This window comes from Vipera ursinii (assembly GCF_947247035.1).
Source record: "Vipera ursinii genome assembly, chromosome: 2".
In the NCBI taxonomy this organism is placed as follows: domain Eukaryota; kingdom Metazoa; phylum Chordata; class Lepidosauria; order Squamata; family Viperidae; genus Vipera; species Vipera ursinii.
The window spans coordinates 128,508,648-128,579,941 of record NC_139513.1 but is presented as its reverse complement, the minus strand read 5'-3'; the positions used below and the strand labels follow the sequence as shown (position 1 = coordinate 128,579,941).

The 71,294-nt window shown below is 43.1% G+C and overlaps 3 protein-coding genes across 4 annotated transcripts in view; all 3 read left to right on the top strand.

Annotated features, from left to right (window-relative positions):
- NPLOC4 (NPL4 homolog, ubiquitin recognition factor) overlaps positions 1–22,172 on the top strand; it is a 53,797-nt gene extending 31,625 nt beyond the window's left edge. Inside the window, exons 11-15 of the mRNA XM_083351391.1 lie at positions 10,870–10,941; positions 13,245–13,340; positions 16,013–16,129; positions 19,679–19,781; positions 20,213–22,172. Coding sequence (XP_083207517.1) covers positions 10,870–10,941; positions 13,245–13,340; positions 16,013–16,129; positions 19,679–19,781; positions 20,213–20,370 — 546 coding nt within the window. The 3' untranslated portion in view covers positions 20,371–22,172. The remainder of the gene's footprint in view (positions 1–10,869; positions 10,942–13,244; positions 13,341–16,012; positions 16,130–19,678; positions 19,782–20,212) is intronic.
- Positions 22,173–24,749: 2,577 nt separating this feature from the next.
- Positions 24,750–33,254, top strand: LOC310633593 (uncharacterized protein). 2 transcript variants are annotated; one of them, XM_083351378.1, is made up of 4 exons: positions 24,750–24,795; positions 26,107–26,211; positions 27,746–27,875; positions 29,762–33,254. In XM_083351378.1, exons 2-4 carry the CDS (start codon positions 26,112–26,114, stop codon positions 30,030–30,032), a joined length of 501 nt encoding a protein of 166 aa, XP_083207504.1. In that variant the 5' UTR covers positions 24,750–24,795; positions 26,107–26,111; the 3' UTR covers positions 30,033–33,254. The 2 variants fall into 2 exon arrangements, with proteins under 2 accessions (XP_083207504.1, XP_083207503.1); XM_083351377.1 differs by lacking the exon at positions 24,750–24,795 and having other exon boundaries at positions 25,881–26,211.
- A 2,645-nt stretch (positions 33,255–35,899) lies between these two features.
- FAAP100 (FA core complex associated protein 100) lies at positions 35,900–63,299 on the top strand. The gene is made up of 9 exons (XM_083351376.1): positions 35,900–36,350; positions 41,007–41,125; positions 43,713–44,641; positions 50,794–50,947; positions 51,554–52,332; positions 54,025–54,161; positions 57,044–57,160; positions 58,829–58,915; positions 62,372–63,299. Exons 1-9 carry the CDS (start codon positions 36,186–36,188, stop codon positions 62,495–62,497), a joined length of 2,613 nt encoding a protein of 870 aa, XP_083207502.1. The 5' UTR covers positions 35,900–36,185; the 3' UTR covers positions 62,498–63,299.
- The last annotated feature ends 7,995 nt before the right edge of the window (positions 63,300–71,294 follow it).

Genomic DNA, 71,294 nt, shown 5'->3' with positions numbered 1-71,294 from the left:
GAGTAATGCTTTCTTAATATTTTTCAAAGTTTATCCAAAGTTGTCAATATTTGATGAGATATAATTAATATGTTTTAATACACAAATATTTTTGATAATGCAGTAGTAGTAATAGTATCATTCCAGAAAGAGAATTAATTGCCAATTGCATTTATACTTTTGCCAGGAAGTGGAAAAAGCATCAAAGATGTAATGTTAGTCTGTAACATGGATTCTTTGGAATTCTGATTCTTTCAATTTATATGATGAATCTTTAATATTATGTGCAGACTGAGCTGATTGTGAGATTGTAGACATCTGATGGGATCACCAAGATACTCTTGTTTTTAAAGCATTTCTGATAGATTTAATCTTCTTAAAATATGGTAAAACAAGGGTTCTTTCAATGAGTGTTATCTTGCTTAATTGATCTGACTTAGTGATTTACACTTTTAATTCCTACTCTCCAGGGGAGTATTTTTATAGCTGTATATCACTAAGGATGGGCAGAACGTGTACATTGCTGAACATAGGACTTAGACATAGGAGAACTGCACCAATTTGGAGAAAAGGCAAAAATGAAAATTTTAAAGAGAAACTAATGCTTGTTTTAAGCCACTGACTTGATCACAAGTCTTTTACTTCAATATAAATCTAAAAAGTAAAATAATAATAATAATCAGGAGATATTTTCGACCCTCATATCAGGGATACATGATGCTGAGCCATTTATTGTTGTAGATTAAGGAACATATTTTGATTCCAGGTTGGAGATTTAGATAAGAGAGATGGGACAAAGCTAATTGAAGTACTTAGATTAAATTATTCACCGGGATGAAGGTCTTCTGGGAGATTCAGATTTTTGTCTCTTGGGAGATTTCTCCGAGACACACCACAAGTGGTCCTCTATAAAATAATGAAAGATTTGTGCCTGAGAGCTTTGAAGAGCAGTATATATGGGTAGCAGTCCCATAAAAGAGCTTTTAGAAATTTATTGGATATGCCCCAAGAAGCCAATGTTTGTGTAATGTGGAGTACATTTATCTCTCAATGTTAACAGCAGTTTAAATACAGCAGAAGCTATTGAACCCCCTATGTTGTCTAACTGGGTAGAAGAACAGATGGTTTGAAAGCTCCTGTGGTCAGAAAAAGGGTGATATATGTAAAACTAGATAGATTTGAAGCAGTGCCTGTACAAACTCTGTGCCTTGCATGAAGTATGTGGTCTGAATCTGTTATTTCTTTACATTTGAAATGGAGTTGCTGAGTTAGTATTGTTGCTTACAAAGAAGCATATACTGGGGCTCAAGTTACATGGCTGAGAAAAATTGCTGAAAATATTATAAGCTATAGGGCCTCAGTGAGTGAAGAGGAGTGTTAAAGTAAAAATATTAAACCTCCTCTTTTTCAAGTCACCCTTGTATGGTGTGCTTGTGGAACTTGGCTGAGGACTGATGTTCCATTGAAAACTTTTTGCTGATCCTGCCAGTTTTTCTGAGAACATATGAATAATCTGTGTCTTAAATACGATAAACATAGGAAAAGCGGGAGTCCCAGGTTTGCTCTGATTCTGTACAATGGGACATTTTCCCTTAGCAACACCTTTAGAATTTTTGGCTTTTTAAAGACCAGGAAGGATTGGCAGCAAGGTTGTTGACTGAATTTTGACTCAAACTCAGCATAGAGAGAGAAAAGCTTACCCTGGTTTGACAATTGGGAAATAAGATAAAGGGGATATTCTAAATAGCTATTTTCTCTGTACCGGTTGCCACCGGTAGTCCTCACTTAGCAACCACATTTGAGACTGGTCACACAAGTCACTAAACAGAAAAATCAAGTGACCATGTTTTTTTAAGATTTGACTTCCATCTTCCATATTAAATCTGCTTGTCACAAGCCAGCTGTGAAATTGGCAAATGGCAATCCCATGATAGGGATGTTATGTGGACAGTCACAGATGTAACGGCAGTTGTGAATCATGCAAATGACAATCAGATAAATGTAGGATGCTGTAACTGGTGTAAATGTGAGGAATGGTAATTTTAAACAGTCACTGCACGAGGCACTCACTAAGGGAGTACTAACTGTAACACCTAAGCTTAAATGACCGCTGAGCTTTCTCTCCTTTTTCAGTTGTGTGATGTGCAAGCAGAGTCTTCATAAATATGTCCAATATCAGGAATCATACTAGATTAATAGTTTAAATAAACAGTCTGCTTTCAGTAGTAATATGAAAAAGATGTTTCCTTTCTATCGAGTTATCACTGGAGATTTCCTTGAGTTGTGGGAGAAGGACCCTATGCAAAATCATCTATATTTAGCATAACAAAACATGTAAGTATTTGGTGTTCCTTTTTAACATGTGTTGCCACTGGTTATAACATAGTGGAATGAAGTTATTGGAAGCCCTGAATGGTGAACTCATTTAAAACTTTGTGTATATTTCAGTTTGAAATTTATGATGAACCATCTTTGATTTATATGTTTCTACGTAATTTGAATTACCTTCTTCCTGAAGTGGAGTTTAGTTAATTTATGAAGTTTAACTTTCCACTGTCTAATTGACATTTTATTGGGCTCCCTTGTGAGAGTTCAGCTGTATTGTACTCTTTAAGTTGGTTCCTGCACCCAGACATGTTTCAGGGATGGCTCAACATTCCATCAAATGTATCATGGCCTTCCAACACCCAAAGGGCACCTGAATTTTATGGATCCTTTGAAGCCTTCAAAGTAGCTAAAGTTTACTGCTTTTGCAGGACTCCGTTTCCTTACCGACTTCAAAAGCATAACGGTGATCTTGGCATTAGCAGAAAGATATCACTCATCTTTGCAGTGAGCAAAGGTTTTTGTTGGTTTTCTGATGTTCTTAGGGTTAGTAAAGAAAGACAGTTGATGACATTGTTACAGCAAGGAGACCTTTGCCCATCCTATAGTTTTCTCTTTTCAGAAGCAAACTCGGTAAGATTTTTGCAATTTTGCTATTGATTCAGCCTGCATTCCTTCAGGCCATTGTATGCTCCCCTGAAGAAATGCCAGTTACTGGCCTTTAGTTTCCATGTGAAGTCATGTACCTAAGGTTTCATTCCATCATATAATTTCAATGGCAGTGGGATGTTTTTGGTTAAATAGCTTTCTTTATTCTCGTTTTAAATAATACTCTTGGTCTTACTGAATGATGAATGCTTTGAACGTAGAATGGATTACTACATTTGAAGATAAAGCCTAGGTGAGATGTCAGATACAGAACTTAGTTGCAAGAATTCTTAAAGATGCTAAAGATTCTTCTGGTTCAGCAAATTCTGTAGTACATGTCCATCTCCTTTTCTCCTTCCTATCCCAGATTGCTACTATAAAGCAATGTGGGGAGTGGGGGTGGTTAGGTTGGTGGACTAGAAGTCATAGTCTTTGTGTGACAACCTTTAAGATACTTGAAAACTGATCTGAAACATTTCCAACTCATTCAGTCTCTCTTTATAGGCATTATATCCTGTCCTGTCCTGTCCTAGTTTTCCTCACTGCCCTTCCCTGGATATGTTTCAGTTTCTCTGAAACCTTCTTAAAATGTATCCAGAACTGAATGTAATTCTAGAGGTGGAGTCAGACCAAAGTAGAATAAAGAAAATTTGGAATGCGTACATTTTTTGATGCAACATAAATTGCATTTTTGCCTTTTATTGCAGCCACAGCACACTTAGCGGCTCATATTCAGTTTGTTCCAAGTGCTGTAATTGAAATAATAGTTTTCCTACAGTGCTTTTGTACTTAGATGAATCGGTTCACTGCTTATTTGGAGTTGAGAAAGGTTCTGTTTTCAAGGCAAATAAGTATTTTTAAAAAGAACCTAATCGGGAACCAGATCTTTTCTTCTTTCTGTATACTGTAAATATATATTTACAGTGAGGGAAAAAAGTATTTGATCCCCTGCTGGTTTTGTACGTTTGCCCACTGGCAAAGAAATGATCAGTCTATAATTTTAATGGTAGGCTTATTTTAACAGTGAGAGACAGAATAACAAGAAAAAATCCAGAAAAACGGATTTCAAAGAAGCTATAAATCTTGTTACCTGTATGAAAGACACCTGTCCACAGAAGCAATCAATCAGTCAGATTCCAAACTCCACCATGGCCAAGACCAAAAAGCAGTCCAAGGATGTCAGGGCCACGGCTGGAATGGGCTACAAGACTTATCGCCAAGCAGCTAGGTGAGAAGGTGACAACAGTTGGTGCGATTATTCGCAAATGGCAGAAACGCAAAATAACTGTCAATCTCCCTCGGTCTGGGGCTCCATGCAAGATCTCACCTCCTGGAGTTTCAATGATCATGAGAATGGTGAGGAATCAGCCCAGAATTACACAGGAGGATCTTGTCAGTGATCACAAGGCAACTGGGACCATAGTCACCAAGAAAACAACTGATAACACAGTACGCCGTGAAGGACTGAAATCCTGCAGCGCCCACAAGGTCAAGACCTGCTGAAGAAAGCACATGTCCAGGCCCGTCTGAAGTTTGCCAGTGAATATCTGAATGATTCAGAGGAAAACTGGGTGAAATTGTTGTGGTAAGATGAGACCAAAATCGAGCTCTTTGGCATCAACTCAACTTGTTATGCTTGGAGAAGGAGGAATGATGTCTGTGACCCCAAGAACACCATCCTCACTGTCAAACATTGAGGTGGAGACATTATGCTTTGGGGGTGTTTTTCTGCTAAGGGGACAGAACAACTTCACCACATCAAAGGGATGATGGACAGGGCCATGCACCTCCTTCCCTCAGCCAGGACATTGAAAATGGGGGTCATGGATGGGTATTCCAGGATGGCAATGACCCAAAACACATGGCCAAGGCAACAAAGGAATGGCTCAAGAAGAAGCACATTAAGGTCCTGGAATAGCCTAGCCAGTCTCCAGACCTTAATCCCATGGAAAATCTGTGAAGGTTCGAGCTGTCAAACATCACCCTCGAAACCTTAATGACTTAGAGAGGATCAGCAAAGAAGAGTGGGGCAAAATCCCTCCTGAGATATGTGCAAACCTGGTGGCCAACTATGAAGAAATGTCTGACCTCTGTGATTGCCAATAAGGATTTTGCCACCAAGTACTAAGTCATATTTTGCGAAGGGGTCAAATACTTATTTCACTCATTAAAATGCAAATCAATTTATAACTTGTTGGAAATACATTTTTCTGCATTTTTGTTTGTTTGTTGTTGTTATTCTGTGTCTCACTGTTAAAATAAACCTACCATTAAAATTATAGACTGATCATTTCTTTGTCAGTGGGCAAAAGTACAAAATCAGCAGGGGATCTAATATATTTTTCCCCTCACTATATATAGAATTCTATAAGATAGATGCTGTTAAATCAGCAATGAATAAACAGCCATCAAATGGGATTACATACAAAGCGAGCAGAACTCCCCTCCTCCTTTCACATGCAAGAACACATTTCAGAAAATAACTGCCTTTTCCTACAAATTGCAGATTGCTTCATTTGTAAATATTATGGAGTAGACTTGGGGTTAAACTATAGCTTAATTGGTGAGTATAAATGTAAACAAGTGTCTCAAGGAAGACTTTCTCAGGCTTCTGAACTGTGTAGTTGAGGGGCTATCATTTATTATTCTTTAAACTTCCAGCCATCCAGCAAGGCAATAGCCTGCTTGTTGATCTCTACAAAATCTTGGTAATAGCTATGAGAGGCATATAATTGATATTAGGGCTCCTTTCTGGATCTCAGATGCAAGATTTAAACAGCAGATGAGCCAAAGCTTTAGATCACTGTCCAGAAAATAAATATTGGAGTTTTGCATATAAATGCATCTAAGACCCAGAAAGCATAAGCAGTTGATGTCACACCTATACAGACATACCCCTGATTTAAGAATTGATATTTTTTTCCAGACCAAAATCTTCCATTTGGGGAGTGGGGAGGAGACCTTTTTTAAGAGGTAATTGATGGAGCTATCAATTTCATTCAGCATGCAATTATAATTAAATATAGTTAATATTAAAATGCAAATCAATTTATAACTTGTTGGAAATGCATTTTTCTGGATTTTTTGGTTGTTATTCTGTCTCTCACTATTAAAATAAACCAACCATTAAAATTATAGACTGATCATTTCTTTGTCAGTGGGCAAACGTACAAAATCATCAGTGGATCAAATACGGTACAACAAAAACAATAATGATAAAGTTGTAAGATACCTTAGAGGTCATCTAGTCCAACCCCCTGCTCAGGCAGGAAACCCTATACCATTTCAGACAAATAGCTGTCCAGTTTCTTCTTAAAAACCTCCAGGGTTTGTTGTCACTGTGAGTTTGGGGGGAGCACGAAGGGAGACTCAGCCAATCTCAATGTATACATGGTTGTACTTTGACAATAAAGGTTCATTCATTCATTCATTCATTCATAGCTTCTGGAGGCAGGTTGTTCCACTGATTAATTGTTCTACCTGTCAGGAAATTTCTCCTTAGTTCTAGATTGCTTCTCTCTTTGGTTAGTTTCCATCCATTGCTTCTTGTCCTGCCTTCAGGCACTTTGGAGAATAGCTTGACTCCCTCTTCTTTGTGGCAGCCCCTGAGATATTGGAAGACTGCTATCATGTCCCCCCTCATCCTTCTCTTCATTAAAGTAGACATACCCAATTCCAGCAACCGTTCCTTATATGTATTAGCCTCCAGCCCCCTAATCGTCTTTGTTGCTCTTCTCTGTACTCTTTCTAGAGTCTCAACATCTTTTTTACATCGTGGTGACCAAAACTAGATGCAGTATTCCAAGTGTGGCCTTACCAAGGCATTGTAAAGTGGTATTAACACTTCACGTGATCTTGATTCTATCCTTCTGTTAAAGCAGCCTAGCACTGTGTTGGCTTTTTTGGCAGCTGCAGCACAGTGCTGGCTCATATTTAAGTGATTGTCCACTAGGACTCCGAGATCCCTCTCACAGTTACTACTGTTGATCAAGGTACCCCCTATACTGTACCTGTGCATTTGGTTTTTCTTGCCTAAATGTAGAACCTTACTTTTTTCACTATTGAATTTCATTTTGTTAGATAGCGCCCAATGTACTTTTTTTCCTCGCTGTAACTAACTTGAAGATGCAACTTCATGCCATCCTTTACGTGGTGGTTCCATATTGCTCACAAAGGGAAGCATCATAATTACTGCCAAATTAGCAAAGAAAATAGTATTTTCCTTGTGGTTGCTGAACTTGATGTTTACTACGCTAAAAAGCTTTCAAAAATATAATTAAAATAATTAGCAAGGGATTATAGGTTCTTTCTTCATCTTGTGAGTCTGGGTTTATTTACTAGGTTTTCTCTTATTGTTTTATAGCAGAGAAAACAAAGATTTTGCTTGAAAGTTATTCAGTCATTTTTTTCAGTTGGATTTCAGAAATTTGCTCTTTTTAAAAAAAAGAAAAGAAAAGAAAAAAAAATACTTAATGTGAAATTCCCCAAAGAAAAACATGAAGGTGAACAGGTGCTGGAAACATTTTTCTGCATATTAGAACTTCGTTGGATTTAAAGATGTATTCCAGATTGGCAAATTATATGGGTGGCATGGCAAAATCTCCCATGCATAAGCAAAATTGGTTTCACTGAATTTGATTTTTGTCTTTATGTGGAAAAAGCACTCCTCTTGGATAATTGCTCATGACTGCTGGCTTGGTATTGTATCACTTCTCAGAAATGCAGGGAGCGTTTCTAAAAGAAAGACAACTTTTGCCTAAAATATTATGCTTAATAACATTGCTATGTATGGGACAAAATCTTGTGCAACACTATAAAGATTAATTGCACTATGGAAGTAGACCAGATTTCACAATAAATGCTGTTGAGACATGGCCGTGAAAAGCAACTGTGTATATATATGTATGTACCTCTGCTATGTAAACTTTCTTCTCCAAATCTTCCTGCTGAAGTTTAAAATGTCTAAAAGCACTAGCCTTTGCAGTAATTATTGGAAATGTCATTGTACCACACAAACTAACCTTGTTTGAGCAATAAAACATCTGTGAGAGGTGGTTTTTGTTTTTTTTAATTGTGCCTGGAAAGCCAACTGAGTTACATTCTTCACTAGATGCCTAACTGATCGTGCCGTGAGGTAAAAAGAAGAGGTCAGTGAATACTCTGTGTTTCCAGCTAGGCCGGGTTAACAGCTGCTTCTTTGTGTAAAGACAAGGGTGACAAACAGCCTTCTTAACCAGATAGAATGTTAAAACTTGGCGTGTTGGCATATTTATAGCTGTTTGGCAAGTAATAATTAGAAAAGAGTTGAATTGCTTTTGTGAAACTGAAACCTTTTCCCTGAGGGGGGAGAGGCAGGGACCAAGAGATAAATAAAATTTGAACCTGCAGTTTTGAGAATTACAAGTTTGACTGACTGACTTAGTTACACCTTAATGTTCTGGTTAGCTTGTGCGTTGTTTATCAGCAGTGCCCGTCTTAGGATTTTACATTTCCCTCCAGCTCTCCGTTTCTCTCTGTTTAGAGGTGCTGTGTGTACACACGTGGTACTTGCATGTGAAGTTTATCTTCTTACTCCTAGGGTTTTCTGGTAGTACATCAAGTAAATGACATGAATAATCTTGTCCAGGTACCCTAGGAACCTGCCTCATCGGCTACATTTTCAAAGCAAAGCAATGAAAAAAAAATATGGTTGGGGATTATAAATACATAATTGATTTATATTTGAGTAGTTTATTGATACCACTTAAAATGTGATTTATTTATTTATTTATTTATTTATTTATTGATTGATTGATTTATTGATTTGATTTGATTTGATTTGATTTGTATACTGCCCTTCTCCCTAAGGACTCAGGGCGGTGAACAGTGACATAAATAACAGAATGCACAAATACAGATATTGAAAACAAATTAAACCCTAATTTTGCCCAAATGCAGAAGATAGTTATCTTAAAACAATAATTAAAACAGAACCCTTCAGACCAGACCGGATTGCTCAAACAGATATGTTTTTAGGTCGCGTCGGAAGGAGCGAAGGTTGGGAGCCATCCGGAGCTCAACCGGTAAACGGTTCCATAGGTCAGGCGCGCTCACAGAGAACGCCCTCCCTCTGGGAGCCACCAGACGGCATTCTCCGAAGGGCGGAACCCTTAGGAGGCCCTCTCTGTGGGAGCGCACTGGACGGAGGGACGTTGACGCTGATTTAGAAAATTTAACAAAAAATGTCTGTTAGTGCATTTTTTTCTGAAGTAAGGTGTGTTTGACACAAGTTATTAGGTCTTTTGTCACTTTGTAATTAGTAAATAAATGCTAGCCATCTCCCTTCCCTTACTGAACTTCTAAAACAAGCCCAAGCTTTTTTGGACCACAACAATAATTTAAGGAAATAAAGGAGATCCATAGTTGTCAGCAGAAAATTTTCAAGGGAAGAAAGGGAACAGATTCAAACTATGTGGGACAGTCATTCAAGTTCATAGTGTACATGAAGCCTATAAAGAATGTCAGGAAAACCTAGGCGTTTAAAATAATAAGAACAATATTATGTCAAACTTGACACAAAAATTACATTTCTAGTGAGCTACATAAGTATAGTTAAAAGCAAAGGGAAGTAATCTTAAGAAGACAGTGATCCCTGTAATGATAAATGTTAAAGGTTTCCTCTGATCTCTTTTTAAAGTCTTAGTTAGTGCACATGAAAACCAATAATAATAGTTTTAGGAGGTCTTCCTTCCCCAAAAGGTCTACAGATAGTTCTTGGTTTATAATCATAATTGGGACTAGAATTTCAGTTGGAAGTTAGCTATCACATTATTACCATTTTTATGATGTCATTAAACCACTTGTTTGGTCATTAAGTGAACCATATGGTCGCAAGTGCAATCCCATTTTGTCAGATAGGTGCAAAACAGCAAATCAGTCACAAAACACAATATGGAACATGCAGTGGTTGTGAATGCAAGGCAGTTACCAAGCACCCAATATGTGATCATGTGAATGCAGAGTTGGTCTGGCAGCAATTGTAACTTCAAGGATGGGTGTTCTTTTTTCAAATCCATCACAATTTCAAATGGTTGTTATGAGACCAGTCATGTCAAGGACTACCTATGGTGGTGAAGCAAAAGTTGGGAATACTGTATATAATCTGGGTTCTAGATTAGTTCTAGGACCTTTGGCCTCCCCGTAGCATTTCTGAATGCAACACATCAAGAAAATAGATAAAAGTCACTTCGACTACCTTGCTAGGTTACTGCAGTGCTATTCTAACCTCATTTACCCTGTACATCAGCGAGGTATCAAGAAAGTTTAAGGAAAAAATAATATAGAGAGAGAAGGATGGTATCTAGACAATTTAAATAAAGCATGCAGTTAATGGTATAATCAGCTTTATACACTGCTTTTCAGAGGAAAAAAATGGGATAAATATTTTAAAATACTACAAGACTGGTTGTATGTCAGGGGTGTCAAACTAGCGGCCTGCGGGCCGGATGCATCATACACTGGACATGCCCACCCCAGCTCCGCAAAGGCAAAAAACATGATAAGTCACGTGACACAATCGAATTTGACACCCATGTTTGACATGGTCTGTTTTTATAACTAGAACCCCTAAATGATTTTATTTTATAAATTTAAATATGTAAATTTATATTTTAGTTACTTAGGTACAATGAGATGAAATTGTATGAAAATACTTGAATGTTAGCATGTACTTAAGAGTATTAATATTTGACCTACCTCAGGTGGATCAAAGATAGGAGGAATCCTATCAGTTTGCTGGTGATTAGATGACATACTGGGAACTAACCAATGGGCCCATGGTTGTCTGTTTAATTTTTTCTTCCCTCCATTAAACTATTGTTCTCTTGTAATTCTTGGTAAATTGTTCTGCCTAACAATTTGGGATGGCTTTTGTTTCAGGATATAGACAAGTTTGGCAATGAGATCACTCAGCTAGCTCGTCCTCTTCCTGTTGAGTACCTAATCATAGATGTAAGTATGAATTGTGCTTACTTTTTACTTTGGCTAATGTAAACAGAAACGTTGAATAGGAATATGCAGAATTCTCTCCATAAGTTAAATAGGGGGATTCTTGTCATATTAGTTTCTTACTGTAAAGGTAAATGCTACCAAATAGTGCATAGCTTTCTGATTGCAATTTTCTTTTGATTATGTAAAATCTGAGAAGAGTGTTTAGTTTCCATGTTAACACACTGCTCAAAGGATCTCACTGCTCCTATAGAATTATGTTTGTATGTTAAATGAGTGGGAAGTGTCATGGTCACACAGATGTTATTGATTACATCTTATAAGAGAACAAGTCTGTGCTGTATCTTTCAGAGAAATGATTAAGCAATATATGATGTGTGATATGGTTTTATTTATTTAAGTCTAGATCCTACCTTTATTTTTACAACTCAAGGTGTATTCATAATATTCCTTACTTTCTTTTTGCTCCTCCATTTTTCATTTTTCTAACACAAGTCATGACTTTGCTTTAGAATTTCTGTTGTACAGGACTTTGAATTTGGGAGGCAAATATAAGCATTCCTATATTGTGCTTTAACTGAATTGTTTTGTTCTACTTTTGTATAACTAATTGTCTTGTTTTATCCTATGTTCCATGTTTATTATTTTATTTATGTTATTATTTTTTAAATGCTTGATTTGGATAGAAAGATGAATAAAAAAAATCATTGATATTGCCTCTATAGCTAATAACTTTGATTAATAATCTATGGCGCCTATATATTCCTTAGATTTGACATTAAAATGATGGGAAGGTATTTTACTTAATAAAAGAATGCATTTCAAAGGTGATTAATCAGTAGATGATACAATTGTAATATGTAGAAAGATAAAATAGAGCTTAATATGTAATTCAGAGAGCCAATTTGGTCTTGTGGTTAAGGCACTGGGCTAGAAAGCTGGAGACCATGAATTCAAGTCCCGCATTAGCCATGAAAGGCAGCTGGGTGTCTATGGGCCAGTCACTCTCCCTCTCAGCCCAACCCACCTCACAGGGTTATTATGGGAAAAATAGGAGGAGGAAGATGTATTGGATATGTTTGCCACCTTCAGTTATTTGTAAAAATAATAAAGGCGGGATACAAAGAAATAATTGTGGCACCAATTTAAGCCAGAGATTCTGAAAGGCTATGAATTCATAGAGATCCACTTGTTCAGCCTCCTTGTCTATCTGTTTGCCTTTCTCTCTCACCACCCCCCGTCCCACCCACCCCCATGTGGGTATGTATATGTTTAGAGAGAGAGAAAGAAACAGTATAAGTGTATGTATTTGTCTAAGGTAAAGGTAAAGGTTCCCCCGCACATGCATGCTAGTCGTTTCCGACTCTAGGGGCCGGTGCTCATCTCCGTTTCAAAGCCGAAGAGCCAGCGCTTGTCCGAGGATGTCTCCGTGGTCATGTGGCCGGCATGACTAGACGCCAAAGGCGCACGGAACGCTGTTACCTTCCCACCGCAGTGGTCCCTATTTTTCTACCTGCATTTTTACGTGCTTTCGAACTGCTAGGTTGGCAGAAGCTGGGACGAGTAACAGGCGCTCACTCTACTACACGGCACTCGGGATTCGACCCGCCAAACTGCCGACCTTCTGATCGACAAGCTCAGCGTCCTAACCCACTGAGCCACCGCGTCCCTTATGTATTTGTCTATTTCTACTCAAAACTGAAATTGGTGGATCCATTCACTGAGATTTGATTTCAAATTGTGTTGTTCCTTGACTAAAAAGCCTTTTGTTGGCTAACATCTATACTATGCAATATCAGGTGGTATATGACACTTTTTCATTTTTAAAATGCAATCGTCTGTAATATTAGCATGCCTGAGGCAATAAAATCAATATATGTAGAATCCTTTCCGTTGGAGAAATAGGGCTGCAAAAGTTATAGCTTTTATTAACAAAGACAACTTTTTGTTTTGCCTATATATTTTTTTAAAAAATAAGCTGTCTTACCTCCCTCTAGTCTAGAAAGCAGTAGGAATTTAAGCTTTTGAAAGTCTCAGAAGTCTTGGGCAATACGGTCCTTTTGTCAGAAGTGAACTGATTCTTAATTACTGAATTATATTTGCTAAAATATATGGAGAAACATATGAGAGATTTTAAAAGAGACTGGAAGACCCATCCCTCCTTTCAATTTTTCTACCTTGTCTTTGTTTTAAAGGCATTACCTGTGTCTCTGTCCTAGATAGGCGTTTTGCCCTGTATCTTGCATTGCCTGTTAACATCATTAGTCATTTGAATTTTAACAGTTGTTATTTTTACTGTTTTGAAGATTACTACCACGTTTCCAAAAGATCCAGTTTACACGTTTTCTATTTCTCAAAATCCATTCCCTATTGAGAATCGTGATGTACTGGGAGAAACTCAGGTAAGGGTAAACAGCAGTTTGGATGAAGGGTAGTATCTACACAATGGCATTTATTTAGTTTTTAATATTTAAAAGCAGATTACATCATGCATAAAAATTGGCTTAGTTACAAATGCTAAATAGGTTTAATTCACCCCTTTTTAGTTTTGTGGAAAATTTAAGCAAATTCTAGGCGAACAGATTGCACATAATCATGTAAAATAAAGTTTTTGCTATGTCTGGAAATCAGAAACAGCTTGTGTCTGTGTTACCATGAGTAAAATGTCTACCATGGTTACAAATTGTGTCTCAGTATTCAGCACACCTGTTCGTAAATGCATGATCCTTCAGCTGTAGCCTTGACTTTTGTTACCAAACAAAAGATCTTTGCAATGTTTAATTGAAAGGAAAGAAAACACTAAGCAGATATCGTCCTTTGAGAGGAAGAAAATGAATTCTGCTATCTTTTCTATTCTTGCTGCCCCCTTTTGAGCCATGTTCATAGAGATAGAGAAGAATTACTAGATCTAAAAACAATTTAGCTGACTTCAGCTTTTCACTGTCAACTCTTACCAGCTGGGAAAGCTCACATAATCTGTCCACTGCTGAGAATGGCATTACACCAAGGGTCTTTGAAATTGGCCCTTTTATGACTTGTGGACTTCAACTCCCAGAATTCCTCAGCCAGGCACATTGGCTGAGGAATTCTGGGAGTTGAAGTCCACAAGTCATAAAAGGGCCCACTTTGAAGACTCCTGCATTACACCATTGGTCAGACATTGGATGCGAATTATAGGCAGTCTTAAGTTTCTGCAACTGTCTTCATGAGTTCTGCTAAACTATTGTTACCAGCCACTCACTTGAAAAGAAACACAGTAAAATTTCCCTCAAGAGAGTAAACTTTATCTAACTTCTCCTTGATGTGGAGGTAATATAGTTTGGACTACTGTAATAATAGTTTGGACTACTGTAACGCTCTCTACATGGGGCTGCCCTTGAAGACCGTGCGGAGGCTTCAACTGGTGCAGAATGCGGCCGCGCGAGTTGTAATGGGGGCTTCTCGATACTCCCATGTAACACCTCTACTCCGCGAGCTGCATTGGCTTCCGGTTGCCCTCTGGGTGAAATTCAAGGTGCTGGTTATCACCTATAAAGCCCTACATGGCCTGGGTCCGGGATATTTGAGGGAACACCTGCTGCCGGCATCAAACGCCCTTCGCCCAGTGCACTCCCACAGGGAGGGTCTGCTCAGGGTCCCGCCGGTGAGAGATTGCCGGCGGGTGACACCCAGGGATAGGGCCTTCTCAGTGGGGGCGCCTGCCCTCTGGAACCAGCTGCCGGTGGAGCTGAGGACTGCCCCCGACCTCCGATCATTCCACCGGGGCCTGAAGACCTGGCTCTTTGAGCTCTCGGGCCCAGGCTGAGGAGAAATTTTAATTGGGTTTTTTAAGAGTACAGGGTCAATTTAATATTTTTTAATGTGGTTTTTAACTTTTGTATGTCGGATTTTTTAATTCCCTGTAAACCGCCCTGAGTCCTCAGGGAAAGGGCGGTATATAAATGTAACTAAATAAAATAAAATAAATAAAAATATCAGGTTGCTCTTTGGCAAAAAAAAAAAACAACCCTCAAGAGTGCCACTCATTTGCTCTCTTTACATCACAAATACCGGCAGTCTTCATAGAACAAAATGTGTGAAATTGCTCTCTGAACTGGGAATGTGTTACCGGAGAGCCCAAGTGCAAAACCTGCAGGCCAAATATGGCACGGTGGGATATCTAATAGAGCCTGCCTTTACTCACCAGCCTTTACTTTACTGTTGCTTCTGCAGTGCTGTATTTCCTGCCTTCTGCATCACAACCACCTGCTGTTTCTTTTGCTGCCTCCGCATCCCCCCAATTTTTTTCCTACTGTCTCTCTGCCTCCCTTCTGCTTTGTTTGTCTCTATATTTTCCAGCTTCTTTGACTTCTTGCATACCTCTTGAATTTGAGGTGTTTGCTTCCTGGCTGCCGTTTCTGTCCATTCATTCTTGCTGGAAGTTTCATCAGCAGAGGGTGCTATGATGCTGAGAAACGACTCTTAGTATCATAAGACTTTTACTGAAAACAAAAACAAAGGACTGCAGGTGTTTCAGTCTGAGGATATTGCTCCAAAAAAAGAGAAAGAATTAAATGCTTAAACAATTATTATTAAACAAACTTTATTATTAAACAAACTTTAAATAATAAAGTTAGCATTAACATAAGAGCCTTGGTGGAGCAGTGGGCTAGTGCCTCCTTAAGTAACACCAGCTGCCTGCAATTGGTGCAGGTTCGCATCCCACCAGGCTCAAGGTTGACTCAGCCTTTCATCCTTCCGAGGTAGGTAAAATGAGGACCCAGATTGTTGGGGGCAATAAGCTGACTTTGTAATAATGCCGCTTGGGAGGGTTGTGAAAGCCCTAATAAGCAGGCATATACATAGAATGAAGGCTACTGCTAAGCTTGTAAGCCGCCCTGAGTCTTCGGAGAAGGGCGGGATATAAATGGAATTTTAAAAAAAAACATCATTAAAGAGTCATCAGACTGCTTGGGTCCTGTCCACTTTTAAGTGCGGCTGCTGAGAGAACAGTGTTTGCAGCCCTGTGACAGAGGGGTGTCTGAAGCATATGGGTCAGCAGTTGGCTAAATTATTCTTTTGTCAATCTTGGCAGGACTTTCACATTCTAGCTACATATTTGTCCCAGAATACCTCTTCTGTGTTCCTTGACATCATCTCTGATTTCCATCTTCTCCTCTTCTTGGTCACCAATGAAGTGATGCCTTTAAGGGTATGTAATGACTTTATTTTTTTAGAGAAAGGCATAAAGCTTACATTAAGAAGGTTGCTAAACACACCTGACTTTAAAGCAAGATACCTTGACTTGTTAGAAGTGGCTTCTAGATTGGTAGTGTGGCAGTCAACTTTGAACCTTTTGGAGAAATAAGTTGGTAGCAATTGCCTCTCAGACTGGGTAGAGCCAGCTTGACGCTTAGGCATGTTGTATCAGAAATTATTATTGTAAAAGATCAATTCTGCAATATCATTAAGGATTTGTCTTATTTTTAATCCACGGTTATGGCTACCCTATTAGCTAACTTTTGCTAGGCCACTGATAAACATAATTCCCTGCCTTCAAAATCTGAAACATTTTCCCTCCATTTAAAAAAAAGGCAGGAAAAGTAATAATGTCCTGTATTTTCTGGAGAGTCTAAAGAACTATAATCGTGTATGGAATAGTTGGGCTGCCAGTGAGTAATTAATCAGGTTTACTGCATGTCATTATGATAATGAAGTACAATTGCAATTGTCTTAACTATAAAATATGGGATGCACAAAGTCTATCCTCTTTACATTTTAGGAACTTTCCATCAAGTTTGCATAATTCTGGAGGTGGCCTTTCCCGTCTGCCTTTGATTTAGAGAAATTGAGTTCTGTAGGTTATAATACAGAAAGCACAAGGAGTTTTGTTTTTCAGCAGAATGGGGTTAAATTTTCAGGCAAGCCAGAACTTCCTGAAGATATGCCTTTCAAAATTTTATAGAAATCAGAGCAGGCATTTTTGAAGTAAGCTTCATTAATCCTTTTTAAAGAACAGTTCCTGTAACTTTGCTGTTAGGTCAGTGTAATGAAACGTGTATTTTTCAAGAGGGCAACTGGACTTTGTTTTTCTTTGAAAACGTTTCGCTTCTCATCCAAGAAGCTTCTTCAGTTCTGACTGGATGATGGGGAATGAAAGGATTTATATTTTTTGTAGACTGTTGGTCATTTACATTCTTTTAGAGAGGAAACAAAACAACCACTTCATAAATGCATGGCACAACATAGGACAGTGGTGGCGAACCCATGGCACGCGTGCCAGAGGCAGCACTCAGAGCCCTCTTTGTGGGCACACATACCATGCCCCGGAGATGGCAACCGTCCCTCTTCAACCAGCCGCCCGAGGTCCCGCATGGCCGGATGCATCCCGGCACGGCTGGTTTCCCTCCCCCCCCCGGTCCCTCTTGGCCTCGCATGCTCTACTTTTCCTGGGCACAACCCACTGCATCACCTCCTCAGCTGTCAGCCAGCTCTCCAGCTCAAAGGCAACTTCTCTGAACTGCTGGCGGTGGGCTGTGGAGCTCCAGGGTGCACCAGTCAAGGAGCTGGCAGGCTCTGGCTGCTGACGGACACCGTCAGCCCCCATCCGCTCACTGGCCTCTGTGTGCGGGGGTCGATGGTGTCAGGCAGCAGCTGGCCTGGTCCCTGCCTCACCTTGACCCGTGGCAATGGCACCCCCCACCTTCCTTCGCCTCACCCCGCAGGACGAGCCTCCTGCCCACCACCCCAGCTGCCAGAGACCCCATGGATCTCCAACCCTGTCCGGCCCCCACAGATGTTCCTCCCCAGGAGCAACATCAAGGTGACCATGCCCACTTTGGCCACACCCACCCAGTCTGCCATGACCACCACAGCCACGCCCACCCAGTGGGCCACGTCCTACCTGGCACCCGGTGATAAATAAGTGGGTTTTGGTTTGCAGTTTGGGCACTCGGGTCTCTAAAAGGTTCGCCATCACTGACATAGGAGAACAGAGCCATCAGGAAAAGATTCAGCAGTCCATCTACAGTTAAAAGACAAAGGCCACTCTTTTGAAGACAGCAAAGTCCACATTTTGGGTAGAGAGGACTGCTAGTTTGAAAGAGGGGTCAAAGAGGCCACCTATGTCAAAACTGAACAGCCGTCTCTCAGAAGAGGGGGAGGGATACGATATCTCCTGTCTACAACACAGTCCTTTCAGGAATTCCAAGATGGCTCCACACCCATTGGCACTACTCAGACGATCTTGAGGACACAGATAAACCTCCAGGTGGCCTCAGTGACTCTCTAAAACAGACATGTCAAACCCAAGGCCCGGGGCCCGGATCCGGCCCGCGAAGTGGTTTCATGTGGCCCGCGAAGCCATCCTGGAAACAGTGAGGGAAAGGCCCCCACTGCCTTGGCTCTGGCCCAGAGACCCTCCTCCTGCCAGAGACCCTCAGATCTGTCCCACTCCTGCCCAGGCCCCCATAGGCACCCTTGATGCGAACGATGTAGAGCTGGCCACGCCCACCCAGTAGGCCATATGCACTCTAGCGACACCCACCCAGTAGGCCACGCCCACCCAGGCCATACCCACCCGGCCCCCTGAGGGCAACTGCAATGCTGATGTGGCCCTCAATGAAATTGAGTTTGACACCCCTGCTCTAAAACAATGCAAATGACCAGCTGTCTGCAAGGAAAGAAATCCTTCCATTCCCCACCATTCAGTCAGAGCTGAAGAAGCTTCTTGGATGAAAAGCGAAACGCCTTCCAAAAAAACCAAGAAAGTCCAGTTGTCTCGTGAAAAAGCTTCTTTGGGACAACCATGACCTGGATGACGGAGAATCTCCACAGACACTTACAGCTGTTGTAACTTATTCTCTGGCGAGTTTCCTCCTAGCTTTCAAAACAGTTTTCTTTCCTGATTATTCATCGTGTACATCAGGATCTGATGTCTAACAAATCCAGTGTGCAACCCTAGTACAAATTCTGACATTTTTGCAGTAGCTGTGATTTTATGAAGCCAGTGGAAACATTTTTATTTCCCGAGCCCACTGCTCAAGAACAAAGATGAAATGACAGTGCATATTATTCCAGTTCACCTCAGAACTTGTCAGTAGTACCATCTGCTGTTTAAATCTCTCAAAAACTCCCCCCCCCAGCAGTGCCATTTTAATGTAATCCTGCATATTGTTGCTTGTGAATGTCAGGCAACACTTGATGCTAACTGAGATGTGGGGCATGATATTTCATTCATGAATTCTTGGTCATGCCAATATTCTAAATGTGTTGCTGTTTTTATGCTGGCAGTTCCTTTCTTGAATGGGTCTGAACTAGGCTGACTTGTTCATTTTGTGCCACCCAATCATGGCGCACAATGTGAGCGGAGGTAACAGCACACTTGCAATACAGTGCCACTGTTTAGATTCAGAGCTGCCAAACAAGGCGATTTAAAGTTTCATTTCTTCTTTCTAGAATAATTGGCCTTTAAAACTGGAATGGAAATAGAAAACCTGAAATGGCATTACGGCATATTCAGGTGTCAGGAAACAAAATGTATTTTTACTGTTGCTCCATGCTTTTAGATGTCCTGAAAGTGGGAGAAGAGATAGAGTGCAACCTATTTTGGAAATGGTAAATCGGTTGACAAAAAAAATTGTCTTTTGTAGTTAAATAGCTTAATTGTATTACTAACATTTATAGCTAGTTGGAATATGGTGCATTAATCCTTTATTTTAAATGTAGATAGGGTTGTGATGTGGCTTGTTTCCTCTTTTAGGACAGTATCAGCTTGTTGCTGGAGGCAGTAAGAACCCGGAATGAAGATCTCGCTCAGACCTGGAAAAAATCTGAACAGTGGGCTACCATTGAGCAGCTTTGCAGTATGTTTAACGTCTTTTCTCTTTTTGAGTCACCTCATTCCAGAGATGCTGGACAGCTTTTGTTTACCTACATCAAATTGCCTAGTGTTAGAATTTGGATTTGAAACCACCTTTGGGGATCAGTTTAGTACTACACAAGTAAACAAAATTTTACACATTTTAGCCAAGTAGTGGGTGTGGGTGGGTGTTGGGTGTGTAGGTGATTTAATTCATACATGAAAGAAAAGGAGGGTTTTTAGAGGATATAGTTGTAGAAATCTGTTGAAGGAATTAGACAGTGTTGTGCCAAGGAATGGGAATATTCCTCAGGGAAGATTCCATCTACTCTAGAAATTATCTAGTGATTTGTAAAGTTTCCAGACCCCCCCAAAAAATATGTCTGCTTGTTGAAGCTTTTTCTGTCTCCCAATTACTTTATTTCACTTTTTCAGGCACGGTGGGCGTTCAGTTGCCAGGACTCCAAGAATATGGTGCCATGGGCAGTTCAACACATGCAACAACGTCTTCAGTGTGGGCTTGTCAGCACTGCACCTTCATGAACCAACCAGGCACAGATCATTGTGAGATGTGTAGCCTCCCACGGAGCTAGGCCCTGTTTGGCTTGGTGATCGGGGCGGCCATTACAGACCAACTGGCAGAAATACAGAGGCAAACCTTTAACCAGGCAGGACTGTTCTTCCTCCTGGGCTAACGTACCGTGGGGCGGGGCAGGACAGGAAAGGGGGGGGGGAAGGACCCATATCACAGGTATTCAATTGCCATTTACAAAGTGGCAGCTCGCAATTGGAACGGGATGTCCCGGTGGGGAAAAATTAAGATGGCCCCCGCTATGCTGCCTTGTCTTTTCTTTGCTCTCAGTATTGTAGAAAGCCAGAGGTCTTGCTTCCCTTGAGCTGAAGTCGCGCAGGTGGCTCGTTGGCTCTGTGGGCTCATGGCAGTGTGGCCGTGTTGCCCTGTTAGCTTGCATGCCACAAGCTTTCCCCGCCTTAAGCTTGTCAGTGAGGCTAGGCAGTAGTGAGGAAGGGATGACTTGGTCCCCCAGGGCTAGCTTGTGTAATGTTGTTCTCTTGACATGCTTTGCATTTAGCCCCAGCGTTTCTGGGTCACTGGTGCCTGAGCCACATTGGTCCACTCTCTCATTTATGCCATAGCTTCAAACTGAGTGATGTGTGATCGCAGGACGTACTGTGGCTTTAAAGCCCCAGGCTAAACCTCAGCACTGGAAAGTGGGGGGGGGGGACATTTTTCTCAACCAGGCAGGTATGATTCTGGTTGCCTCTTCATCCATATCTTGCCCTATGTCCCTAATGGCAGAGATTAAAACAATTCCCTGAGTTCTTCATCCATGGTAGGCAAGAGAGAAGATGATTCTCATCCCGGTTTGGCAACAGGAAGCATATCCTGTCACTTCCAGGCTTGGAACCTTATAGCAGCTTCATTCCAGCTGAGTCAGGACTGGGAATGCAACAGTTCACAAGCAGTTATTTGCACCATGTCTCCATACACTATTTCCCCTTTATGTTTAAAGCAATTTTCTGGGATCCAAAGCTATGTATGAGCAGGCAAAATATCTAGGCATTTTATTCGTGTCTATTAATGACTACACAGGATCAGCACAATAAGTGGAGCATATATTGGAATTGGAGTTTGTCTTACCTCACTAAAATGCCTGTGTAAAAATGACCTTGCCTCTAGAATATAGTGACTGCAATAGGAATGGCCTCGCCTCTAGAACACAACCCTGCCTACTTTTCACATAATCATATATTAGCTGTGCCTCTTGTTCCTTATTTCTTCCGATACCTGGGCTTCTCCATTCAAAGGTGTCCAGATATTTTTTATTATTATTATTATTATTATCCAAAATTCCCAATATCTCTGCTAGGACTGTTTTATGTTAAGGCACATTTGATTCCCCTCGCAAAAGTATTCTGCACAGCAAACCCAGACAAACCTTGCAGCATTAGAGAGAAAGAGGCCCTTCACATCAGCTCTCTGGTTATGTGGACGTACTACGGCCTTTGTTTCTGCCCTTCCGTAGTTTATATTCCTAGGTCTTCGTCACCACCACAAAATGTGCCTCCGTCCCAGCTCCCATTTTCATTGTGGGCAGGTAGGACTGGCCTCCAAACACTTGCTGTGAAGAATGCGATCTTTGCCTTTCAAGGCAGTTGTAGCTGGGGGCTCATAAACACATTCTCTGGCCCTTATTGCCGGCAGGACATGTGACTTTCATTTCCTGGGTTTGCATTTTGACTAGATTTCTCAAGCTCAACGGGCTGTAGCCGCTCTCGCTGTTCTTCTTGGTTCTTCGGGTTGCAGAGGTGTATGTTTGGTTTGGACTGGACTTAACTGAATAACAGCCCTGCAAATAAAAAGCTATTAAAAGCATCCAAAATGATGGCTCCGGGTCCTTTTCTTGCTTTCTCCACTTTGCTCCCTACTCGTTTTGAATTTATGCAGCCCTTGGGCCCAAACGTTTCTCCTGACCACCATTCATTTATTGTTCCAATGCAGATATATATATATGTCATGGTGATAACCTTCAAGTGCGAACAACATCTAATTTCTAAAATGCTTGCTGTGCATGTGGGCAGTCAGCTATTGTTTCAAACCTCATCCAAAAAAATGGGATCCATATTTTTAGCAAATTGTTTTTAGCCATCTGGCAAGTAAAGAATAACAGGTTTCATGTGAATATGGTATGGGATGTACATGTTAACGGATGCAGATATTGATAACAAATGGCTAAACCTGAGCCATTTGTGTAAGATGGCTGGTAGAAAGATTAACACACTTCTGAGCTTCTTCTGGATCATGATTTAGAAATATGAAAGAGTTGGGAGGAAAAAAGACCCAAAGCAGATGTAATATCAGTGTTCAGGTATATAAAGAGATTGCCATAGAGAAAGTGGTCAGGAACTATTTTCCACTGCCACAGAAATTAGGACCAGAAATAATGGGTACAAGAGAGCTTACGGGTTCTCCATCTTTGGAGACTGTTAAGAAGAGGCTGAACTGCTACCACTTGAGGATGAAGCTAATTGGTTTTCCTACACCTTGCAGAGGATTGGGCTAGTTGACCTTTGTGGCCCCTTCAAATTCCATAATTCTACGATTCTAGGGCAATGACTTGGATTGATGGGGGAGATAACTCTGTTGAGATATTAATATCTTACAAGATAGAAATAACATTCAAATGATTTTGATGGGTTATAGAAACAGCTGAACATAACAATTTAAGAGACAAATGCAAAAATTCTCGACTTAAGGGGGGAAAAAATCCTGAAACATTTATCTTAACAGTGAGGACTTATGTCCAGCTTGCAATGTGTTTGCAAGAAAATGAATGCAATTTTAGCCAGCATCAATTAAATATTTTCCAAATCCTGGGAAGTAATTGTCTCCACTTCATTCTGTGTTAGTCAGAGTCCACCTCAAATATTGTGTCAAGATCTGAAAAACAGTTTTGGAAAAAATTCAGACAAACAAGTATTTCCAGAGAAGAGCAAGAACTACAAACATTAAATCCCACAAAGAGAGTTTGAAGGTGCTGGGAATGTTTATCTTAGCCAGGGGTATGATAGCATGCCGGAAAGACGTCAAAGGATGATATGTAGAAAACTAAGGTGGTGAAGACTTCCGTGCATGGAGCGTCCTTGGGCACCAATTACAGTAGTTGGTATCTGTATGCTGAATCAATGTGTGCATGTCTTGTGCATGGATCTGTACCACACAGGTCCTCTCAGATATGATCCAGGGTAGGAGAAATTGAAGGCCCAGGATGATGTGGCTTCAGAGAACTAGGACTGGTGTGGCAAGTAGATGCAGAATATAGGAGAAAAAAGAAAAAGGTATGTTGTTGTGTAGAGGAAGAGGGGATCCAAAGATTTCCCTAATTTGCTATCTGGTTTTGCTCTGGTCAGATCATGCCCTCCCTTCCTGGAAAGGCCCAGCCAAACTTCCAAGGCATAATGTGTTTTCTCTCATGTGTGGAAATTTCATGCACATCCCTTCCAAGAAGGTCAAGATCCGTTATTCTAACTACCAAAGAATGGCTTGAAGTTGGAGGAAAAAGAAAATTTGATTGAATTCAGCGCTATTAGCCTATGCAGCTCATTGAGCAGAGAAATGATGGGCTTCTCTTCACAGATTGCAGTTAAGAGCCAGACAGCCATCTGGGTTGCGAATGTTTTCATTTGGATGCTAACACAGCTGAGCTGTGGCTCAATGGATGAGGTGGCCTTTTCCAACTCTACCAGTAGGCTCTGTAGATCAGGAGATAGATTTTGGGTTCCCATCCATTTTCCTTCTGCTTATCTCTATTGCGCCATCTGGACTCGTAAACATTGACAAGGGACTGACGCATGTCCCCATCTGGCTACCTGATGTGAACCATGCTGAATGTGCTCTTCTCACTTTAAAAGGAAAAAAAAATTCATTGTCTGGATATCATTAAGAGCAAGGGAAGGAGGGAGAGCGGCAAAGCTAATGCCAACAAGACAGGACGCTTCTGTTAACTTTCCAAAGAAGTAGGTCAAAGCCTCTACCTTTTGTAATTCCCAGTTGTCCATATTTCCCAAGAAAACACATGCTGGGGAATTGTTTTGTCCCTTTTGGTAAACAGAGTTTCTGTGTAAATTGCGCGCAGCAGAGTTGGACTGCGCAGGTTTTTTTTCCTGAGCTGCTCCTTTTATCAATCAAAGAAAATATGAGTAAGCAGAGAATTTTCCCCTTTTAAGTGCTAGTGACCTAAAAGGTACTTTGGAGTATTTTGGGGGATTGTCCCACAAACCTCTGACTTCCCTCCTCCATCCCCTCAGAGATATACCATAAACTGCAGATTGGGAGTGTTTCCTGTAATAGGCCCAAAAGGATCTGTTTGTAATTTGAAGAATGGCAAAATTTCAGAACAATATGTTATAAAGCAAAGAAGAGCGGCAGATCTTGGTTTGAAACAAGCTAGACTTGAAAAAAAATCACCACCACATCTTGCATCTGAGGATTTCAGTAGGTAAATGAAGTTTTTGTTTCTTTTTTTAAAAAAATCAATTGTGCTTTTAAAAAAAAATTTAAAATAATATTTTTGAAGGTCTTGATCACAGGCTGGCTGGCAAGTGGGAATTGGAATCTAATTCATCTGGAAAGTGCAAATTGCATTGCAGCATTAAGTTTTAGGGCTCAATGCATTTTCAGTTCCTTCCTATTAAAATGTCTTGAATGGATAAACAAATACAGGAAGCACAATAGGACATTAGGCTAGATACATAAGATAGGTTCAGATGGCAAAGTAGGACTACTGTATGTCAGACTAGATCACATTACTTCTCTTGCCCACCCTCCAATTTAATCTGCTCATTTCTATTTTTCTGCAGTCAGACGTTAGTTTTAACCATCAGCCCAAATCAGCCTTTATATGCAAAGGACAGCTAAAAGGACCAGTTCTGAGCAAAGGAGAGGAAAGCCGGGGTTGGGTGAAGAATACAAACAGGAACCCCAGACCCCAAGTGATAAGGGCCTTCAAGCAGCTGCAGCAGCCACTCTGTGATTCTGGCTGTAGCTGGCCCAGTCTGTTAGCCTGAAATCATGGGGAAGAATGGAAGTGTGGGGAAAAAATCAGAAATGAATGTTTCCAGTCCTGAGAGATTTTAGCCAGCTGTATCTCTTCTTCTTCCTCTTCCCCTTCCCTTCATGCTTGGTGTCTTAGAATATGATAGCACCCTTAATAGCAACTGTATTATGTATTGTACTTATCTGCTGCTGAATTAACAAATGGACTAAAGATGATCGCATGGTGATTGACACAGGTCCAATCCAATGAAGATGTCGCCTAAGCTACCCTTCATCCTAACAATAAGGAACTAGCAAGATTGAGCAATTTGCTCACTCAGATGCACAGCTTCTACTCTCTCCTGTCCACCCACTTCCTCTTCTTTCCAACTGGCAACATCTTAACATTTTTAAACTATTTAGACACATGGAGGAAATAGGGATCTTCTATGGAGAGGACAGTCATAAGTCAGATGATATCCGAGTTCCAACAGGACGTTCTCAAATCCCTGGACGGTATTTCCATCCAGCTGGGCTTGGACTGGTGAATGGATGCAGTGAGTGTTGTGTTTCTATGGCTGCAGAAGTAGAGACGCCCCTTTCCCTCTTCCCACTGATATGACAAACTGGTGACCAGCCCAGCTAGATGAGCAGCCATATGGGAGCCATCTAGGGAAAGGGGTGGGGTTGGACACAGAACAGGAACGAGGCTTTGAGGTCTGTGCGGAGACTGTAAAGAGGATGTTTTGGTCTTCTTTCTCTTGGCGCTGTCAAGGCAACATGAAGCAGATTCTCGGGCTGCTGTTGGTGGTGGCCGTCAGCTGTGCAGCCATCTCGAAGCGGCGGGAAGCCAGACCCGAATGGGACTACCGAAAAGAAGGTAACAGGTCCCAAAGATCATGGCCTTCCCCCCCCTCCAGAAAGCAGGTTGTTACATGGGACAACAGAAACTTGTTTTCTTCATTGTGAATTGGGGTGGAGGGGCACTTGGTTAGGCTGGCCCCCTCTGTGCTAAAGGCCTTGGAAGCCCAGTTGTTCAAGGGAGAATGATTTTGATGGCATACTTGCTTTTGACCGTGGATGCCCCAAAGCCCATTTTTTCCCCATAAAGGCTGCTAACCTGAGATTCCAATCCTCTTCTGTCTTCCAGTTTCCACATTTCTTATAAAATTCTGAATTTCTTTTCTGCGTACATGATTCTTCACAGATTTAAGTATCTGTGAGCACCAGAATTTGAGCTATAAATCATATTTCTCCTTGTGTAGCTCCCAGGACATATTTTCAGGGAACTAGAGCACATTTCACTTTAGAAATGGTACTGTAGGTCCTAAAATGAACTCTTAAGGAAAGGCGGGTGTTTTTTTCCATCCCTGAAGATGCACGCTGACCTTCCCAAAATTAGGATCCCTTTATTTTGTCATTGGGTTTGATGTTACGCTGAAGTAACTTTATTCCTCCTAAACTTGCTCTTCACCCTGAATTCATGGGAGAAGGGTGAGCTGCCAATTGGTTTTACAGAGGTTTTTGAGCACTTTCTTTTTACCCCTGAAGAAGGAATGAATGTATGATAAAAGTGTGGCTGCTGTTCTCCATAGTCCCGCTAGATTCTCATTTCATGTTAATGGTGTGGAAATGCCCCCTTCTCAGGTGCATACAGCATTTAGGAACTAAAGGGCAGTACAGGAGGAAGAAGGAAAAGGAAGAGTAAAAAATGCTGCTGTTGTTATTACCACACAATCTACCAGATAGTTTTGCCTGGATGTTGCACAGTATTTTGACTATTAAAATTCTTTTCAAGGATCCAGCTCAGTGATACTACTGTAATATAGGCCACTTTATCAAATAATGTGACATTTTGTAATTGATGTGTTGAGATTCTGCCCATTCATATGGTGCCCAAATGCTTTTCTAGATCTGCTGGTATGTCCTCAATCACTCATACTTTCTTTTTACGCATTCACCCAATCTGTACTGTATTTTATTTATTTATTTTATTTTATTTTATTTTAATTCCATTTATATCCCGCCCTTCTCCGAAGACTCAGGGCGGCTTACAAGCTTAGCAGTAGCCTTCATTCCATGTATATGCCTGCTTATTAGGGCTTTCACACACCCCCAAGCGGCATTATTACAAAGTCAGCTTATAGCCCCCAGCAATCTGGGTCCTCATTTTACCTACCTCGGAAGGATGGAAGGCTGAGTCAACCTTGAGCCTGGTGGTATGCGAACCTGCACTAATTGCAGGCAGCTGGTGTTACTTAAGGAGGCATTAGCCCACTGCTCCACCAAGGCTCAATTTGAAGATGTTTATGTCACTTTATTTTTTCCAAGATGATGATGATGATTTTACTAAGCTACCACTTCTTTGTTACATCACATTCCAGTTTGCTCTTCTTTTCTCTTTCCTCTCCCAGCTGACAAAGTCAATACCAAGGGATGTTCTAATCTTACGGTGGTTCTGGACAACTGGAAATTTGCTATTATGACTCAGATCAGGAACCTTCTCCTCCATGATCACCAAACAGTGTTGCCTGACTATGGAAGGTGAGGGCTGGGGTCCAGGCAGAAATCTGGATAGGTTTCGAATTGACTTGGTGTAGAACCTCAAGAAGGTCGGCAGTTTGGCGGGTCGAATCCCGAGTGCCGCGTAACAGAGTGAGCGCCTGTTACTCGTCCCAGCTTCTGCCAACCTAGCAGTTCAAAAACACGTAAAAATGCAAGTAGAAAAATAGGGACCACTACGGTGGGAAGGTAACAGCGTTCCGTGCGCCTTTGGCATCTAGTCATGCCGGCCACATGACCACAGAGACGTCCTCGGACAAGCGCTGGCTCTTCGGCTTTGAAACGGAGATGAGCACCGGCCCCTAGAGTTGGAAACGACTAGCACACATGTGCGGGGGAACCTTTACCTTTTACTAGAACCTCAAAACGTGCTAGTCTAGCGGGGAATTGATAAATTTGTGTCAGCAGTCAATCCAGAAGAACCAGGCTAGTGGAATGTAGTTGTTCATTGGATTAGGATTAAATAGAACATGCTCTGCCCCAGGATGTTTGCACAGCACACCAAGTCAGTGGCTAGATTTTCACAACACCGTCCATCATTTTTCAGTCTTTTTTTTTTTTGGCCTTGTCCAGTGTGTGTGTGTCCAGACCTTGAGATATATTTTGATTTTTTTTAAAAAAACAACAAAATGAAAACTGATTCAATCTTAAAAGATCCTGGGCAGTGCACAAAAAGCAACAATGACGAATGTTGGGCTGTTAACAAACCCTAATGAAGGAACAAACAAGCAACTTACAATTTGCAGATTCATAAGACTGAGTGGATGAAATGGGACTCCTGCCTTGGGCAGGGGGTTGGACTAGAAGACCTACAAGGTTCCTTCCAGCCCAATGATTCTAGGTGCTCTCTGTTGTGGACTGTACAGCTAAATAAGATAAATCTTTCTGTGTCAATGTTACTGCATCTGTATTTTGGAAGTATCCCCAAGAAATGGACCTTTGCTTGAGCAAGGTTTTGTACAGATGACTTCCATCTATGTAAATAAATTACTGCCTACGATACCATAAACGAATTTGGCAGCATAGATCCAGCTCTGTTGTTGAACTTTGCCAAAATAAAATGAAAACCTGGTTCTGTAAAATTAGCATAGAGCAATGGTGGCGACCCTATGGTACACGTGCCAGAGGCGGCACTCAGAGCCCTCTTTGTGGGCACACATGCCATGCCCCGGAGATGGCAACCGTCCCTCTTCAACCAGCCGCCCGAGGTCCCACATGGCCGGATGCATTCCGGCATGGCTGGTTTCCCTCCCCCCCCAGTCCCGTCCCTCTTGGCCTCGCATGCTCTCCTTTTCCTGGGCACAACCCACTGCATCGCCTCCTCAGCTGTCAGCCAGCTGTCCAGCTCAAAGGCAGCTTCTCTGAACTGCTGGCGGTGGGCTGTGGAGCTCCAAGGTGCACCAGTCAAGGAGCTGGCAGGCTCTGGGTGCTGACGGAGGCCGTCAGCCCCCATCGGCTCACTGGCCTCTGTGTGCGGGGGCCAATGGTGTCAGACAGCAGCTGGCCTGGTCCCTGCCTCACCTTGCCCCATGGCAATGGCACCCCCCACCTTCCTTCACCTCACCCTGCAGGACCACCCCACCTGCCAGAGACCCCATGGATCTCCCTCAACCCTGTCCGGCCCCCACAGACGCCCCTCCCCAGGAGCAACATCGAGGTGACCATGCCCACTTTGGCCACACCCACCCAGTCTGCCATGACCACCACAGCCACGCCCACCCAGTGGGCCACGTCCTACCTGGCACCTGGTGATAAATAAGTGGGCTTTGGTTTGCAGTTTGGGCACTCGGTCTCCAAAAGTTTCGCCATCACTGGCCTAGGGTGTTTGTTTTTTAATCCGTATCCCTTCTTGCTTGTTGTCTTTTTAGAATCAAACCTCTTTCTGATGCCCTGGATGACCTATACAAGGAATTTAATGCCCTCAAGGAGCATCTTGGAGAACTGACTAAACGCTTTGAGGGGGTAGAATCTTTTGTAGATGAGATGAACAAAAGACAGAACCTGTCTCCTGCTAAGCCTTTCATCAGGGCTGCCCAACTAGGAGAGAAAAAGGCTGCCCTCTTGCCAGCCAAACGCCGCAGAGTCCTGATCCGGAATGGGAGGCGGATCACGGAGCCCTTGATTGAGGGAAGGCAATAAGTGCTCCAGCTGGTGTTGGACCTTCACTACAGTTTTGGAAACCAAATACATCCCTCTGTCTGCCTGTCTTTTCCCCCCAAAAAAATTCCTGTGAAGGCTTAAGTGTGAAAGACTCAGATAAAGGTATTAAATAGAATCCTTTCTCGGTGGACACACAATTCCCAACATATTATTGGAATAAACACCAAGGAATAGTTCCTTGGTAGAATGGTTTTCCTAAAATACATGTTGCCTTAAGAGTAGACTAACATCCTGTAGTTGTTTTTAAATTATGCACAATTTAACTTAATTACAGATGGAATCACACTGATCGGTTGTAAAAGCGGATTTGGCACACGGTTTGTATCACATTCTCCCGTTTTTAAAGATCTTAGGAACGGTTCTGGCTGCTTTACATAGTTCTACATGCTATTTGCACACTGTGTAATACTACATGATAAGTATGATAGCCCACCACAGTGCTAGGGAGTATTTGTAACTTTCCATGATTGTAGACTATATTACAATCTACCATCCATTTTTGGAAGTAGAAATGCATTGGTTTTTAAGATGCAGAATGTCACACCCCATGCAAATATATGCATCCTTCTGTTTGCACTGCGATTTGTTATGCTCACTGAAGCATTCCATGTATGACTCCAGAAATACTTTAGGAACAAGCAGAGTTATTTTACGTTTGTTACAGGTGGCAGTCAATAAAGATTTGCTTATGGATATAGCATTAAGGAAAGTACTAATTTTCTACAAAGGTTCCAATTTATCTGTGTGGATGAGTGTGTGCGTGGGCTAGTTATGAGACAAGTCTCTTCCTACTTCTTCTCTTTTCTCTTTTCTTTTCTTTTCAGAAAATACGGTACCCACCGCTTGTCTACATACTTAACTAAAAAGGTTTCCTTGTCAGTTCTGTCCAACTCTAGGGCGCAGTGCTCTTCTCCGTTTCTTGGCTGAAGGAGCCAGCGTTGTGCGAAAACAATTTCCACAGTCAGTCGGTCAGCAGGGCTATACACCAAAGGCACACAGAATGGTGTTACCCTCCCACCAAAGTGCACCTATTAATCGACTTACACTTGCATGCTTCCGAACTGCTAGGTGGGCATAATTAACTAGGAGAAAATATATTGCTCATAGGTCTAGGATTGCAAGATGAGAAATCAATCATAATTGAATTACAGGCTCCTGTACCCCAAACTGCTTTATAAAATGGGTATCCTGTGCTCTAGTGACAGCCACATGGTCTAAAACTCTCGGTTCGTGTAAACATCTTTATAAGAAGTTTCATTTCCTGAAGGTGAATCCCTGCAAATTGAGTAAGTCAATTGGCTCCTTTGGCTATAATTTACTAATGAGCTTCTGTATTTCTGGAATGATCCTTTTTTTAAAAAAACCCACTATTGTAATCAAATCAGATGCCACAAAGGATCCAAATTCTTCTCCATTAATTGCTTTACATGCCAAAGGAGGTTTTGGGCAATGAGAAAAGTCAGGCCTAATTTCCACATGCCTAAATATAAACAGATTAGGAGCAATTGCATATTATGTAATCTTTCTGGTTCTCCCTAGCTTGATGTTATGTATGTATGTTATGTATGTATGTTACGTATCTGGCTTGATGTTATGTATGGCTGGTAAGCATATGCCTTGAGGGCTGTATCTTGGCTACTAGGCCTTTGCACAAGCTCTAATGTTTTAGCAATGGAAAAACACTCAGAACTATGCTGATTTTTTAAATCAGCCTAATGGTTTGATTGTTTCCAGACTTCTCTTTTCAAGCACTAGGGACACAGATTTAGCACATCCATCAACATTCACATCATGCTCAATGAAGCTGAATTTTTAGCGTGTTTAAGATGGTAAGATTCCCAGTTTCCTAAAGGGACTGAAACCAAGATTGTAGCTAGGTTAAGCATGTGTGGCATAAAGCCTAAAAACAATCAGGTCGCCTCTTTACAAATAAGCTATTGGAAAAAATGTCAGAGTCAAGTTTTGCTATGTGACAAACGTGGAAAAAGCTGCATGAGTCTTATCTTACTTGCTTTGAACTATGCTTGTCAATGAAAACTCTGCAAAGTAATTCATTCTCCCTCCTCTTGCAACTTATTGAGTTATTATGAGGTAAGATGGACAGCCAAGTAATTAATTAGTTAAATAAATAAATCTTATACACCTAGTTTAATGTTCAGCAGGATTTAATAAATTATATTTAATGTAGTAAAAAGGACATACAACATATTTGACAAAAAACATGAAAGTCTACATATTGTAAGCTATACGTTTTGGAAGGCTAAATTGCACTGACTCATTCACATACACCCACAGACATAAAGCATTTAATGGCTGTACCAGAAATATTTTGATGTAAAGAAGCTAAGCATCTGAGTGACATTCTTGATTCTGCATTTTTCAATGTGTATTTTTTCAAAGCATAATATTTCAATGTACAAATAAACCTGTAAATTAATCTAGTAGTTATTTTGCTATGGATCCTAATAACCAAAATGAAGTCCCTTCTTCTTTATACAAATATATTCATACTACTAAAATTTTATTTATTAAAATTATAGGCCATGCATATAGCCAGTTATACAACTCTGGGTGGCTAATAACATGATAAAGCAATATTTAAAAAAATTAAAACCATAAATGTAACATTAACAGAAAATAAGCTAAGATGGGGGGAGGGATATAAAATGGGATGAAGGTGGGATCTTTGATTTAATTTGCTAATCCTACCTCCAGAATGGCACATCTGGACCCCGGGACAATCAGGAGAGCCAGGTTTTAAGGAGCTTTTGGAAGGCCAAGAGGGTGGCAGCATATCTCACCTCAAGGGGTACGATGTTCCAGATGACAGGAGCCACAGCAGAAAAGGCTCTTCTGCACCCCACTAGCTAGAATTCCTTGGCCTTCTGCCAGCCTGAGAGCAGCCAGCCAATCCCATTGGGGTGAGATGTTTCCTCTGGTTACATTGACAAAATGCATTAAAATAAACTATTGAGGCTTCTCCTAAAATATTTCCAAGCCTTACTTCAATCTAACACTTTCTGGGACTATTAAGTCCCATATTATGGCTACTCATTAAATTTAATGCACTGCAAAAGCACAGAACTATCCTTCAAATTTGTGTGTATTAGAGTGCCATTCATGAGTTTTTGAAAAGTTTCTAGCAGCTATAAACTATTCTGTGTCATTGTATGCATTTTTACTTCGATATGTACACATTTAAATAAAACCACTTGTAGGTTCTCTCTTTGAACTTTGTTATTATATCTTTGATTTTCACTGTTGCATAAGCCCCTATCAAAATCTACAAACTCCCAAAGTCAAGATTTGTTACACATATAATCACACTTTGCAGTTTTCTAGAGAATAGATTTAAATCAATTTTAGTTTGTGAATCAGCAATCAAGCTTGATGAAATAAAAAAAAACCACTAAGGCATAATAAAGGCAAATGGGGGTTAAACAGATAAGAGGAAATAAACAATGTTAACTTCAGTTGCTAGAATTTGTCTGAAGGATGAAACAAATAATTTAATTAAGTGATAATTCCTTTACCAGTCTCATTATGGTATTTTGGAAGGATAGCTATCATTGCAAGCAACACTGCCATCTACTGCCTCAGCTGCACTATGATTTTTTTTTACACTCGCACGTACACACTGTTGTTTGTAAATGCAAATACCAGATGATTACCACTTTCTCATTCTAACTGAAATCTGGGGTTGGATCTGAACAATTATTACAGCTTTAATAGAACAAAAAGCTGTGGAATTGACAGCAAGCAACATCTTGTTAAATATAGTAGTCACCACATAATGCCCAGCCTACATGAACCTTTGGTTGTCTGAGCACAGAACCAATGATTATTTTTTGTACTGCTCTTCTAATTTTTAGTGTGGGAGAAAAATATAGTTGACTTGGTGGGAGGGCTGGTTTTTTTTCTGACGATACTTATTTCCATTAATTTATTTAAAGTCACAACAATCCTATAAGGTAGACTTAAGGAACTAGTTCAAAGACAACTTATGAACTCATGACTCAAGTCCAGTACAGTATTTGAGAAGATAAATCAATAGCAATGACAACAGAACTTAGAATTATATACTATTTCATAGTGCTTTACAGCACTCTTTGGACAGTTTAATTTCAGCCTATGGCCCCCAACAATCTAGGTCCTCATTTTACCGACCTTGGAAGGATGGAAGGCTGAGTCACCCTTGAGCCCCATCAGGATTTAACTCCAGGTTGTGGGCAGAGTTAGTCTGCAATACAGGGAGTTCTCGACTTACAACCACAATTGAGCTCAAAATTTCTGTTGCTAGGCAAGACAGTCGTTAAGTGAGTTTTGCCTCATTTCATGACCTTGCCACAGTTAAGTGAATCACTGCTGTTGTTAAGTTAGTAACACAGTTGTTCAGTGATTCTGGTTTCTCCATTGACTTTGCTTGTCAGAAGGCTGCAAAAGGTGATCACATGACCCCAGGACACTGCAACTGTCATAAATATGAGTCAGTTGCCAAGGATCTGAATTTTAATCACATGACCACAAGGATGCTGCAACAGTTGTGTGAAAAACGGTGATAATTCATTTTTTTCAGTGCCCTTGTAACTTTGAACAGTCACTAAATGAGCTACTGTAAGTTGAGGACTACCTGTATGGCATTCTAACCACTGCACCACCACAACTCGTTACTCAATTCCAAACATGGATGACTGGGATTCCTCTTGGAGTCCAGAGGTGCTTGCTTTTTCTCTACACATCTGATGTCTCTTAACACAGGGTAGTGTTAACAGTCCCACAAAAACCAGGCATTCTCAGTCTGTTCAATCAGAGTTCCCATATTAAAGTCCCAGTTTGTTTTTTACTATTGTTTTTTCACTATTGTTCATTCTGTATACCTACCTTATTCTGTACACCGCCCCGAGTCCCTCGGGAGAAGGGCGGTTTATAAAAATAAATAAATAAATAAATAAATAAATAAATAAATAAATAAATAAAGAAAGAAAGACACCTTTGAATCAAGCTACGGTATTCCATTTGTCCCTATGGATGCATCCATGCAGCCTCTTTGCCATCCATGCACATATATTTTTTCACTTCTCAGTCTAGCCCTCTGATTTCCTGGTGGTCTCCCATCCAAGCGGAGATCAGACCCGACGCTGCTTGGCTTCCCAGCAAAGGGAAGATCAACCAGGAGCTTCCCGGCATACCCGGAGGACCTCAGTCCAGCCAAGAATGTTTGAGCCACTCTTTTTGCAATGTTCCCTTCTCCTCCCACCAGTGGGAACCACACACACACACGCTTTCTAAGCTTTCCTCCTTCAATACAAATGCAAATCCGCCATGCATTGGCTCCGCGCGTCCCTCTTTGAAGCCCGGCTCCACCGCCGAGCATCCTCTCCTTTGGGTTCCCTGACATTCCTTTATTCCCCAGCAAGCCGCTCCCGTACCGGGACTCGCTCTTCTCATCCCCATGGCAACAGCGAGCCGCACCAGCAGCGGGAAAAGGCGCGCAGAGCTCTCCCTCCTCCCCTTTACGGCGCGTCGTAAACCTCCTCTGCAGCCGCTCGCTTCCGCCAGCTCCAGTCGACAGCCGAGCCCGGAAAGCGAGAGAGAGAGAGAGAGAGAGACAAACAGACAGACAGAGAAAGCCGTAAAGCAGCGTCTCTCCTCGCGCTTGGTAACTGGTGGCGTTCCGACGGCTGCCTTGGAGAGGAGGAGGAGGAGGCGGGGTCAGAATGGCAGCTCCGCCCCTTTGGCTTTCTGGCGGGGGGGGGACGACGATGCCGGGTTGGGAGTGTGGGGGGGGGGCGAGACCAGTTGCTTGCTTAGCTCTGCTGAATGCGATTTATGACGATTCTCTTTGCCGTCTCGAGAGTGTCTTGGCTTGCCTTGAACTAGTGTGAAAGGAGGGTGTGTGTTTGTGTGTGTGTGTGTGTGTGTGTGTGTCTTCGGCTTGTATTGTTCTCTTCGTTCCCGCCGGGGGCGCCGGGGCTGGGGGAGTATGGCCCGAGTGGGGCGGCCCCTTGCGTGCAAGCTGACTTGCTCCGTTCCCACGTGCTTTCGCAGACAAGGCGCGGGTGACACCTGAAGGGCTCTCCGGTTCTGCCCCCACATCTCTCTGACCCCCTTTCCAGGCTGGCAGCGGCAGTCATGGCCCAGGTGGGGCACAGGGTGGATTACCTGGCGGGGTTTTGCTGCCCGGTTGGGGGATTGGCAGCTGGGAAGCCCCGCGTGCTGTGCCACGAGAACCAGATCTACCTCTCCAATGGCACCGAGTACGTCTACGTCTACGACCAAGAAGGGCGGCTGATGAAGGTATGTCTGGGACTGGCGCTTGGTCCTGCTAGCCGAGCCCAAGCTCTCTTCTTTCAGGGGCAGAAACCATGGGGAGATACTAGAGACGCTGGAAATCAGGTCAGATGCTGGGAGGCTATGTTAGGGCAATTTGACGCTGATGGGGCGGCCCAGGGAGGCAGAGCCTCTACAAGACCACGACAGCAGCATCTCCTTAAAAAGTTTGAAAACGCTAGTATCTTAATAATTACCGAATCATAGTTGATCTCTCTTAACCTGGTTTAATATCTCCCATCAGTGTACAGAACAATGCATTGTCTAAGCACTAAAGAGTAGTACAGGTGCAGTTCATACTGCATCCTTTAGTGCTAGCTTAAAGCTACTTTCCCCGGTCTTAACAGCTTCCAGATATAACGAAGTACACTTTCACTGCTCTTTACTTAGTGTATGATGGGGATTGTGGTCCAAAGCATCAGAGAATGCCAGAATGGATTAAATCCCACTGATGTATGTCTGCAGCAGGTTGCTGTATCAAGCTGACCTTGATTGATCTCAGAAGCAAAGCAGGGTCACCCCTGCTTAGCATTGGGATGGGAAACCTCTAGGAATTTCAGGTCTGTAGACTAGACAGGGAACTTAAAAATGTGTTCTGCAAAAATGCATTGGCAAACCATTCCATACTGGCAAGAAGGCTACATGGGTGTACCCAAACATCTCTGTAGATTGAGTTCAACCTGGTGGGTAAAATCTGATGTGAAGAGATGCATTCATTTTCATGGTAGCTTTTTCCCAGTTTGTAATTTTATCGTGAGTTTTTTTCAACACCATAAATGCTAAAAATAAACATGTTCATACAGCACGTGAGCACAAAGCGAATTCTTTGCATATATACCTTATGTCACTAATCCTAATTCTAAATACAGCATTTGGATTAAAAAGAGAAAAAGTAGAGCATCACTGCAACACATAAAAAATAATGATATCCCTAACAGAATGTTGACTTTCTCTGCTCCTTCCCTTGAGGAGACTCGAAGATAGAAGTAGTAAAGTGCCTTTTGTGGCTTTGTTAGGAGAATTAGTGCAAACAGCAAATTTTTGCACCCGAGGAAACTGGCTAAAGAAAAGCAATAATTACATGCAATGTACTTTCTGAACAATGGGGGATAACTTGGGCTACAAAATCTGTAATTTGTCATATTTCTGGGAACTAAAGAGTCCAGAACTTCTGCAGGGCACCAGTTTACCTATCCCAGTCATAAAATATATCTGACAGTATGGGATCCATTCAGCGATCAGATTGTGACCAGGTTTTTTTTTATTATTACAAATGAAGGTGAATATACGTGTCACGGGTATTTTTTTTTATTATTCATCATTTTAGGATGCTTTCAAAGCCCATCAGTTTACATCGGCTTGGCTGCTATCCGGGACCAGAAATGCTTTGCAAATAAGTGCTGGAAGTTGTCTTCCTGCACATGAATTTTTAGGAGAAAATTAGACAGCAGAGAAAATGAATTCTGCCCTTCATAGTTCTGGATCGCAGCAAAGGAGATCTACTGCATTATCTTTGTCCATACAGTTAGTTCTTATGCTACTTCTGACTAAACTAAAACTTGATCAGAAATGTAGTTGAAACTAGGACGCTGTGTTTTTCCTTCATCAGTCCTTGAGCTTCTAATCTGTTATTTTTTAAAAAAACTAGTCTCTTTACAAGAGTCTGTCCTATGAGCAGAGAACAGATGAGTAGAATGCACTGCAAACACATAGCTGTGTATGTGTGTGTGTGTGTGTGTGTGTGTGTCAGGTTTAATAACAAGAATGGCATAGTAGTAGAGAAAGAATCAAAGTGAAATGGATCGTATATGATTAACCCAGACTGATTTGATGCTTTGTTTTCTACCCTCCACATCGCATTATTCTAACTGGATTCCAAGATCATCCCATACTCCCGCTCTCCCTCCTTCCCCATTTATCTGGTATTTTACATAAATAATCTGGAAACCACAGCTTCATGTTTGAAAGACTCCTTGGATCGTTATTATTTTTTCTATAAAACAGGCAGAGAGAATATGTGAGTTGCAGAGACGTTCTTAACTGTCTACATCCTTAATTTAGATTTTTCTGTTGATTTTTTAATGATATCTTTTTCACCATAGCAACCTTTGGTAGCAAATTGGTTGTTCTTCATAAGTCATCTACGTGCAGCATCCAATTCTTAACATCAGTCTGTGTTGATTCTCTCCCACCCCCCTTAAAACTGTCCCTGCAAATCTGCCTTTTGTTTCTAGAGTAGTCTTGTTGAACTATAAAATGAAAGATATGTTTTCTGTTTGCTATATTGTCACAATTGATACATAATAAAATATATTTTCTCCAGATTACCTGGATTTTCCAGTGCTGATTCCAAGATCTAAACCATAGCTCCATATATTAAAGCAATGTTCCTGAACCTCAACAATTTTAAGGTATGTGGACTTTAACTCCCAGAATCCCCTGCCAGCATGCTGGCTGGGGAACATTGGGAGTTGAAATCGCACACTTTAAAGTTATTGAGGTTAGAAACCCTTTATTAAAGGCATCCCTTTAATAATTAAATGCATCTATATGCATATTAATCCATCTATTACCTATATTTCTAAGTGAGTGGGAAGTGTGCAAAGTTCAGCTTGTTATTATCAGAATAAATTTCTTAGGTAAAATCAAAAGAATAAAATAAACTTTTGATTTTACCTAAGAAATTTATTCTGATAATAACAAGCTGAACTTTGCATTTTCCACTCACATAGAAATATAGGTAATAAATAGGTTGATATGCATATAGATTATTCATTTCTCACACAAATGATAAAAACACAGACTTTGCAGGGCTTTTTCATTTGTAGATGATACTCGATACTCTGTGCTTACAATGCTGTTGCAGCTTTGACTGCAGACAGATGTGTGTGTGTTGGCTGCTGCTTGTTCTCTCCTTGCTGAAATAAAAGCCCCCATCTTGGATATAATATGCCACTTGTTCAATGACATATCAGCCATCGTTAATGGCTTAAAAGGCAGCAATGACATGCAAAATAACATCCTCAGATAAAGAAACAAAGCAAATAAGATTTACTTCAAGCTTCCCTCTAGTTGAGAATATACAGAAAATGGTTTCAGACTAGATGTGCTGAAGTGTCTTAAATGATACATACTCAGAAGATCCTGGGTCTGAGTCTGCACAAGGCAGCAACTTGTTTGCTTTTAGCAGATTTCTATCTCAAGATTATCCATCCAGTTCTCAGTGGCTGTTAGTTTGTCAAGGTAGTCCAGGCAAGAGGCAGAAGCAGGAGTAATAGCTCTCTACTTTTATTGTAAGATTATATTAATGGAGCCTTGCAAGTCTGAAAATATTTCTCCCCTCCTCTCATTTTAACTCTCCAGACCTCCCAAAAGCAGGGAGTAGCCGCTGGTTTCTCCTGCCACAAGCACAGGCCAATTTCATAGGGTGTTGCAGTTCTGCCAGTAACCTGTTGCCAAGCGTGAAGGTCTTTGTAGATTAACATCCGCACTGCTCAGCCAATGAGCAGCCAAAGCGGAGCCTGCACCACAGGGCTTACGGGCTCCAGTGATGTCTGCTGGTGAGCATTTGGTCCACTGTATTCTCTACCAAATGAAGCTTCCAGATGGTCACTAAAGGCAGCCCTTTGCATTGCGGTAGTTGAGACAGGCGATGATATAGCTTGCTGTGGCTTTTGGAGAGACAGATTTTCGATTTCCCCCTTATTTTGGTTTTCATTTTTTCCCCAGATGAAGCTTGTGGCATCTGGGGGTGCAAGATTACCAGCTTTTTTACTGGCATTGCATTCTTGCTTTTGACAACAGTGCCATGGGTGTGTGTGTGTGTGTGTGGGTAAATTGAGGTGTAATTTCTCCCATTTAACTTAGAGGTGGAGAAGTCTTCACCTACTCAGTGTTATTTTACTAACCAAGAAGCAATACTGAGCACCAAGTAGCAATACCAATACCAATAGCAATTGAAAAAAAGGATAAATTCTATGGTATAAGGCTCTTATCTCCTATAATGAAATAAGTGTTAAGCACCCGGGTAAGGTTATACTATCAAAATTATGATAGTATTGAAAAAGTAACGGTTCTTACATTTACGCCTGTCACAGTGTCCCCATGGTCGCCTGATCAAGATTTGGGTATTTTGCAACTGGCTGGTGTTTACCACTCTCACAGCAAGCATCCCGCAGTCATATGATTATCATTTTCACACATCACAGCCGGCTTTTGACGGCAGAATCCATAGAGGTGCCAGCAGTAAAATTGCAAGTCACGGTCATGTGATATCTCACTTTATGACTGTGGCAGAAGTGAGGGAGGGAGTCCATTGTGGCAATGTGATGTTTTCCTTAACAACCGTGTTGCTTAGCAATTAAACAAGCACTATTTGTAGTTTGATAGTAAATAATGTACACTTTGGTTTATTTGGAACCAGAGCAGATTTTATGAGGGAAAGTCTTCCCTGCTCATTCTAGGCAGGGCTACTGATGACCAATTGGATGTGTATTTATGTGCCTGGTCTGCTGTGAGTCTATAAACCAGAAAATGGGCTGTAAAGATGTCTGCTAATGCATTATTTTACCTGGAGAACTATTGAAGGCTTTTTGTGATTCCCCCGTCCCATTTTCTTCCTAGGCTGTCTACAAGTTTCCTGATCAAGTCTGGCATGTGGAGCTCTTGCCCCTCCACCATCAGCTGTATATTCTCTGTGCTGGAGTTGGCATTTATTGCGTGTCCTTGGACTATCAAAGCAGGTGAGGGATGAAATGTGATGGCATTAAGTATTTCAAGCTTCATCCCTTGCCTAAAATTCTTGAATTAAAGGCTGGAGTGATCACACAGACTAAAACATAGAACATAAAACATAGAATGATAGGGTGGGAAGGGGCCTTGGAGGTCTTCTGCTCAAGCAGGAGACCCTATACCAGGGGTTCCTAACCTTTTCTATACCGCGCACCCCTAGAACGCTTCTGATATATTTTCGCACCCCTTACAAAAGTTTGAAATAACATCAACAAATTATGCATATACACTATAATTTTGAAAACCCAAGTTTTCGCACCCCCTGGAATATCGTCTCGCACGCCTAGGAGGCGCGAGCACCCCTGGTTGGGAACCCCTGCCCTATACCATTCCAGACAAATGACTGTCCAGTCTTTTCTTGAAAAGCTTCAGTGATAGAGCACCCGTAACTTCTGAATGTAACAATAGGATAGAAGATAGGATAGGACAGGACAGGACAGAAGATAGGCTAGGAGATGGATAGGACAGGATAGGATAGCTCTGACTTGTTGGACAGATGTAGCCAACCAAACCATTGTTGAGCTCATGGAGGTCTTATGCCAGTTAATGGGCTGAATTTCTATGACTCATAGAAAATCTGATTGGGAGCTTTGGGAATGATCTCGCTGTTGATGTCATCTAATTCCCTTAAGCTGATATGGAGGTATGCTTATGATAGGGGATGAAGATGGGCTATGTATGCAAAAGTGGGATTTTGAAGGAAGTAAGCAAGAGATAGCAACATGAAAGTACTCTAAGAGGCATCTCTAATGTACCAACTAGCAGGAGAGAGAACTTGGATTCTTTGGAGAATGCAGGATACTTCCAGAAGGTTGAGAGTCATGGGCAAGAGGAGCAAATTCCTCAGGCAAAGATACCTTAGGTTCGGAGAACAGAAGATTGTTGAAGTTGCAATACATAGGGTGGAGGTGGGCGGGGGGGGGGAGAAGTACCACTCATCCATCTGTTACTAGTTTCTGGGCCAAAAGCAACTTCCAAACCACATTCAAGAGCCAAGAAGCACAGTGTAATAAACTCATCTTGGTATTACAAGATATATGTCACCAACAGCAGCTCTCTATGCAGAAGTTCAGCAAAAACTGAATACGTATCACAAAAGAACTTTTACACAGTTCTCTGTGTCAGTACTGGATTTAGAAGGATCCTGATTGCAGATGTGTTTTTTTAAATGGGGAATGTGACCTTAAACAAGGTGTGTCACCCAAATCCTGAAGCCTAGACCCCCAACAATGAGCAACAAAACCATCCTGCCCAACATTATACACCCAGTTTTCTAGAACCTAGATACATGGGAAGGCTATCAAAACATGCAATCCTGAGCATTGACTGAAACCTTGGCATTGTGGGAATCAAGGTTTGTCTTTTCCTTCCCCCAACATGCTTGCATGGGCAGTATCTGCTGGGCAGTGTTTAGCCTCAAGATTTAGTGACCATGGTCTAGACCAGGGGTAGGCAACCTCGACTCTTTTATGACTCATGGACTTCAACTCCCAGAAATTCTGGGAGTTGAAGTCCATGAGTCATAAAAGAGCCAAGGTTGCCTACCCCTGGTCTAGACCAGCATTTCTTAAAGGCTGCTCTGAGGACCTCTGGAGGTCAAACCAAGACCCTCTCAGGCTCCGTGAAATCAAAATTATTTGCCAGATATTAAAGTTATTTGCAAAACGTTAAAGCAATGTCACTCTTTTCATTTTTTTTTAATTTGTTAAAGAACAGTTTTTTCATGAAAAAATACATTAATATTTAATATTGTTATTTTACATGATTTGATAAATATGAATGTGCAGGTTTTAATTTTTAATATGGTAAATATTGATAGACATAATCTATAAAAATTATGAGCTCTTTTGGGATTCTCCCTAACTTTTAAACACAGGAAAAGGTCCTAAGACCAAAAAGTTTAAGAAACCCTGGTCTAGACATCAGATTTCCTGATGGCTTGCTGGAAACTGCGGTTGGCATCTTCAGAGGCAGGCCAACCATTCAAAACATCTGGCAAAACATCAGGAAATCGGTTGTCAAGACCGTGATAATTCAACCCTGAAGCTCATCACCTTCCTGAGGTTGTCTTTCCTTATCTAGCGAAACTGTTAATACCATCATGCAACACGTGCAAACAGCAGCTTCACACCTGGTGCTTTTTAATGTGGGAGATTGAATGCAAGGGGAGCATTCAAATCTCTCTGCCAGCCCCATTGACCCAGATAGAGCATTTCCTCTAATGTAGCCTGCAGGGCGCCCTGTTCTTGGCTCTCGCATCTAAGTTGTCCCTTGTGTGTGTTTGTGTGTTTCTGCCATTCTTTTGCCATTCTTTTCCAGGTTCTAAGCAGCTTAAAAAGTATTCTTAGATAAAATAAAATAAAAATTAAGGGGCTGGAACTTCCCTCCAGGGGTGTTGTTCTATCCGTCTTAACCCAGTTTTCCCCATTCCTGAATCCAGCTCAGCGAAGCGGATGCTAAACCTTCTGATTTGCCAGTGCTATTTCCGAGTTTTCTCCCTTTGGCTACTCTGAGAGGATTTTCTTGTTTGCTTTGAAGGTTAGTGAAGCAGACGGATGGTGAGGAAAGCGACTTCTTTTCCAGCATCTTCCCCATGGGCTGTGATGCTTGCGCTCTCCCTGATGCCACACTTTGCACCTTCACGCTGCTCAATGATGTCTTGATCACCCTTTCCCAAGTCCAAGAGAAGTGGTGCATGAATCTCCACAAACTCCCAGGCCCTGAGGGCCAGGAGAAATTGCCACATCAGCCAGTCAGCCATGTGGACATCACCACCAGCACAAGCAATGATGGCGATATGTCTTTAGCCCACTTCCTCCCAGTGCTGTGCTATGCGTCTGCGCCTGGCGCCAGTGACCATTGGGAGGGACTTCGCCATTCTGGGGGGTTCGTGCTGGAGGAGCCCCTCTTCAGCCTCCTTTTTGGCGTAGATGCTGCCATGCTGGATTCTCCCATGATCCTCTGTGGCTTCCCTGATGGGCAGTTGTGTTCCGTGCCTTTGAAGGCCCTGAGCTCCCCTGGGGGCCACGGCTGGGAAGACTCACCTGTCAAGATCCTTCACCATCTGGAGGAGCCGGTGGTCTTCATTGGGGCCCTGAGGACTGAACGGAAATCCCCAGGTGTGGAGGAGCATCCAGGCTATGGAGGCTTGGGTTGTGACTGTGTTGTGGCTTTGGGACACTATGGTAAAGTGGTGGCCATCAAGGCCTCTCAAGGAGAAGAAGTCAAAGTCCCAGAGCTCCGGGAGTATTATCTACAAGGACCAGTTCTGTGTGCAGCCTGCAGTGGGGGAAGCTGCATGTACTACAGCACCCATTCTGACATCTATGCGGTTGACTTAGAGAGCAGCACACCTGAGGCTGAAAAAGTGGAGCCTTCAGCAGGGACCCTTCCTTCAGCTGTGTCTCCTGCCAGCTTGAGTATCTGCAGTGTGGTGGCGCTTTCCTTATCCTCCCGGGAGTCAGAAGGTACTAGACCATCAGAAGAGGTCTATGGTCTGGAACGGTAGAGTAATCCTTGACACGAGACTCCTGTCTGGATGCCTCCTATTGAACCTATCAGTACAGGAAGCCCTCGACTTACAACCGGTCACATAGCAACCATTCAAATTTATGATCTTCCCTGAAAAAGGGGATTTATGACCTGGATTGCAAGTTGCACCCTGCCCCTCCCCATGATTATGAGGCAGCGCTTTGGGTGTTTTGCAATATGGATGCCTTTATGGCCATTTGTAGTGTGGTGCAGTCACGTGACCATGCTTTACAATGGTAAAGCATCGTAAAGGGCCAAAAACCAGCCCTTCCAGGTTTTGGCAAAACCATGCCACAGAGAACAAGGGGTTCACTTGATGACCACAGTGTTCACTTAACAACCGCAGCATTCACACTTATGACTGTTGTGTTCGTTCAATGACCACTGCCAAAAAAACACAAAATTGGGTCAGCCACAAATGTTTTTATGGCCATTACGATTTACAACTGTAATGAGAAGGCCCCAATTATGGTTGTAGCTGGAGGACTGCCTGCAGTAAATTATGAAGGGAGACAAGACACGAGGAAGTAGTGGTATGGCCAGAATGTATCATGATCCAGGCTCCAGTGCTGATTCAGATTTGCCCCACTTCTTTTGCTAGAAAAGAATTGGTCCATGATAACAGGTAATCATCAGCCAATGACCACAACTGAGCCTCAAATTTCCATTGATGAGCAAGACGGCCATTGAGTTTTGCCCCGTTTTATGATCTTTCTTGCCACAGTTGTTAAATGAATCCCTGCAGTTGTTAAGTTAGTAACATGGTTGTTAGGTGGCTATGGAAAAGTGTGAAAAATATGTCACTTTTTTCAGGGCCATTGTAACTTCAAATACTAAATGAATGGTTGTAAGTTGAGGCCTATCTGAATTACCTCAGAACAAGCAGGGATCCCTTCCAGATAAGTTCAAGAGAAGATTTTCTTTAACACTGATCTTTCCTCATGGTTCTTAGGCCCAAAATGGCCTTGAGAGAGCCTTTTGCCCCTAGGTTGTCAGAGCAACAACTAAAGTGTTTTGCTGCATTGGGCTTGTGAGGTGGCCACATCAAAGAAGAAAGTTGTGTGTGCCTGTGTTCCAACATGTGTCAAACAATCCCTGAGATGCAGACCTTAGTCAGAAGACAAATCCCTGGTTGATCCAGCTGGGAAGTTTACAAATGGCAATTACATAACTGTGGGACAGTGCAGTTGTCATAAATACATTAGTTGCCAAGTGATCAAATTTTGATCATGTGACCATGGGGGATGCTGCAATGGTCATAAGGGAAATAAATCACTTTTTTCAGTGCCATTTGTAATTTTGAACGGTCACAGTGTGAATGGTTGTAAGTCAAAGACTACCTTTATGTTGTTTACACAAATAAGATTCTCCAGTTTTTCCTCTTAGAGGAGTAGAAGTTCTCAAAGTTTTCTCTTTTTCCCTTTTTAATGATGATAACACTCTTCCAGGACTTAGAGATAGTGCATGTCCAGCATATTGCCCACAGATGTCAATGTGCCTGTGGACACATTGTTGGCCTTCCTATTCTTCGTAAGGTTTTCATTTTTTAATAAACAAATAGGGATTAATGGAAAACCTTTTTAGGGAAGCTGGCATGCTATAATGTGATGTCACAGGCTCCAACACAATAATTTCCAGGAATGTCTCCAGGCTCCAAAAGGACTTTTTTAAAAATATAAGTATATGTGGCTATAACCTCTTATCTAGCTGCCCATAAAAATGACAGAAGTAATAGATCATACAGTGCAGTTTGCAGGAAGAAGAGCTGGCATACTGGTAAATTGGTGCTTTGTAACCAGTTAGTTCCCTGTGCAGCTATTTTGTGAATGGGCAGGTTGCCCAACTTGCAAGATGTTTTCTAAATTCCAAATCTGCCCATTATCGACTCAAGGCTTGGCTTCTGTTCTGGTTTTCTGGTCCAGCATTCCACTTCAAAATGGCAGGAAGGCATTCTATGGTGTCTCAGAAACTCTGATCTGAAGGGCAGCAAAACTGAATACATAAGTAGAAGCAGCTCTGAGGTCTTAGATTGCCTAGCTCAGGGGTAGGCAACCTTGGCTCTTTTATGACTCGTGGACTTCAACTCCCAGAATTCCTGAACCAGCTGGCTCAGGAATTCTGGGAGTTGAAGTCCACAAGTCATAAAAGAGCCAAGGTTGCCTACCCCTGGCCTAGCTCTAGACCAGCTAAACAGTTTGTTTGTTTTATGTCCTGACTTCATTATTTTTATAAACAACTCAAAGTGCAAACATACATAACACTCCTTCCTCCTCCTATTTCCCCCACAAGAAACACCCCTGAGGTGAATTGGGCTGAGAAAGAGTCACCCAGCTGGTTTTCATGCCTAAGGCCAGGCTAGAACTCAACTAAGGCACCTAGTTTCCACCTTGATACCTTAATCACTAAACCAAACTGACTCTTTGTTCCCTTTCCTCCGCTCTACTCCCTCTCTCCTTGTTAAGACCATTTTCTGTAGCTTGTTCATATCATACTTGCTCAGTCAGACAGGGATGTCTTGATTTGAGGTGAAGGAGCTCAGCCCTTGCAGCTTTGGCGAAAGGCTGTATGGCCATTATATACTGATGTGATGCTTTCTTGATTCGGGCCTTTGTACAGAGAAAAGCTTGATCAACTCAGCCCATTCAAGAAAACTGCATTTCAAGAGCTCTGCCTCCTTTCAACAAAATGGCTCTGAAATGCTGTAACCTGGGGAGACTAAGCAGTTTACCCCTTCTTCCTTTCTTGTGCAAAATAGCCTCACCATGCCAGAGGCATACAGATCCTGTATGCAGGAAACAGGCTTCCTTTCTAGCAAGGCTTGGTGGAGGCCATTTGTCTCCCATTTGAACTCAAAGGAAGGGAAGAGGGGGGTGAGGCAGCTGCTCTAGTTATCAACAAGGTTTTAGAAAGCAAATGACTTTGCACCCATCCTTCCCATCATCCAGGTATTTGGAGGTATAGTGGAAAGGCCTTGCCTAAAGGTGTTCCACTGTTTCTGCAAAAAATGGGAAATGTTGTAATCTCTGGCTAAGGAAGAATAAGCAAGAAAGCTGGGAGTGTTTTATTTGTGTGGACAAATTGTAGTGGTGGTGAAACGGTTTCCGAAAGCAGCAGGGAGGAGATTTAGAATTGTGCAGCATGTGAGAAGCTGGCTCTCTGGCCCACTATAGGCTTTATTTTTAGTGCTGCTTTAATTTCTGAGCTGTTAATAGACTTTTTCTCCTTCAACCTTCTTTACATGCTAATGAGTCTAGCAGCAAGTTTTATTCTAAAAGGCTCTTAACATTCAGGAAGTGCAGTTCTCCGTTCAATCCCAGATTTTGTTTTGGGGGGTCAGTTATTACTGTACCCCTTCTTTTCCCCAGCGGCTCTTTCTTCAATTTCTGAACCCTTAATTCCCTAAGGTCTTGCATCTTAGGATGATATTGTTCTATTCGGAAAGGGTCACTGGAAAGTAGTAAGCGTTCAACTAGGACAGGGGTAGGCAACCTCGGCTCTTTTATGACTCATGGACTTCAACTCTCAGGAATTCTGGGAGTTGAAGTCCATGAGTCATAAAAGAGCCGAGGTTGCCTACCCGTGAACTAGGATAAGGATTCTGGACAGGAACTTCCCTGGATATACAGTTGCCCGTAGGTTTTCTGCCTGCCCCTTGCCCCATATTGTTGCCCTCCCCCCAACTTTCAGAATCACTCCATATTGTGATCTGCCCTCCCTCCCTCCCTCCCTCCCTTCCCCCCCCCTCTCTCTCTCTCTCTCTCTCTCTCCCTCCCTCCCTCCCTCCCTCCCTCCCTAATTTATATCCCGCCTTTATTATTTTTTAAAAAAAACCTCACGTTGGCAAACATCTAATGCTCGTTCTTCCTTCTATTTTCCACACAACAACAATCCTGTGAGGTGGTCTGGACTGAAAAAGAGTATCTGGCCCAAGGTCACCCAGCTGGCTTTCATGCCTAAAGCTGAACTTGAACTTACAGTTTCCCAGTTTCTGTATGAAGCACTGGCCTCTGGAAAGGGCAAGGTGCCTGCCTGGCAGCAAACAGCTGGGATCTTGCTTTTGAGTAAGAAATGGTGAAGAAGAAGAAGAAACTGCCGCCATCTTTTTCTTCTGCTGCCTTTTCTTTGGTCAATCCTGAGCCTGCTGCCTTTCTTTTTCATTTCTCTAAGCCGCTCCTGGGCCACCAATTTTCTCTGCCCTCTGGAGGGGGGAGGAATCTACAATGGCTTTGTTCCCAGCATGAGTGTGGCAACGACTGAAGTTAGTTTCTGTGCACAGAAATTGCTCTTCGCTTTTCCAGGACAGACTGAGAGATGATCTCTTCTTGCAGTTCTTCCTGCAGGCCGAGGAGAAGAGTTATCCGTAGCTTAATACTCAGGCAGCCCAAATTCAGGCTGGATGTACAAACAAACCAATATGCCACTACCCCTATACTTACAACATAGCCAATACACTTTTTATTTCCCATTACCTCTTTAATTCTCCTGTGATCTCCTTTGCTCCTGTTCGACTTCCTCCCGCCAATGCAAAATATTTTCTATCCTCAGTCTCCTTTCCAACTTATTTTTTTAATCTTTTTCCTGTATAGGTGGGCACATTTCCAGATAAAACACTGTGCTGCAGCCACCTGCCGTTTTATTGTAATAAATGTGGTTTGGAGTTGTGGTTTAATTGGCAATGTGCCTGCTTCTTTCTTTTGTGAAAGGAAAGACTCTTTTGAATATCTGGTGTGACAGGGATATCGAGGGGCATGTGCACAGGCAGAGACAGTGGTATTGCAGTCGTTTGTTCCATCATGAAAGCTCTCTTGCAAATGCTGGTTAGATTGCCCATCTCTTCCCTCCCGTCCTGTAACTACAACCCCAGAATTCCAAACCAGCATAGTTGTTCCAGAGCTTTTATACTCAGATGGTTCTAGGACAGTGTTTTTCAAACTTGGCAGTTTTAAATGTGTGGACTTCAACTCCCAGAAGTCCTCAGCCAGCATGTTTGCCTGTTTGGAAAAGCTGAAGAAATTTTTTTTGTGCGAATATTGTGTTGGGAAGTACACATCCCTCATGGTTTGAACATTTATTTACAAGTAGTTCTCGACTTACAACCGCAGTTGAGCTCAGAATTCCTCTTGCTAAGCAAGACAGCCGTCGAGTTTTGCCCCATTCTATGACCTTTCTTGCTACCCTTTGTTAAGTGAATCACTGTAGTTCTTAAGTTAGTTACACAGTTGTTAGGTGAACCTGGCTTCCCCATTCACTTTGCTTGTCAGAGGATCGCAAAAGGTGACCACATGACCCTAGGACACTGCAACCGTCATAAAGATCCAATTTTGATCACATGACCGTGAGGATGCTGCAATAGTCGTAAGTGTGAAAAATGGTCACAAATCACTTTGCAGGGCCGTTGTAACTTCTAATGGTCACTATATGGTTGTAGGATGAGGATTATTTGTATTTATTAGTCTTTTATCCCACCTTTATTACTTTATAAGTAACTCAGGGCACACATAATACTCCATCCTCTTGTGTTTCCCACAACAGCCACTCTGTGAGGTAGGTTGGAGAGTGACTGACCCAAGGTCATGCAGCCGGCTTTCGTGCCTAAGGAGGAACTAGAACTTAATAGTCTCCTGGTTTCTAGGCCAGCGCCTTAACCACTACACTAGATTACAACAATACAAGCAGTACACTGGTTTTAAAAGCAGGTTTAGCCTTTGCGTGACATGTATATGTCACCCATCTCCCCTACAAAGTGATGCTTGTAGGGGAGATGAAGAGATTCTGCTCCAAAAGGTAAGTAGGTGGATCAGGACGAACAGAAACTGACTTGATTTACTTTTGAATTAATTTAAAATTAAATTTTATACAATTATCCTTCCACTGAGTAATCATTTTCTCCTCCAGTGACACTAAACATGGTAATATGGGAGCCATTTTGGAGCTCCTGGGTGAAGGCTCTTTAGGGCTTTATGTAACCTTCCCACTTCCAAGTTCTGTTTTCTTTGATCTGTTGCTGGGGAGGCAGATTGAAATCTTCCCCGTGGTTTTGAACTCTCTCCTCTGCTTGTCTCCTCTTCTACGTTGCCACCATGCTCAGGAGAATCTGAACTTTTGGCGCTCTCCGCCAAAGGCCGTCTCATGACCTGTGGCTTGTGCAGCCCAGATGATACACAGCCACTCAAGATGAACGCTGACAAAGCTGGGCAGAGGATCAAAGAGCTGCTGTCTGGGATAGGCCATGTCTCCGAAAGGTAAGAGCTGACCTCTCTATGAATGGCATCTCTGCATGTAGAGTTCAAATTTGGCATTTTTATGTGGGTGGCTTGGGAAGCTCACCAGGAAGCATTTGCTAATGCTACCTGGATTGTCCTGCGTGAGCAGCTTTTTCTTGCACAAGGATTTGATGCTAAATCCTGCAGTGGGATGGAAGGGCGAGCTGCGGCATGCTCTGTCAACGGGCAAGGCTGGAGACATGGCAGTGGTGGCTTGATGGGTGAAAGTGACAGCTATGCAGGAGACTCTGTTAGGGGTGGCAGTGGAACCAGAAGAAGCAAAGGAATAAGGGCTTCTGGAAGAGCAGTACATGCTTTGCGGCTCACATTGGAAGCTTGCCTCGAGAACTGGCCTGCAGGCTTCGGCGAACAAGGGAGGTGAGCCCAGTGCCAACATAGCCTACTTGCAGGCCCTCTGGTCACTTGGCTGAGCCTTCAGACAAAGCCACGCAAAGGGCTAGCAGTTTTCAACATGTTCTGACATACAGATTTTTCCATTGCTTATCTGTCTTTTGCATATGGATTTCTTACGCAGTTTTTGCCATCAGTATTATTCAGTGTTTCTTTCTCTTCTGATACCTGCAGAGTGTCCTCCCTAAAAAAAGCTGTGGACCAAAAAAATCAAGCTTTGACCTGCCTGAACCAAGTGATGAACGTGAGTGCAGCTTTGCTGTCAAGCCAGAATGGTCCAAAGCCCATCACGTGCACCATCGCGGCCCACTGGAGCCGTATGCTGGTTCAGGACACCTTGACAATCTCCTGCATCTTGGAAAACTCAAGTGAATGCAGCCTGGAGCGTGGCTGGACCTTCTGCGTCCAGCTAGTTGCCAACTCCTGTGACTTTGAGGAAACCACTTCAGATTCTGCCACCACTTATACCTTCCCTATAGATCAGCTTCTTCCAGGGAACAAGACAGAGGTGACCCTTCCAGTCAGCCCTGCCGAAGGCTCCAAACTAAATCTGCCTTTCACCGTCTCCTGCTCGCTCTACTACAGTTTGCAGGAGATCTTAGGCACTGTTTCTGAATCTACTGAGCTTCTGGATGACCTCTTCTCGGACGATTCCCCTGGCCTTGCTCTGGACAGAGAAGGCATCTGCCTGCCCTTGAGGGAAGACATCATTGATCTTCTGCAGTGCCTTCGCTTGAACGACAACAAGGGAACATCTGAAGCTGCTGTGGCCATTTCTGTCCCTGGGGATCCAGTTGAAACCTTCTTGAAATCTCTCAAGAGCATGGAAGAGAATGATGAGCTTGTCCCAAAGGGACTGAATATCATAGATGAAAATTACTTGGCTCCAACTGTAGCTTCAATCAAGGTATCCTCTGAACTGCTGAAAACGTCCTTGAAGGACTTCTGTGCAGGTGTGTGTTACCTGTGAATACTTTTGAAACGTCCTGTCATTTGTCTTCTCCTTGCCCTTCATGAGGTTTAGCACCTCCAAGGCCCACCTGCATTGAGAGCTCCCATGCTCTGTTTGCCCTGAAAAGAAAAATGTCTTTTATTTGCAAGGCAGCTGTTGTGAGAGGCTTGGGAGGTCTCGCTTGTCAGTGGACCAGTTAATAATGTTCTCGGCCAAGTTATGTGGTGATATAACTTCCTGTAATTTTTTTTTCCACACATGCAGCACAATTCTAAAAGAAAGGTTGGGGCTCTGTGGCTCTGCAGATGTTGCTACACAACCGGCCAACATGGCAGGGACAAGGGATGCTGGGAATTGCAGTTCTGTAACATCTGCAAGGTCTCAGGTTTCCCACCGCTGTCCTCCAGAATCCTTTCCAGAATCAGAGGATGTCAAATTAGTAGACTGAAAGCCAGCAATAGCCATCTTTGGGTTTTAATGAGTTTTCCACCATCAAAAAGCCTACAAATTACTCCCAAACCCTTTGGGTTAGCAAGGGGCAATGTTGCAGCCAAACCAGTGATAGAAGCTGGATAACCTTCCTCTTGGCAATTAAAAATAATGCAAGTAGTGCACTGTGTGTGGCCATGAGCAAATCCTCATTTACGGCTAATCCTGAGAATTAATTTCAGCCCAGACTACAGTGGATACTTTGTCCAAGGCAAGCAATAAATAATAAGGATACTCAAATTCTTACATTTATATGATGTTGGGTATAAATTTGCACAACACACTAGTGTCGCAGGAAGGAAGATGTCGAGATTCGGAATATTTTGCAAGGACTGCAAGCAGTGATAGACTGGGATTGCAGATATTGCCTTTGTCCATCTCACTAGAGCAGAGAGTTTTTAGATCCGTGTGTTTAAATATATATAAAAAATTTGGAGACTGCCCATCTCACTCATAGATAACTGGGGGGGCCCTACAATTAAAACATAAAATTATTATGTATCTTTTTCTAAAAAGTCCACTGGGAGTCTTTTATTTATACCGTTGTGACCTCAGATTCCTAAAGGTGGGCCCTTACATTCAACAAGATATTAGACAATCAGTTCAGCCTAACATCTTTATTATAAACTTACCTATGTCCTAGACTTATTATCTATGAAGATTCTCAGTCAACCGGGCCGGTTGTCGGTTGTCCCAAAGGTGCTTTTTTCAAAAGGCAACTAGACTTTGTATTTCCTTGAAGACATTTTACTTCTCATCCAAGAAGCTTCTTCAGTTCTGACTGAATGGTGGAGGATGGAAGGATTTACACTCCTTGTAGTCATCTAGTCATTAGCACTATTTCCAAGAGTGGAACACCCATTTGCACTATTCAAGTGACCCTGAGGGCACAGCCAAACCTCCAAGTGGCCTCAACGACTCTCAGAAAGAGTGCTAACTCTTTGAATACCATGAATATAAATCCTTTCATCACCGTTCAGTCAGAACTGAAGAAGCTTCTTGGATAAGAAGCGAAATGTCTTCAAGGAAAAACAAAAGTCCAGTTGTCTTTCGAAAAACGCATCCTAGACTTACACACTCTTAAGTATATTTAAAAAACCAGTGGGAGAATCCGGGAAATATCAGTCAGGGTTCCCCAGAGATCCTCATGCTTTTCAGATAACAAAGGTTGCCCTTCTTCCCTTCTTTTGTTTTCCTTGCTTAGAAGTGCCGCTGTGCAGTGCTGTGCTGCGATGGTTGCTGGCTGAAAATGGTGAAGCAGATGCCCTTCGGAGCCAGGAGGTGGCAGTCATGCAAGGGTTGGCCCCAGATGGAGGCAAAGTGCAGCTGAACATCCGAGAGGCAAGGCAGGAGTTGTAACTGGGCTGTGAAACTTTGACTTTGGTTGTTGTTGTTTTTTTCTGATTAGATAGGCTTGTTGTTATAGAAACGGCTAATCAGATTTAGGCACCACCAGATTCCACACTGACTCTGGGCAGCTGTCAGTATAGCAAAAGAAGATAAAAGCACAATATCAAATAGATCAGACATGTCAAACACAAGGCCCGGGGCCCGGATCCGGCCCGCGAAGTGGTTTCATGTGGCCCGTGAAGCCATCCTGGAAACAGTGAGGGAACAGCCCCCACTGCCTTGGCCCTGGCCCAGAGACCCTCCTTCTGCCAGAGACCCTCAGATCTGTCCCACTCCTGCCCAGGCACTCATGGGCACCCTTGATGCGAACGATGTAGAGCTGGCCACGCCCACCCAGTAGGCCATACGCACTCTAGCCGCGCCCACCCAGTAGGCCACGCCCACCCTGGCCATACCCACCTGGCCCCCTGAGGGCAACCGCAGTGCTGATGCGGCCCTCAATGAAATTGAGTTTGACACCCCTGAAATAGATAATTGAAATGAGATCTTCAGTATAAACACATGTAGAAAAGATAACCAATAAATTGTAGAGCACAACCAGGTCTTCAAGACTTCTAGAATTGCTTCAGGGTGGAAACCACACAGATCTCAGAGGTTCTGACAGAATGAAGAAAGGCGATGGGTTCTCCTTCGTGGATATATTGATGTGGAAACTTCACAGTCATCTCCCAGGGATGCTTTAATTTGGATTCCTACACTAGCTAGGGAATTTGACTCAGGGCTGCCCAAAATCTATGATTCCAGGAAGATGGAAATTAGTCAGGTTTGACTTGTTAATCTCCCACCATTGGTGGGAACAATTAATCATCGTTCATCGTTAACATTGGGTCTTATTGCCATGAATTGCTGGCTGTGTACTCCAACCATAGCTGGTTAATTCTTATACGAGAGAGAGTTAGGCCAGCCAAGCCTGGACGATGACCAGATTCTTCTGGATTGGCGTACATAAGTATAATACCATTGTGTTTAGTGCGGTTCCTCCTGCCCCAGCTGAGGTAAGATGCATTTCATTGGAGGACAATCAAGCTGTCTCATTTCCTTTGACTGCAAGGGTTCTTCTCCCAAAAATTAAAGTGACCCCTTTCGAAGAGCTGGACATACAGTATTCTAAATATTAGAATAATATTGATATATTCAGAAATGGGAGGAGGATTTTGATTCTTTGTTTAGGAACTTCTTGTACGTGAGAAGGAATTTTGGCTTAAAGTCTGTCTAGAAGGCCTGCATTTCACTGCAGCTTTTCTCCACTATTAAAGTGTGTTACTTTTTGTGTTAGCCATATTCTTACTCTTGAACTAGAATCTGAATTTGGTGGCTCTTTTTTTTTAATCCCATTTATATCCCGCCCTTCTCCGAAGACTCAGGGCGGCTTACAATTTTAAGCACAAATCAATGTGCTTAGCAATGGCCTTCATTCTATGTATATGCCTGCTTATTAGGGCTTTTGCCCCCCCCAAGCAGCATTATTACAAAGTCAGCTTATTGCCCCCAACAATCTGGGTCCTCATTTTACCTACCTCGGAAGGGTGGAAGGCTGAGTCAACCTTGAGCCTGGTGGGATGCGAACCTGCACTAATTTGCAGGCAGCTGGTGTTACTTAAGGAGGCATCAGCCCACTGCTCCACCAAGGCTCTTGGAGTTGTATATGTGATCGATCCTGGTTAGGGCACGGTCTTCCCATCCCAGTTTTAACTGAGTGAAGACTTGAACTATTTTCTCTTCAGTAGTTTGAATATATTGGAGCATGCAGATTTTTCAGTGTTGCTCGAGAAGAAATAGAGACAATGGCACTGCAGCTGTATTCATCGGGCCAGTTTCTTTCCATCTAGACGATGGGTTGTATGTAAAGCTTGAAGTACAGGGAGTCCTCGACTTACGATCACAATTAAGCCCAAAATTTCTGTTGCTAGGAGAGACCATTGCTAAGTGAATGTTGCCCCATTTTACAACCGTTCTTCCCACAGTTGTTCAAGTGAATCGCTGCAATTGTTAAGTTAGTAACACGGTTGTTAAGTGAATCTGGCTTCCTCATTGACTTTGCTTGTCAGATGGTCACGAAAGGGGATCACATGATCCCCGGGGACACTGCAGCCGTCAGTTGCCAAGCGTCCAAATTTTGATCACGTGACCATGGGGATGCTGCAGTGGTTGTAAGTGCGAAAAACAGTCATAGGTCCCTTTTTCAGTGTCGTCGTAATTTCAGCTGTTCACTAAACGAACTGTGTCGAGGACTACCTACATACAGAGTTTCCATTCTAAATTTTGCTACAGGTCAGACTGCATGCTGACAGGCTAAAGCACAATGTCGCCTTTTCAGTGAACTGGAAAAACCACTCTGGGAGGAGTCCCTTGGCTCTCCTTTCACTCCAGTGACGTGCTCTCCAAGCTTTCTACTTTAGCTTAAATCAGGGGCATAAATCATACAAATAAGTAAATTTGGGAAAGGGATATTGTGCTTCCAGACGAAATAGCTCAGAACGTGGAAGAAAGAAAGAAAGAAAGAAAGAAAGAAAGAAAGAAAGAAAGAAAGAAAGAAAGAAAGAAAGAAAGAAAGAAAGAAAGAAAGAAAGAAATGTACATAATAGTTATCCTTAAAATGCTGTTCGGCCTTCAGCACTCTTACGTAAGATGCAACCCTAACTCTCTTCCTCTCTCTTTTTCCTCTTTGAGTGTCGGCGGTGTGGAACAGAGATCGCTCAGCCCTGCAAAATGAAAGGCTTAAAAAAAAAGATGATTGACACTTTCTTACTTTGCTTTCTCAGTTTCGCTGCTCAGTGAAACTGGTGGCAGTGACATTCTTGTTTTCCAACCAGGTGACAGTCAGTGACCTGAGCCCAGCAGGTCCTATCCAAGCTGTGGAGATTGTCATCCAGGGGTCTCCCCTGGCAAACATGTGTCAGCTGCATCATGCTGTGGTTCGGTGCATTCAGGTATGTGCTGTGGCAGAGTGAAGGAAGGCGGGATGTTTGCCTAGCATATCCTGAAAACTTTGCTTGCACAAACAAGATAAAGAGATTTAGGTTGAAGTCCATCAAGAGTGGGGCTGCGTGGTATTTTCCTGTTGCCCTGCCCAAAATCTGGGCTGATCTATGGAACAGTCTTGTAGCCACATAGACTTCCTCTCTCTTAAGAAAGGGAATGAATATTCCATTGTCCTCATGCTAAGAAGCAAAGGCTGTTCAGGGTTTTCTCCCATCGTCCGCCCAGAGTTACCTCGCGGAGGAGATGGCAGCACGAAAAAATAATAAACACATTTTAAAAATCGTGTAGTAGGTTGTCAAGGGAACAAAAAAGCAGGTCTGTTATTTTTATATAGGCCTCTATACTGCTGTGATTGTGTTATGGGTTTTTAATGTGAAATATACTCCTCTTTACAAATCCTGCCTTTTGGGAATGATAAAATATCTACTTTGACACATCATTTGGGTTTCCTTAAGACTTCAGAGGTGGGAGGTGGGAATGACAGTATATCCTAAAGCGAAGGAGAGTAGGAAACCCAGAGGTGCTGGGCCCAATCCTTTAGGACAAGGGTCTCCAACCTTTCTGGGTTGGCGGCCCAGTGGGAGAGGGAGGGGCAGGGGCCTTACGTGCGCATGAGCAAACGCACGCACACAAACAGGCCGCAAGCATGCGCACCACACAAACGGCTGCGAGCATGCACATGAGGCTCTCAGCGATGACGCCTGTGTGAGGTTTGTGGTGCTGCCGCTGCCAGGCTCGTGGCAATGCCACCACCAGCATAATTGCGCCACCGCCCTGTGCTAGGCTCGCACCCCGGCTCGCCTGATTGCCTCTTGTGCAAGTTCGTGGCAATGCTGACACCTGTGTGTGGCACGCCGCTGCACATCTGCCACTCAGATGCTCCCGCCGCCTGTGCAATATTAGTAGCGCTGCTGCTGCTGTCCACACAACCCTTGTGGCAACGATGGCACAAGGGGGGGATGAGCATGCACACACACGCGCATGCACTGCCCAGCTACTCACATGGCTTGGTGGCCAGGAGGTCACGGCCCGGTAGTGGGCTGCAGCCCATAAGTTGGGGGCCTCTGCTTTAGGAGTTTGTTAGGCCATCATCACTTCACATTTGAAAAGCACAGGGGGTCAGATTTGAAGACCTAGTTGGATTTCTCACCTTGCCCTGACATTTATTTTCTTGATTTCACTCATTTATACACTCTGTTTGATAATCAATGAGTAATAACAGAATGAATAAATAACAGTTAGGACCAATAGCATTACAACATCAAAACAGCAAACTAAAAAATGCTTAAATATACATAAAAGATAAGTGGTAAAGTAAAGCAGGGCTACTAGGAAGAAAGATAGAAAAGAAGGCTATGTTTCAATTTTTTTCTCAAAGCATGACAAAGAAGCAGCCAGCTGGACCAATTTGGGGAGGAAATTCCAGGGTGTTAACGCCACCAAGGACCGTAGATGCCTTCCCTATTTAATTGCAGGCAGGGTTCCTTTTGGGGTAACAGACGAACAAGGCCCTTGTCTGCAGAGCATAGAGCCTGGGTGGGACCATATGGAAGAAACCATTGCTTCAAACAGGAGGGGTTTAATCAGTCCTTTGTGTTTGTATTTGATTAACACAGACTCTGATTTTGGAACAAGCTGCCCAGGAGTCTTCTCCCCCGGATATCCGAGTGCAGTATCTCCACCAGATCCAAGCCAACCATGAGGTGAGCAACTACCCAGCCTCAAGGCACTGGAGGAAGCACGTGTGCATTGCACACTTGTTTCAAGCTGGCTGTGGGAGATTACCTTGCTAGGCCCCAAACATGATTTGCCCCATCTAAATAGTAATCTAAATAGTTAAAGTATTTGACACATACCTCCCCTTGCAGAAGCTAACAAAAGCGAGAGAGATCCTGTGGCTCAAGAAGTAAAAACAACTGCCTAATGTGCAATCAGCCCAGGTTCGAATCATATACATATATATATATATATATATATATATATATATATATATATATATATATATATATATATATAGAGAGAGAGAGAGAGAGAGAGAGAGAGAGAGAGAGAGAGAGAGAGAGAGAGAGAGAGAGAGAGATCACCACCATCTCTGCCCTTTCAGCGAGGTACTGGAGGGAAGGGCAGCAGGGGTAGGTGGCAATGGCGGAGTGCAGGGCAGCCAAAAGAGCAGATTGGGGGGGGGGGAGACAGGAAATAGGAGAGTGTGGAGAGTTGAAGTGCACACTGCGGTTGTAAATGTGGGCAGGCTGCCAAATGTCTGAATTTTGATCATTTGATTGTGGGGGGGGGGAGATTATGACAGCTATAAATTCAAGGACTGGTTGTAACTACCATTTGTTCATTTGTTCAACTTCATCTTAACTTTGAATGATTGCTCAATGAATGGTCAATAAGCCACTCCATTGGAATTGGAGAGGCTGAACCATCTTAGTTTCAGAATCTGGCTTGACAGAAACAATGAGGGAATGAATTTACGGCTTATTCCATAGTTGTTGTCTGCCTCAGCCAGTCTGGAATCAGCTGTGTTCGTTCTATTTATGTGTTCCATAATTTGATTAGTGATACCATTCTTTCCTTCCCTGCCTTAGCCCAGGGCTAAAAGCAGACATTCATATATAAAGCATGCCCTGTGATTTCACAGTGGAACCTTTTATGCAACTGAGGATTTCACTGAGGGTTGAGTTTTGTCTTGTAACTTTTCTCCCTGTCCCCAGTCGTGGAAATACACATTGCCCAACCTGGTTTTATATACAGCAACTGAATAGCTCTGCTACCCCCGGGACAAGGCGCATATTAATCCAGCACTATGTTTCCCACAGCAGCCAATAAGATACCTCTGGCATGAGACAGAGATACAGTGATATCTTACCATTTCATATAGGCATAATAACATTTTTATCTGTGTGCAAGCTCAAAAGATTTACATCTTGCTAAAGGTAGTCATTTAGAGGTCCTTGATTTTTGACTATGATTCAGACTGGGACTCTCCCCCCCCCCCCCATATCACTAAATGAGGAGATCATTACATGACTCACACCCAATTTTACAAGCTTTTTGCTGCGGTCATTAAGCAAAGCACATGGTCATTAAGCAAACCCAGATTCCTGCATTGATTTTGCTTGTCAGAAGATGACTGTGAAGGTTGAAAGGGTGAGGATGCTGCAGCCATTGTAAATACATGCTGGTTGTCAAGTGCCTGAATTTTGAGTGCGAGGACTGGTCATAAATCACTTTTTCCACTGCTGCCATAACTTCGAATGGTCACTGAATGATTGTAAGTTAGGGACTGCCTGTAATTTGTCCTCACAACAACAGTAGTGAAGTTGATTGGGCTGAGAGACAGTGACTGACTGGATTAAAATTCCTCTGCAGTTGATGTCTTGAGGCCTGCTTTCCGCACTGTCTACTCTTTGGAATCTAATGGCCTTAGATCTGCCCTCAGATCAATTTATCTGCTCACGTTACAGACTGCCAGTCAGCAACCCTCACCACATCTTGTAATAGGTTTCACAGATTAATTATGCAAATAACACGTTCATTCTGAGCCACCTATGTGTAGCCACTGAGTTAATTTCTGTCCGGGCCATCAGATTTTAGCAGATTTTAGAATTGATGTTCTCAGCTTAAACATATTCTTAACTGTTTTACTATATACACAAATTAATATTGCTCCAGAAAAGCTGGAGGGAGAGTAAGAGAAATCCAGTAAATAGCATCCTCCCCCAGTATAAAATGATAAGGGGGTAATTTGAAACCTTACCACCACAGCTGCCAAGGGTCCCCATCAAGACACCTCTGTTATAGTCTGCCTACGCTCCTACTTTGTCCAGCTGGAGAGTTTTCTGCCTTCTGTTTGGAAGAGATCCTTTCAGCCAGAAAGCTCCAGGAAAAAAAAATAGAAAAAAAAGGTGCTTTGGATCTTTTTGTATGAAGACCAGAAGCCCTGGCCATAACAAACTCTGCCAATCCTGAATCACAGAATAGCTGCAGGACGACGCAGTCTTGTGCAGGGAGAAAGGTTTTAAGGGGAAAATCCCCTGATTTGAATTGAATACGTAGATACAGTCCTTGCTTAATTGTCACAGTTGGAACCAGGGACTCCGTCACTAAGCAATGATGTTATTAAGGGAGACACCACGTGACCACGATTTTTGTTTTTATTGCTGGCCTCTCCATTGACTCTGCTTGTTGGAAGCCAGCCGCGAAGCGCTTGAGTGCGATCGCATCACAAGATGGTTTGATGGTTGTTTGACTGAGGACCAGTCATATTTTTTAACCACCACCGTAATTTTTAATGGTCACTAAATGGGGCGGTTGTTAAGTGAGGACCATCTGCATTATGTATGAGTCTATATCACCAGGTTCTAGGTAGCGTATAAAAACATAAAAGCAACCTATATAAGAAAACAGTATGATTCTCCTCTTTAAAACAAAAGGGACTAATACTCTCCCACCAAAAAACCTATAAAAGAAGAAAAAGTGGCAGACCAGCCACCATTAAGTTTTGATAGCCAGCCTGCTGGAAATTATTTTCACAGCTTTGCAAAATATTGGCACCAAATGGGCCAGGTCTCTTTTTGGAGGTGGCATGTTGCAGAATGAGTAGGATATATCAGGAAAGACCTGTGGTGGGGCTGCCAGACTTTGAGCGAGCCCTCATTAGATGACAGCACAAGCTGGAACATCTTTGGAGACCACAGTCGCCGTTGAGCATAGAAAAATGTCATAGGTTTTATAGGTAGCTAATAGAATGCCTGAAGAATAGGACCTGGATTGTAACTTCCAAGGTGTCTTCAAGGGCAGCCCCAAATAAAGTGCATTGCAGAAGTCTGGCTAGGTGGGGAGGAGGGCTTTGAAAGCCATGTTCTTTAGTTGGGCATGAGCCTGCTGGCAAAGGCAACCATTTTGGGTTGGCTTGTTGATCAATCACCGTTCTAATCAAGGAGAGAAGCAACCTAGAACTGAGGAGAAATTTCCTGACAATTATTTAGAACAATTAATGAGCGGAAGGATTTGCCTCCAGACGTTGTGGGTGCTCCAACACTGGAGGTTTTATTTTAAGAAGAAATGGTATAGGGTTTCCTGCTTGAGCAGGGGGGGTTGGGCTACAAGACCTCCAAGGGTCCCTTCCAACTCTTGTTATTCTGTTCTGTCAGATGCTGCTAAAGGAAGCCCGGTCCCTCTGGGATAACTTGTGTCTGGGGAATGATTTGGATGCAACAGTGGAGAAGCTTCTTCATATTTACCAGCAGCTACGCAACCCCGACCTGGTGGTCCTGTGATTGTCAAGGAGCGGCACCCCTTGGAGGATCCCACTGCCGCCTCTACCCAGAGCTGATGGATGAAGGGGGCAGCAGGCTGTGCACTTTCTGGACGGGAGGCTGAAGCAGAGGCATGGCAGAGAAGGGGTGGAGGATCCCAACAGGCAGACCCTGGCTCCTCTGGAAACTGAAGGATCAGGGGCCAAGCTTTCTCCCGCAATCCCCAATCCTCTTCCCTTTGAATACAACTAGCTCCCCCACCCATCCACCAACCCTCCCTCCCTCCCTCCCTAGGGTCCATATTCCCCCCCCCCCCGGACAGGCACCTGGTTGCATTGTGATGCTCACGCAGGCAGGCGGCCCGGTCCTCGTGTGCACGTGTGCGCAGAGATGCCCAGGTGCATGTGTGTAATTTGGATGGCTAGTAAGACGCTCTCGTGGCTGAGGATGGTGTGTTGTGGATTAGCCTCAATGTCGTTAGTTTAGCTTTTCTCGCTTTCGGTGGCCCTTCCTTACGTTGCTGTGGCAGGCAAGTCTGGCGAGTTGTCGGTGGGGAAGGGAGGGAGAGATTCTGTTGGAAATGCGATGCCTTTTGGTTCATTCCCAGCAGCAGCAGCCACTGCCGCCCCCGCCGCCCCCACCACCACCACCAAAGGGCTATGCTTCTAGCTGTGTCACATTTTTCAGAAAACACTGTGGAAAAACAGGCTGTCGCATACCTAGGTAACTCAGGGGGTGCTCTTAGTATGGCATCCCTTTTTGTAATGGGACATTTTGCTCCTTTTTCCAATACGTTTCCTTTCTATAAACGACTTGCTTGTCAATTTCCAAGGCAGAGACTCCTGCAGAGTTGTGTATATGTGTGTTCTAACCTTTCTTTGGCTACTCAAGGGACACGTATTGATGGGAAAACGTCCAGCATTTTGTCAAGCTGTGAACTCCTGGAATAGCCCTCCCTTGCTGGGAAGTCCAGTCGCCCTCCCCTCCCCTCCCCTCCCCTCCTCCTGGCAGCCCCTTGGCAGCTTGGGGGCTGTGCCTGCCGTCTCCCTGCTCAGCTAATGCAGCATCTGTTTTTAAAAGCTGCCACCTCCGGATGAATAATTGAAAAGCCACACACCACCGGTACTCACTGGCCGGCACTAAAGGCCATTAGGAAACACACCATTGCTCAGGGGTGAAGGCTGCCCTGCACTTTCCTCTTGTCCAATCTGGAATAATTGATGTCGTGGCTGCCCTCCTCGGCGAGAATCCTCACCTTGAATCCTGGAGTTCTTTCGAGGCAGATGGGGGCTGCCCTCCCCTCCCCATGTGGCCCTTTCCCTTGTTGTTACCAGGTCAGCCTGAAAATTTTAAAGGGGGAGAGAGAGCTGCTATGGCTGGGGGGTGGGGAATGCCTGCTTTGTGTTTAGGGGCTGTCTACAGCCCTGTTTCTTGAATCTTTGGATGCCCCTCGCCTGACCTTTCTTTCTCCCATGGCGGCAAGGGTTGGGCTGTCCAAAGAGCGGCAGCTGAAACTTCCTTTAGGGAGCCCCATTTTTTTTACGGAAGCTGCAGTTTTCCCCTGCTTACCTAGCCGTGTCAGTTCTTCATAAATACACTCTCACACACATCGCTATGCAATTAACCTTCGGAAATGAAGGTTAAGTGAACCTGTGCTGTTCAAGGCTTGGGAATAGATATTGAACGAAAGGGGGAGATGCCGCTGTTTCCCCAACCTGCCTCTTCTAATTTCTCTTAATATATTGGAATTCAGTGGGATGCTGCTCCTCCTCCTCCTCCTCTACCTCCTTCATCATGGAGTGTTTCACCAGGGGCACTTGCAATGGGGGGGGGGAAGGGGAACAGGCAGGTCAGCTGTCTCTTGAGTGGGAAAAGCAGGGAGTCAAATAGAGAACGGTCCCAGCACCGCTCTTTGGAAAAGTTCAGGTTTCAGTTACTGACAGTGCTTCTGTGGGCTGCGATTCCTTGCTCCAGTGTCCTCGCCCTCCTGCTCAGCAAGTTCTGAGTGGAAGAATTGACAGGTCTGGGTCTATGAGTCTCCTCAGCCTCCCTGCAGTGCTAGCCTAATTGGACGCCAGCCAACCACCGTTCAGCACTGAGCACATACAGTGAGAGTCCAGCCCCCAGCTCCATGAGGAGCAGGACTAGGTTTACAGACCATCTCTGCTTGGAAAAACCATAGCTGGTGGATTAATGAAGCTGGAGAAGCTTGTGGCTGCTAGGAGGAGGCTACTTCCAGGGCCTGTCTGGGATTGTTTTGCTCAAACAAATGGGGAGTCAAGTCCAGATGAATCAAGTCTCCAGACTGCCCATCACAGAATTCATCCTTGCACTCAAAATGTCATCTCAGGATCCTGGTCAGAATACATGACTCCCACCTTGTTTCCTAGAAAGTATCCTATTTGTTTATCTTCAAGAGTGTCAGCCACACTTTTGCCAAACTGAGCTCTGATTTATCCCATGTCCTCACTATACACATACCTTTAGGGTGACAAATTTGTAGAGCAGATGCATTTGTGTTTTCTCATTATGAATTGTGCATAATTTCTCTGCAAATCACTGGGCTGGTCCTGCATCAGGAATAGCCTGGTAGAAATACTGGGATAGTAGTTGCACTACTATCTTGCCGTCAGCAGGGGTCAATGTGCCATTAACTCTGGGTTGCTTGGAGGGGTTTTTCCTGAGGTCCATGGAGGCTGAAGCTGAGTGATGCCATTTTGGCTTTAAGCTGAGAGGTCCTTAGCCCAGTGAGCCACAAGGTCCAGTCTATTCCTTGTGTAATTCTCAGGAATACATCTCATGTTGATCATCCCAGGATCCGGTGACTTTATGGCAGGTCCTCTTTTGACCCTGCTGTCTTGCCTCAGAGATAGCAACATCATGGCTACCCAAATCATTTAACTGTCTTTTCCTTATTCTAGAGAGCTCTTTCTCCAACATCACACAAACAGTAAGTCCGCTGGGACCAGCAGGAGTTTCCCAAGATCTCCGAGCAATTTTGAAGCTGCCTTCTGTCCAAATGCAATACACCGAGCACTTGCTTTTGTGTGTCTGAAAAACTAGCAGTGTGATAGAGCTGTTATTTCCCCTGTGGTACAGATGCATCTCTTTTCTCCTGCTATCTTCTTCCTATGCAGACCAGCACAAAACACATTACGCCCGTTTCCTGAAAATGAGAATCTCTTCAAGCTCAAAACACAAAAGAAAGGTGTTTTTGTTATACTGATGTAGAGTGACTTTCCATAAGCCACGTAAGTGCCTGGGTTTGAAGCACAACCCAAAGGACACACAGATGGGTTCAACATGTTGCATTAAACACGACTTATTTCACCATTTTTGGATTAATACTCACTTGACTGGGCTCACAGGACAGTTTTACAATTATATTTCCAAACTGGAATGACCAGATGATGAAATCTGTGACACTAAAGCTAAGTAACTTCTGCTTGCATATATGCATGTTTCCCCACTAAGGATGGTTTACAAAAATACAATTAAAGCTGACTTTAAATAGTATGGCTCAACGCAGTGACTGAAGCTACTTATACACTTCGTAAGTCCAAATACTGTCAGCAAGACTTGCTCAGTAGTAAAAACAATCTTTTGCAGCAGATTGGATAACGCCCAAGTGCACTCACATTAGTTGTGGATAACACAGAGATCAAACACTGCTCATGTCAAGATGGCTCACTGCTGCAGAGCTGTCCTGGCTTTTTGATGAATGCCTGCTATGAGTGCATCAATACATCACTTTGGTATTGTTCCCAATGCAATTAGCAGAGATGTCTACTGTATGTGGAAACAAACAAGGGTGGGTTTCATAGCGACATGAAAGCGTGCAGTTCTTAACAAGTTGTTTAAATCAAATATATCTGTGTGCCTGCCCGATTTTTTTTTCTCTAATTAGGTGGGCCTTTCAAGCTTTACCATGTATGAAAAATAAGAACGGGCGGAGGCCTAAGCCTGCATTAGCTCAGCTGTCATAACTTTTGCCCGAGTTGGCTACTTCTTTCATTGAAATTCACTTCGAGCTTAAACCGATTGCTCACTGCCAATCTCCCACAACGCGCAGGGACCCATCAGTGTCCATTCATTCTTTCAGCATTTTTCGAAGCAGATCGCAAAGGTCCACGCCAGAGAGCGATGCCATTTTCTGGGTTGGGGACTTGCTCCGCTGCCCCAGTAGGCATCTGGCCGGCTCCCGTGGCGGATGCAGAGGCGAGAAGGTGGCCGGGGTCAGGCACTGCCGCGGCCCCCGGTGGGAGTTGCTCGTCCCCTCGGCAGCGCAGGCACGAAGAGCAGCTCGCCGTAGGTTCAGGAGAGGCGGCCGCCCCTCGCCTTGCATGATTTTAACGCAGGGGTCTTCAAACTTGGCCCTTTTATGACTTGTGGACTTCAACATGGCTGGCTGAGGAATTCTGGGAGTTGAAGTCCACAAGTCATAAAAGGGCCAAGTTTGAAGACTCCTGTAACGCTTAGCGACCGGAGCCCCTATGAGTGAAATAAGGAACGTGCTTTTCCACCCCACGGTGCACACGCACACACACACACACATCTTTGTACTCGGGGGGGGGGGCTGGATTTATTTTTTATTTTTTTTTAGGAAAAGGACGCTCTGTTCTTTCTGCCTTTGGTGTGATGTGACGTGATGCGTTCGAGATAAGCGAGATTCGATCCTGCCCAATTGCCACTCGTGTGCGGTTTCCTAAGATCTGGCTGGTTCTGAGGTCTAAAGTCTGTCGCTCTGTTTGCCTTATATGGCTCTGTCCGAACTTGGCCCGATTCCCTTTCCCTTCAGGGCAGGAAAAATTGCCTTTATAAGGGCCGGAGGGCAGACGAGCGGGGTGGTAGCAGGAGGAAGAGGAGGAGGAGGCGATCCGGCCGTCGCCTTCTTTTACAACACAAAGGATTTCCGCTTCTCCTTCCGCGTCTTCTACGCGATCACCTGGTAGACCCTCATTTGAATGTCTGCAGCCTCCGCCCACATTCCTCAAGATGGAGAAGCCTTGCTGCCTTAAACCCTAAATCAGCCAGTCATTTTTTCCCCCCGACCAGTTGCGTGTAACCTTTTCCCAGAAAGATCGGGAGATTTCCAAAGCCTGCGTGGATTAGCGACCTTTGCGTTGGGCCCGATGAAAACATTGCCCCAATATGACTTTTGAACGAGAGGCAGGAGGACAACGAATTATTCCATAGATTCATTCTCTCTCTCTCCCTCCCTCCCTCCCTCCCTCTCTCTCAGAAGTGGCAGGTGGTTTCTTCTTGGCTCCAGGGACCGCTTTGCTTCCTTGCCTGAATTATTGTCAGGTACTTGAGAGAGGCCATTTTATTCCCCATGATGGACCCTGGTTATGGGGCCCTGTGGAAAACTTAAATGGCAGCTCTCGCAGGAGCACAGCTGCCCTCCAGACAAATGCTGGCACCGAGACACCACGCAGCAGAGTGGTTTTCTGCCCGTTTGTGTGCAAGGCTGCATCCTGCTCTAGCTAATTGTAGTGCAAAACCTGCTACTGTATGTGAGCTCACCCAATGTGGCTAATTTGTAGTTCAGAATGCTATGTAGATCCAGAACATTCACTTTACTGAATAACCAATGGGTAAGCCAAATATATCCAGCCTTCACTTAAAGGGGCAAAGTGGCTCTTAAATCCAGAGTATATGAGATGCGTTGAGTAAACTGCACCAACTGAATAGTCAAGTTGGGTCAGAGTCCTGGGAAGCACAGAGCCCAAGGTCACAGGGGCTGTGCTGCCCTTTGTGCTCCAAATCACACCTCCCTCTATGCCCTGACTTTGTAGCATCTGCGTAACTGCCATGGATATTTTTCCCCCCTTCTCTCTATAATCGTGTATGTGCACTGAGGTGACTGGTACAATAAATGCTCTGGCTAAGTATTCAGGAACTCCTTCTCAGATCTATTAGAACCAGATCTGGTTAATAATACCAGCAAAAAAGCATGGATTAAAGTGGGTTAAATGTTTACATAGAAGGTTCTGTTGCTTTACACTGTGTAAGTTTGTAAATCAGGTGTGTAAGAAAATCTTCAAACTAGAAACAAGGAATGCCCAGGAATTATACAGATAGTCCTTGCTTATTGACCACTCAATCAGTGACCGCTGTTACCATGGAAATAAAATACCAGTTAAAAATAATAATTGTATGACTAATTTACAACCATAGCAATCTTCATAGTATCCCTGTCACAATATTGGCATTACAGGGAGTATGTGCTGTCCTGTATATGACCTGTATTTTTATTTTATTTTATTTTATTCCCCTTTGCAAAACAGATATATCAGAGAGGAAGGGATTGCAAGACAATAAGCTGTTTGCTCTTCCATACACTGAAAGCAATGTAATCACACTGGCAGCCTGGGGCTGGGAGCCACAAACGTGCTACACAGTTTACAGTACTCTCTTGAAATCCCTTTCTCTCCAATCTCTCTTGGGAGGAAGGAGGGGAAATAAAAAAGGTAGGGTATCTCTCCTAGAGAAGAGATTGGAGAGATTTCAAGAGAGTAAGCTCTCTTGAGCTTACTTGTAGGAAAGAGTGCCTACAAAAATCACTTGGTTCTTTTTCTCTCCATTCTCCTCACAAAGCGGAGAGATTAGAGAGATTTCAAGAGAGTACTGTAAACTGTTCCCATAGCTCCCTGCCCCAGGCTGTGCCACAATCGCATTGCTTTCTATGTGTACAAAACAGTAAGCAGGCAGTGGAGCATTCCAAAGGGCAGGGGAGTGGTTAGGAGGCAAGGGACAGTTGAAGGTGTGAAACTGTATTTTACTGTGTAGTCCTGTCTGTTTCCAGCCAGAAAACACAACCGTGGTCATCCGGCTTTGCACTTAGCAACTGCTTTGCTTAACAGCAGAGTTGCTGGCCCCAATTAGGGTTGTTAAGTGAGCACAACCTATATTATTTTTTTAAAGAAAATCTATAGGCTGCCTCTTCTACCACATCCACCCTACCACCTTCCATCCACAATATAGAGTACAAGTCTACATGAGACTGAATTAACTATTCTGTTTTATGAGTCTGCATTGTTTTACAAACCTCTGTAGTTTTATTCATCTTTATTACAGTTTAATTTTTCTGGTTTTGAGCAGGTGTGTTTTTATTAATGACTGTACATTGAAGTAAAGACTAGTTTTGTTCTCAGATGCAAATAAACCTTTTGGGCTACAAACCTGAAATACTCATTGATCTAGTATCCATACTGCTGCCTGTTTGTTACCTTTGGATAATGAGAGTCTCTCCATTTCCAGTGGATGGGGGGGAGGAAGTGGGGGGGGAATAGAAAGGCTGCTTCCACAGGAACATTTCTGTTTTGCCTGCGCTATATAGCAATAGCTGTACACTATAGTGTACAATAGCTGTACACTATTTTAAGAGTATGAACAGAGAAAGGGGGTGGGGAAAAATGGCAGCATGCTCTGAATTCTAAAACAGCACAAAACTTGCAGCTAAAACTTACTTAGCTTCTGTTCTCCTTCTAAAGAAAAGCCTTTGCTTTTTCCAGTGTTATGGAAGCAGACCCATTCCATTAGGTAGGAGGAACTAGTGAAGCCATGTCTGAAAAGATCTCATAGACAATGGTCTTGCATGACAGCTGTTGGAGCAGGAAACTCCACTGAGCCAACATCCTTCCTTTTTGGGTTATTTGCGGAAGGGATGTCAGATATGGAAGGACAGTGGAGTAGAAGAGAGGCTGCTTCAATAACTGGACAGTCCTGGGCCTTGTGAAAATTTCCTGAAGGGAAACTCTTGACTGTAAAATTAATCCTATCTCAGGCAAGAATTTCCCAGCTCCTCCTCATTCTTCATATACAAAGATCATCCATCACTAATTTTCCTCCCTTTAAACCTTAGTTGATATTTTGCAACTCCACCCAATATTCAATTTACTCCCCTTCTTGTCTTAGCCCAGTATTTTATTTTATTAAAAATCTCACAACAGCTGGAGCCCCTCAAGTCTCTTCCTGCCAGGCATTCCTGAGTACATTAGCTTCTAAATTATATCTCCAGCATCTAGAGTACATTTTATGCATTTATTGTCTTTATTTCATCAGATTTGTATTCCGCTTTTGGTAACAGCAGCTCAAGAGGGTATACGTAGTGTGCTCTCCATTTTTCCTCACAATGCCACCTTATGATGTTTTGGCTGAGAGAAAAATCAACCACACACTACCAGATTCCTTCTGCTTTTGGGCTACAACCTCTGAACCAGCATATTAAATGTGGGAAGGGCTTGATTCAAAAAAGCTGCTCCTAGAAACAAAAGTAATCTGGGAAATACAGGGTATATTAAGCGAACTACAGGCCTTGGCTGGAAACTGGCAAGAGCAGAGGATAGGAATGTCCTGGGCCTATTGCTACTTAGCTTTAAAGGGGCAGATTTTAAGGACCAAATAACTACAAATAATAGCCTTTATTATGTTGAGAATTGGGAGCACACCTATCCTGTGTCTTCAGTTATTGCATCCAGTTAGAAGGAGCTGACTTTCCACATTTGGAAAGAATCCTGAAACAATCCTGTCTCCTCTGTTTTGCATACCCACCTTTTCTGGAATGTTGACCTACCTATATCAGATGCCTTTTAAGGTCTGATACCTCTTGGAGGAAAAAAAAAAAACAAGGATGCCCTAGGGATACTGGAAGGGAAATACAACCTCTGTAACTTAGTCTGACATAGCACAATAACCTCCTCCTAGGAGCCTTATTAGTGTGTCACTTCTAAACTTAGGCAAGGAAGACCGAAACAAAACAAAACAAAAGCCCTAGGGGTGAGGGGTGTCAAACTGCCGGCCTGTGGGGCGGGTG

Coding starts and splice junctions, on each gene's coding strand:
- LOC310633593 (XM_083351377.1), top strand. CDS start 26,073: ATGTTTTGGTCTTCTTTCTCTTGGCGCTGTCAAGGCAACATGAAGCAG. Junction 26,212..27,745: donor ATGGGACTACCGAAAAGAAG/GTAACAGGTCCC, acceptor TTCCTCTCCCAG/CTGACAAAGTCAATACCAAG. Junction 27,876..29,761: donor GTGTTGCCTGACTATGGAAG/GTGAGGGCTGGG, acceptor TTGTCTTTTTAG/AATCAAACCTCTTTCTGATG.
- FAAP100 (XM_083351376.1), top strand. CDS start 36,186: ATGGCCCAGGTGGGGCACAGGGTGGATTACCTGGCGGGGTTTTGCTGC. Junction 36,351..41,006: donor AAGAAGGGCGGCTGATGAAG/GTATGTCTGGGA, acceptor TTTTCTTCCTAG/GCTGTCTACAAGTTTCCTGA. Junction 54,162..57,043: donor TGCAGCTGAACATCCGAGAG/GCAAGGCAGGAG, acceptor TTTTCCAACCAG/GTGACAGTCAGTGACCTGAG.